General features: G+C 35.4%; 2 protein-coding genes and 1 non-coding gene across 3 annotated transcripts; 2 read left to right on the top strand and 1 right to left on the bottom strand.

Moving 5' to 3' along the window:
• Nucleotides 1-25392: 25392 nt before the first annotated feature.
• On the top strand, nucleotides 25393-48479 carry Ostn (osteocrin). Its single transcript, XM_042670205.1, has 4 exons — nucleotides 25393-25491; nucleotides 26904-27118; nucleotides 44115-44207; nucleotides 48421-48479. Exons 1-3 carry the CDS (start codon nucleotides 25393-25395, stop codon nucleotides 44197-44199), a joined length of 399 nt encoding a protein of 132 aa, XP_042526139.1. The 3' UTR covers nucleotides 44200-44207; nucleotides 48421-48479.
• On the top strand, nucleotides 28796-28902 carry LOC122100068. The gene has a single exon (XR_006146091.1). It is a non-coding gene; the product is annotated as a U6 spliceosomal RNA (small nuclear RNA).
• Nucleotides 48480-51689: 3210 nt separating the features above from the next.
• Nucleotides 51690-71600, bottom strand: Uts2b (urotensin 2B). Its single transcript, XM_042667247.1, has 6 exons — nucleotides 71508-71600; nucleotides 64725-64833; nucleotides 60395-60493; nucleotides 58201-58238; nucleotides 56628-56718; nucleotides 51690-51715 (listed from the first exon to the last, which is right to left on the bottom strand). Exons 1-6 carry the CDS (start codon nucleotides 71598-71600, stop codon nucleotides 51690-51692), a joined length of 456 nt encoding a protein of 151 aa, XP_042523181.1.
• Between the last annotated feature and the right edge of the window lie 489 nt (nucleotides 71601-72089).

Raw genomic sequence — 72089 nt, 5'->3', positions numbered from 1 at the left:
TGATATTATCTATCTTGGAAGATTACTTAACTAGAAGTTCATATAGATAACAAAGAAGACATTGCAGAGTAGCTGCTGAGAACGTTGGTTTCATTTTATTTATATTAGCTTAAGTAGTTGTACAAAGGGGTTTCAATTCAACATGTCAAGTTTTTGAAAACAGTGCATCTTGGTCAGTGTAACCATTTTATTATCGCCTCCATATCTATTCCAACTACAAATGTGTATTTTTAGTCAAAAAATTTTGATGGAAATCCTGGCTTTATCAGTAACTAATTTGTTGATTTTAGTTAAGTTTTAGTTCCTTCTTCTTTAAAATTAGGATAATTCCACTAGTGTGGTGAAAATATAGAAGTGAAGATTTAATGTCATAATGCTAGTGTATGGTAAACATTCTATAAATTATGTTAATTAGTATACTGCCTATAAAAATATAACACATTGCTATCCCATAAAAGATAGTGAATTGTTACTACTCCTCAATTTGACACATACCATTTTCTATAAATAAATTCAGCTTTGAGAAAAAAAAAAAAAAAACAAGCAAAAGTGTGAGGTCCTGAGTTCCAACCCCACTAATGGTGTATACACACACACACACACACACACACACACACACACACACACACACACACACACAGAGAGTTGAATTAATCACAGAATAATATAGAAGCCTTCCTAGAAGTCTTGCATTTTAAATGTGCCTTCCTAATTAAAATACAGCCTCCTGGAAAGCAGGGCCACTATTTCCACACAACACAAAATTCCTTGCCTAACAAATGTGTGAATAGATATTAATTAAACTGGTTCTTTTCTTCTCTAGAATGATAGAGTGGCAACCATTATTTAGGAGTATTGTGTCTGTGATAGAACAGTTACTATTACACTGATTTAAATCTTACAAAGAATTATACGTTTTGATGTACTATATGGTGATAGCTTAAATTTATATTATAAAAAGAAAATGCTGCGAGTGTCTGAGGACCTGAGGTGAGAAGAAAGCTTACAGACCCTCAGATACTGGGGTCAAAGCAGGTCTTGGTGTCCTCAGGCCCAGGCCAAGGTTGCACCAGGATAGACTGTAACACTCCAGGAGAAGTCAGAGGTCAACAGATATAGGAATTTGCTAGCAGGTGTAGAAGAGAGAATCGCGGGTCTGGTGGCTCCCGTGTCCGACTTTGGCATTGGCAACTCCTCCCTGCAGTGGTGACTCTGTGGTATCTTCCAGCTTGCTAGATGGCAAAAGGCCGAAGTGCTACAGGGTTGGAGTGGGGCTGGCCCTCAGACACTGGCATTTGTAATTGGAGATGATTCCATTGCTGACCAGAAGTAGATGGCAGAGGAGAAGCTGGAGGCTAAACAAGCTCTCACATATAAAGCAGTTTTAGTGTTCCAGTGAACATCCTAGGCTAGAGAATCACACCAAGTGTGCCCCCCACAGTACAGAAAGTTTGGCCAGAGAGGGAAAATCCAGGCAAGTAGACACATCTGAGCACTTGCTGGCAGCCATGGCTTCAGTGGCGGCAGCAGTGGCAAGCCGCCACCACACCAACAGAGAGTGTCCAGGACTAAGGTCCCAGACATGGCGTGGGAGCGGATTCTATTCACCACCAGCAAGAACTGACAAGGAGCAGATATCTTCATCCTGCAGATCGCAGACCAGAGATGGCCCAGGAACCAAGAGTCTGGCATGAGTAGAACCTTGACATCCTCACTCCTTAGGGAACAGTGCTGGGAAGGCCACCCCTCCCCCACCATTGGAGATCTCCATCTTAAATACTGACAAAGGCCCTGCGGAAAAGGCCCAGCAGAGCAGCAAGCTCCAACTCAGGCCTGAGAAGAAAACAAAAAGAGCCATTTAGCAGGTCACAGGAACCTGACCTGACCTGCCAGGCTCAGCTCCACCCAAGGGAAAGTCACTCACCCAGGCAGAAGAAGTTCCACCCCAGGAACAGTGACTTTCTTCACTGGGTAAACAGAGCCAGAGGCTGCCCCTCCCCACTGCAGCCTAGATTGCAGGAAGGGTTAAAGACATACAATTGAAACTCAGTAAACATAAATCCTGAGAATGACTCCAGGCTGGGCTCTGTGAGTGTCTCAGGAGCTCGCCTTTCAGGGAAAAGCTACTGATTGCTACCCTACCCAGAACCTAGCCTCATCACATCAACTCCAAGCTAGAGAAAACAGCCATCTCTCTCTTTTGTGATATTCAAAGCAGATCTCCCTCTCACCCAACTAGCCTGGGAGGAAGATCACAAAATCCTGGGTAATGCAGAGCATTTTTCTGCATGCTCAAACAAACTGATTTAAGAAACCAATAGAGCCACAGGAAAACCAAACACCAAAAGCAGACCAGAGACTCCACCAAAAGGCTGGTTATGGTCACAGGGGAGATAGAAGATCTCCCCCCCCCAAAAAAAAAAAATCAAATAACTCTTTTTCTACCCTTATTATTATTTTTATTTTTTAAATTGTTTTCTGTTATTTTTTCTCTCATAATTTTAGGTGTGTGTGTGTGTGTGTGTGTGTGTGTGTGTGTGTGTGTGTGTGTGTGTGTGTGTGTGCTTTCTTTTTTTAAATCTCTTTTGACCTTTTGGTCCTTTTTTTCTTTTTTTCTCTCTTTTTTGTGTGACTTAATTACTGTTCTGCTCATCCCTAGATATATACCTGTCATCCAGAAATTTATTACTCAATTCACAACCTACTAAGTTTAACTTATTTAATAGTAGTATTATCTCTTTATACCTATATAATTTTCAAGTATTCCAATTTTGAGAATTTTTATTTTTTATTTTTTCATGTTTCCTTTTTACCTCTCCCATCCTATCATCCTATCCTTTTCTTCTCTCAATATCATTTCTTTATACTTACATAATTTGTAAGTGTTTCACTTCTTAAATTGAAATTTTTGTGTTTCCATTTTTTTTCTCTTTCCTATCATTCTGTTGAAACCATTTCCTTCTCTGAGATTAGGACTTCATTAAATTCACTCTCCTTTACCTCTCCACATCCCTCTAATCCTATTTTTTCCCACAATTCTCCCTAAACCTAATAATTTATGATTTACTGAATCCCTCTTTGATGTTCTTAGCACATTAATCCATAGTTGTTTGATGTTGAATAGATTGTATCTGTTGAACTAGATTGTATCTGCAGCCATTTTGACTGTGCAACTACAGGACTCGTTGATGCTTGCCTTAAAATAGTGTTCTAGACACAAAATTGGTGTTATTTTCATACCAAATGGGCAGAGCAAGCTGGAGAAACACAAGAAAAATGGCAAGTCTGGGTATCCAGACTTGGATACCCAACTCCCATTCATGATAATCAGGTGACAGAACAGTTAATGAATAATCCAGAGGAGAGTTCCCCAAAACACTACTGGTAAACATGGTGAATGAAAAGATTGAAAACCTGCAAAGGACTCAGTGTGGGCATGATAGGGAGTGAGAGGAGGCAAACCAAAGATTAATTCAGGAATCTAGTGAGTGGAAGGAAAATTTTTCAAAGATTAATACAGGAATTGTGTGAGCAGACTAAGAACACTCAAAGGGAAACACAGGAATTGCGTGAGCAGGCTGAGAACACTCAAAGAGAAATACAGGAATTGCATGAGCAGGATGAGAATAGACAAAGATAGATAGAGGCATTCATGGAATCCATTAACAGACAGCTGAAGGAATCCAGGGAGACCACAAAGGGAATGCTGAATGGAGCTGAAGGGAATGCTGAAGGGATTTCAAGGAAACCATAACCAATCAACTAAGTGATTTGAGAATAAACACAGAACACCAAATTAAGGAAGTAAAGAAGTTCATAAAAGACCTAAAACAAAGCTCCAACAAAGAATTTGAAACCATCAAAACTGAACAATTAAAAGGAAAAGAAATATAAAACAAAGCAGAAAGTCTTGACCATGCAGAAGACTGACTCTTGTGGTGATTGAAGACAGCCTACATAATATAGAGAAAGAACATACAACTATCCAACACACAAACAAGAAATATGATACATCTATTCAACATTTCAAAGACACCATCAGAAGGCCTAATCTGAGGATAATGGGTGTAGAGGAGCACCTAGAGACAGAAGTTAATGGTCTACCAAGCAGAGAACTACCTAGGAATTAACTTAACCGAAGAAGTGAAGGACCTCTATGATGAAAACTTCAAAAGCCTGAAAAGGGAAATCAAAACAGAACCTAGAAAGTGGAAAAACTTACATGCTCCTGGATTGGAAAGTCAACATTGTGAAAATGTCAATACTTTCCAAGGCTATCTACAAATTCAATGTGATACCTATCAATATTCCAACCTCGTTCTTCAAGGAAATAGAAAAGGCAATCCAAAACTTCATATGGAACAATAAAAGACCCCGAATAGCAAAAATTATCCCTAACAGAAAGAACAGTGCTGGAAGAATATCAATACCTAATTTCAAACTCTACTACAAAGCCATAGTAATCAAAACAGCTTGGTACTGGCACAAGAACAGACCTCAGGGCCAATGGAATAGAATTCAAAACCCAGAAATGAATCCACAGACCTATAGCCATCTAATCTTCGATAAGGGAGCTAAAAAAATAGGATGAAAGAAAGACAGCCTCTTCAGTAAATGGTGCTGGTAAAATTGGTTAATCACTTGGAGAAAACTAAAGCTAGATCCTTATATATCACCCTACACCAGAATCAACTCCTTGGATCAAAGACCTCAAAGTCAAAACATATACTCTGAAAACATTACAGGATGGAATAGGAGAAACCCTAGGTCTCCTTGGCACAGGCTGAAATTTTCTTAATAGAAACCAGAAACACAAGAAATCAAAGAAAGGTTAGACAAATGGGATTGCATGAAGTTGCAGAGCTTCTGCATGGCAAAGGACATAGCTAACAAGATCAGTAGAAAGCCCACGGATTGAGACATCTTCACTACCCATAAAACAGACAAGGGTCTCTTATCTAAAATATACTTGAAACTCAAAAAATTAAATCCCCCAACAACAAATCCTCAAAGAAACAACTGCCCGATAAATAAGTGGGATAAAGTCTTACAGAGAAACTTGTCTGAAGAATGGCCAATAGACACACGAAGAAATGCTCAATCTCTCTAGCCATAAAATAAATGCAAATCAAAACAAGATTGAGATTCCACCTCACCCCAGTTAGTATGGCTTTAATCAAGAACTCTAATAACAACAGATGCTGGAAGGGATGTGGACAGAAGGGAACCCTACTGCATTGTTGGTGGGAGTGTAAACTTTTTCAACCACTTTGGAAAGTAGTATGGAGGTTCCTTAAAAGACTCCACACAGAGCTCCCCTAAAACCCCGCAATCACACTTTGTGGCATTTACCTGAATGATCACAAACCAGACCATACTAAAGCTACCAGCACAACTGTGTTTATTGCAGCTAAGCTACTAACAAGACACTATGCTGGAAATGAACTTTACAATTTTGGGGAGTGGGGGAGTGGGAAAAAACACAGGAGGGAGTAACAATGCTTAAAAAGAAATATACTCATTACCTTACGCATGTAACTGTAATCCCTCTGTACAGCATCTTTACAAGAAAATACAATTTTTAAAAATAATTTAGTATTTTACTCTATTATTATTCTGATAATAAGTTATTATGCCTCATTATACATATTTGATCTCCCAGGAGCAACTTGTGTGTAAGTATTTCATCATTCTATGTGTGTTTGCATGATTAAATTAGGGCTATATATGCTAAGCACTGGTGGTTCATGACTGTCATCTTATCTACTCAGGAGGCTGAGATCTGAGTGTCACGATTTGAAGCCAGCCAGAACAGGAAAGTCTGTGAAATTATTATCACTACCAAAAATCAGGAAATAGAGCTGTGACTCAAGTGCTAAAGTGTTTCCCTTGCAAAAGGTGGTAGAAAAAAATAGATAGGAAAGATCAGGGACAGCACCCAAGCCCTGAGTTCAAGCCCCAGGACCAGCACACACACACAAAAACAGAACTATATGGCAGTGTTTTCTGGTGTTCTCAGAATATCCATATCCTGTACTTGAAAGTCATAACAAGCTACTGAATTTAATGGCTAGAGTTCTGTAGTTCATGTAGCTCATTGGAGTGATCTTACTGGAGAAAGGGTATAAAGGGTGGAGGTATCAGATATCAAGGCCATTCCACCAGGGTCAGCAAATAGTGTGGCTTTAAAAACAGTTTCAAAATAAGGCCATCAAGACTAACTGAACCTCTACCTCTATAAAAATAAAGGTGAAGGTTAATGTGCTTGGACTCAAAGGTCATCTGAAAACCTGTAATACAAAAAAAAAAATCCCACAACTCCATAGCCATGATGTGCATTCTTGGCATAAATATATATATATATATATATATATATATACACATATATATCAGTGTAAAATCAGAATAAATGTGTGGAGTTCTATACTAATCCAGAGGTAGAAATTATTCTCCTTATGTATAAGATCAGAATGAAGTAAAATGTCTACTTATGAAATTTCACTTCACTTCCAAGAAAATTTACAAGCAGACTAGCAAATGCAGTTTTCACACTGCATTTGAATTCTGCTACTAGAGGGATTATTTCTACACAAGACAAATGCAGTAGAAAGAGTAGGGTAGAGCTAAAAGTCATACTTTATTTATATAATATGAGTGGCTCCAAATCTACACTCATATCTATAAAGTTAGGATGATAATAACCACACTATCACAAAAAATGGGAATTGATTATCAAAATTTCTCCTATATTTCAAAATAAACAAAAAATACCAGGAAAAGCCAGACTCCAATGGCTCTTGTCTGCAATCCTAGCTACTGAGGAGGCTGAGATAAGAAGTTCATGACTCAAAGCTAGCCCAGGTAGGAAAATCTATGAGACTCTTATCTTCAATAAACTACTCAAAAAGGGAAGTGGCACTGTAGCTCAAAGTGGTAGAGTGCTAGCCTTGATCAAAAGAGCTCAAGGACACTGCCCAGGCCCTGAGTTCAAGCCCCACGACTGACAGGGAAAAAAAAAAAACTAGGAAGATTTGTTTTCAATTTAGTACATAGTACACCTAATTGTATAATAAGTACACCTAATTGTATAATAAATACTAATAAACCAACACTCAATTTCTAAAAAAAATGTGTCAAAACATAACTTAATTTTGAGCCCATCAGGAAGGTCACTAGACTCCCATAGGTAACACATTTCAAATATTATTAGCTCTTCAGTAGGAAGGAGGCACACATATCATTTTACCACCTGTTGAGCATTTTGTGGTGATGGTCATACCATGTTAAAATAATGTTAAATGTTCAAGTTGCAAGAGAATTTAGAATTCCTGAAGGCCCAGACAGAAAGGAAATCCACATTTATTTTCCAGATCTATAATGAACAAATAATATATACATAAATACAAAGGTCAGAGACTCAATTAAAATAAAAAGTTATGAATTTTTTGAAACTAGATGAAATGTAGAACCTCAAATAGAGATAGGAAAAGGAGTATTTAAAATCCTACCCAGACCTTTCTAAAGATGTGGGACAAAATCAAATAATCAAATATACATGTAATTAAAATATCAGAAAGAGAAGACAGAGAGACAGATACAGAAAGAGAAAGAGAAAATCAAAGTTTAAAATACTAATAGAAGAAAGCATCAGAATTCCATAATCAGTAAAATAAAAAGATAAATTAAAAACTATGATGAATTAAACACTTAGAGATTTAGAAAATGTTGAAAGAAAGCACACACACATAAAACTACCATCAGCAAGAGTAAACTATAGTAAATCAGGAAAGGTTGTTAAATTTTATGTACCCCTAAATATACACATGTGAAGAAAAAGCAGGAAAAATTAATTATGGGATTATAACAGGTTAAAATTAAATGCAGATATGATAAGATTGTAGTAAATGAAAGGGAGAAAAATGGACATACATGTTGAAAGATTGTTACATTACTTGCTGAGTAGAAAATTATGGCTGGATTACATATGAAGAAGATATAATTATGAGTATTAAAAACCTATAGCAACAATTTAAAAAGTAAAACAGATGTATAAATAAAAATCCAAAATAAAGTAGAATAAAAGGAAACAAGAAACAGATGTGACAAAATGATAGTAGTTACAGATAATAACCATATAGTAGTTATACATCTAACTGTATAATAATTACATTAAATACTAACAAACCAGCACTCAAAATATACCATGTTTGAAATTGACAGATTATAGGGCAAAAAGATGAACAAATTTTTGATCTGACTTGTCCTTCCTTCCCTTCATTTTGTCCAACAATTTTCTTCTTCTCTAATAGACCTCTCCCGTTTTCATGTCTTTTTATTTTCTAGGCTGTGTGGGTGACAGCAAACATTTAATACTTGCCACTCTGATTTATTTCATTTATCATGATCAATTTTTGTTCCATCCATACTGCTGCAAACAATATGATTTCATTCTCTTTTATGTCTGAATAATATTCCATTGTTTATATACCATATCATCATCCATTCAGCCATTGATGCGTCCCTAGTCTGATTCCATAGTTTGGCTACTGTGAATAGTGTTTATTGATCAGTGTGGCTTTTGATGTAAAAATTACACTTTCATCAGACAACTTCCTTTACCTGTATCTTTCTATCTCTGGGTCCCAGTAACCACCTTTAACAGGTCAAGACTAGAGATGTCTGGCTATTATTTGTTGGTTGTATTTCACTGCCAAAATTATATATTCTTCAGTTTGATCCTTTTGAATGTGCCTTCTTTCTATGCCAGCCTCCTAACTAATAGGTTGAAATGTTCAACCCCTGGTCCAAGCATTTTTAAACTAGGCTATTTAAACTGGGCTATTCTTTTAACAGAGTTGAGCTTGAGTTTTGCATTTGTTACATATGAATAATACCTCCTTGGCAAGGGTCTTATAAGAAGTCAAGAATCACATGTTAGCTGAAAAGCTTTCACTAATCTTTTCTCCCTTCCTTGTCTTAGTTTCTCTTCATCTCTCAGTGGACATTTGTTTTCTATATCTTTCTATTTCTTAACATGCTCCCATTTCTCCTCTCTTTTCTAAGGCCTTCAAATTTTTCTCTCATGTATAAATGCACATATAAATCAATCAGAAGTATATAACGTACAGAAGCCCGGATGACAGATTTAAATGTACCATGCTTGTGTTCCTGGAATAAACTGTTGCTATTTCTACTGCTGAAGAACAGTTAAGTCAAATTTTTGAATTAGGTCAACAAAATCCACAAATAGGGTGGAATCTTTGGACTGTCTAAGCAGGGACAGATCTGGAATAAATCAGCCACAGATATCACTTGTCAGCATGCTAAGAGAAGCATTTCAAAAAAGGGGGAGGTATGTCAAGAATACTGGCATGGTGGGAACATGGTGATGCACCACCTTAAATCTATATTGAGAGTTTTCCATCATTCAAGCTAACAGAATTGTTTTATGGCTGTAATGTCTAAACAAGGGTCTACAATTAGGCTTTATTTTTATCTTGACTTGTGAACTACTGCCATCAACTACTCAAATTTCAAGCTTGTTGAGACATATGTTATCCCTGGAAACCTTTCATAAAACTGAAGCATTTTACTGGCCCATCAATTCAGTTCTCCTATCTAGTTTCAAATTAACCATGTAATAATTTCAATAGTAGTGAGTAGTATTTGACACAGCTTTAAAGCAAAACCAAAAAGAACAATGTATTTCTCATGGTGCAAAAATATAATCTGGTTTGGATTCTCTTCCCTGGCTTTTTTAAACAGTGAGACAGAATTCAACCACTGGCAAAGAATAGAATATGTAAATAAGATCTGGATTTGCAGTCCAGCTGTATTTTCTCATAAAGTCACTCTGTTTACCTCATCTTCAGACTCTGTATCTGTTTAATGGGGACTCACAAGTGAATAAAAGTACGTCATCTTCTAGTGACATAGCATATGCCTTTAATACATTTTCAAACTTAATCATTTATTATTAATTAATGTGTTAGTAATAAATGTGATTAGTAGGGATGAGAGTGGAAGGAACCTTCAGAGAGAGGCAGGAATGTCTCAGTTGAGAGGAAATTAAAACACTGGAGAACAAGAGTAAGATAAGAATGACTACAAGCTCTGCATTTATAGCCCACACGTCACACAGCCTAGTATTTATAGGTTTGTTAGGGATGGCCTTCCTAGTATAACCATGTTAATTGTGAAGTAGCTGTTGGTTTCACTGAGAAAGCAGTTCACCTGACTGCGGCTAAAACCATCCACCATCATTTTCATAGCTGATCATTTAATTTAAGAGTCAAAAAAAACATCTGAGAAACAATTTGGATCTGATGCTAAGCTAAGTCTTACTTTGAAATGCCTTGGTGCCTTCACAAATCTTCAAGTGTATTTAATTTCTGAAATATGATTTTCAGTACTCAGGGCTTGTCTAAAACCTCAGGAAATGGTGATGGGTCTAAAGCTGAACACAATACTAAAATGTATACTTAAATTTTCCAGAGCCCAGCTCCCATTGCTACTTAAATACCATAGGCAAAGCAATAGATAAAATAAATACGTAGAGGGAGTTAGGGAGGAAGGAGGGGGAGAAGGGAAATAAAAAGGGGGAGAGAAAAGAGAGCGAGGAAGGGAGAGAGATTGAAGAGAAGCATTGGGAAATGCTCAGTGGAAAATCTGTAGAAGTGATGTAAGAGAGAGCAAAGGCAGGGATTGGAGTAAGGGGTGCCTAAAAGAGACTATAAAAACTCACTCGGAGAGCAAACTCACCATCAGGGCTGAGTTTGGGAGGAACTGCACAGACAGGATTCTCACATCAAGATCTCCTGAATTTTCACAAGGTAAATTAAATGCAAAAATCAATAGAGATCTTGTGGGTTTTGTTTTCCTTTTAACCTTGCTATTTACTTTCACTTACTTCTAAAATACTTTGTGTATATTTAGACTTTGTTAAAATTAGAAATGTTTTTGATAATTTTTCGTTCTCTAAAATGAATTTTAAACATCTAAGACAAAATTAAGGAGCAAAATATTTGTTCAGATAGTTCATATTTAAGTATTTCTCTGTGCTTTATTTAATTTCAAAATAAAGAAGGAATTCAAAAGAAAGATTCTGTGCTATGTTAATAATATTACTTTAAGCACAGATATTACTATCAGGGCAATTTTTAATGTAAAAGAAAGATGTAGTGTAAATAATCCACATAAACAAGTTTTGGCTTAATATTTATTTATATCAAAATCACATCTGATAAATACCACTAAAGTAATCAAATTCTGTATTCTCTATTTATAAAATCTTAAAGCATCTTCTTTTTCTTATTAAGAAAATCAACTGGTATTAACAAGAGTTCAAGATGACTTAGATCATGAAGAGTTTGCAGAGTTTGAAGTGTTCTCACTTATTGATTAAATTGAATTAATCTGAAATAGACCCTTGAGTTCCACTTGAGAGCAGATTTAAAATTTTGTTTCAGGTTTTGATCTGCAGAAACATTAAGAATGCATACAAAATTTCATCTCTAACAATTCATCTCTAACAAAGGAACAAAATATTGTTTCTTCAAATTATAATAATAGACTCAAGGTTTAGTAATAAGATGATTTTTGCTTATTCGTTAATATGCTTCTAGAAATGAACCATAGTTATTTTAATGTCCATTGTAATGATAGGCATGAAAGAATTGATGATGTCATAGCTTATGATCTACCCCAAACTATTAAGCATATTTTGTAGCTTCTCTTTGCGACTCAAATAGAACATTTTCTAAGGTTTTTATATGGACATGAATTCAACCCTTTTCTATAAGTAATTTCACAAAGTTAAAGTAAGTACTTAAGGTAGACATTTTTACTTATAATTTCTCAGGGTTTTGAACTGATTGCTATATAATGAATCATGAGCCATTCATGGGGCAGCAGATAGCTGTAGTTGAATAGGTATAGAAACCTCAAAGGTATAATTTCAACTTCTTGATCAAGTACTCTGGATGATTTGGACATTTTAATAATATTAAATTAATTACATTTGCCCAAAGGAAACAATTTCCCAAAGTATTTTACTAGCTCTGCCACATAGCTACAAGCATTAAGCACTAAAAATGGGTCTCTATAATGGAAGAATGATCAAGGAAAGTTCCCTTATCAGTCAGGTTTTTTTTTTTCTATATTCGAGACTAAGAACTTACACAGCATTAGAGAATCTTAGGGCTCATCTTCAACTATGATCTAATTTAACCACTTTGTGAACCTTCCTCTACGGTATTTCCTATCACCAGACGCTTTATTTAGATGTGATGGTGCAGCCAAAGAAACACAAGCTATGGGAAGAGGAAACCAGACTTCTATCCCCAGTCCTGACTTCAGCAACTTTGTGACCCTCAACAAATCCTTTAGCCTCCCTGGATTTTTTTTTCCATCAGTAAAACAAGAATCAGGAGAGGTAGTATAGTGTAGGAGCAGGTTCCCATCAAACTCGGGCACTGCTCTAAACACACTAACTACCTTTAGGATGGATAATGTCTATAATTTAGGATATCTTTTGGCTGAGCTCTTGCTTTCCTTTCTCCAAATCTCAAGGTACCTCTCTCGAGCAATGACTGGCATCATTAGCCAATTATTGCCTAATGTCTGGATTGGCTTGGACTCACTGATGCCCCTTGTTTTTGTGTAAACACCCTGATCATCCCGTTTTAGAACCAAGCGCTTCCACCCTTCAGTAGTAATGTCTCGGCCATCCTATCTTCTCTCTGCTAATTTCTTCCTTCATTTTTTACTTTATTCCTCCCTTAATTCTTCTCCCTTCCATCCATTCTCTCTGGGACTCATTTTTTCTGTGTCTTGATTGAGAATGTTACATTTGGCAATTGCTAATAATGCCCTCCCCTTTCTAACATCCCGTATGCCTATAGTGTGTAAGGGTCTAAGCATGTGAAAATTAACCTTGAAAATTTGTATAAAATGATAAAGTTCACTTTATTTAATATATTAGAGATGGAAGATTAATTATGCATTGAATATAGCTGAACTCTCTGTCCATTTGTTTGCTTTGTTTTTATCCAGGAGGATGTTTCTAAAATTGTGTGATAATGTTTTTATGGAATTATTATTACTAAAATAATACTGCATCAATTGTTAAGAGTGGGCACTACTTACAACTCTTAGTCAAATCTCTCTGCTCCTCAAAATTATTTCACGATTGTGTTTTATATCACTATGTCATAATTAAAGATGTCAAGGGACATTTGAATGTTCTTTAAAATGAAGGATTAATAATTATATTTTTATGAAAATAAAAATAAGTATTTGAAAAGTTGCAACATATAGAAAGCACTAAAAGTGTAACTATTATTATTACCTGATTTGTGCCACTTTACCTGAATTCTATCTATTTCTCACCAAAAAACCTGCAAAATAACTCTGGCTTATTTTACTAATGTGAAAATACAAAGATGTAAAAATACAAAGGCAAAACATGCCTCATCAGGATTCACATTAAGGTCTGCCACTCTTAAAGGCTAATCTCTTCCTGCTAATCGACTTCGTAATTTAAGAAGGTATATGTGCATTACTAGCTCTTAGGAGAACAGGGTTCTTCAGTAACTCAAATTATCTTGGTTCATTAATTTTAAAAAACAGAGTCATAATACTTAATATGAGTGCATAAGTATTTTAATTATTTAAGTAACTTTAAAATAAAATGTTCTAGGAACAGGTTTTTCATGAAGTATTTACAATTATTATTAAAGGAAATACAAACATTCCATGAAGAAATTGTTCTTCCAAGAGTAATCCAATGACCAGTTTGAAGACAGGGAGAATTGTCTTACTCACTTCTATAAGCCTGAGATACAGGCTTATAAGCACTATAAACTCTATACTTCTTTTCTTAGTTTATATTTTAAAGAATACTTTTCATTGACAATATTGGCTAGTTTAATGCAATTTAAATGTAATATATATGTATAAACATAAAAATATGCGTGTATATCCTTTCATATATGTAAATATATAAATAAATATAACAATATATAATAATAAAATATAATTCATGCATGGATAAAGGATAAATACGGCAATGTCACCATTATCTTGAGGCTTACATACCTTGTATTTAACTTCATTTGTGTAACTATACCCTCTGAAAGCCTTTTTATACCACCTAAAAGTTACCTGTGCATCAAATGGCCAACCATCTATCATGTTTTCCCTATCCATACTTTTAAAGGTTCCCTTTATTCCATGAATGAGCATTAGAACTAAATGAGAAATTTCCTTGAGAGAATTGCCTAAAATCCTGTTAAACATAGTTAAACACAGTTTAAAATCCTGTAACATAGCTTGTGTCATCTAAACAAGACTGCTTCATATTTATAGGTAAACATGAATTAATGCTTAATATAGATGTTAAACTCTAGAAGAATGATTATTGGGAAAACACATGTATGTTGCTTTCAGTAGAATAGTAATATCAAGGAAAGAGCCAGTGGCTCAGGCCTGTAAACCCAGCCACAAAGGAGGCTGAGATTGTTGGGATCATCATTTCAGGCCACTCTAGGTAGAAATAAAGTAGGCAAAACACCTCAAAGAAATACTGGACATCTTTAAGAGTCCTGCCCTCGAAGACTTTATAGCCACATTAAACTTTATTAAAAAGAAGTCATTATTTTTAAAGGCATATTTCTTGATATAATATATTTATATATTCTTTATATAATATGTATTTATATTCTTTATATAATATATTTTTTATATAATAGTTTTCTGACTACTGAAATCAGGATTGAAGTTTTCAAATAAAACAATAGTACAGAGAACTTGGCTTTGGGACTCATACTAGTAATCCTAGTTATTCGAAGGATGAGATCTGAGGATCACAGTTTGAAACCAGCCCTGGGCTAGGGGCGGGGGTGGCGAATCTGATAGACTTTTTTTTAAAATAGTTTTTTTTTATTGTAAAAATACTGTACAGAAGGGTTACAGTTACATGAGCAAGGTAATGAGTACATTTCCTATCAAGCATTGTTCCCTCCTCTTTTGTTTTTCCCCTACCATCCCTTCCCTCCCACCTCCACAACTATCCACACCTCCACACCTAAATTATGAAGTTTGTTTTTCAACATAGTGTCTTGTACATCTCATTGTTACAATGGGTCAGCCTGTATTCCTATTTAAGCATTTTGTGATAGAATCTTATCTCCAGTAAACCAGAAAAAGCTAGAAGTGGATGTGTGGTTCAAATGGTACTGTGCTAGCCTTGATAGAAAAACCTGAGCAAGGGCATAAGGCCCTGAGTTCAACCCCAGAACTGATACGAAAAGAATGCAAGACAAGCAGAGACAGAGACAGAGACAGAGAGACAGAGAGGAGAGAATAGGGGTACTTAAATATTTTTGAGATTCTGAAAGGCAATAATATCTGTAAAAGGAAGAAAATTGTGTGAAAAGGTGATACATGTACACTAATAAACTATCATTCTTTTTGTGATTTGTACCATTTAGAGCAGTCATTTTATAATATAATTGTTTACCACATTGAGTATATCATCCATAAAATCATACTTAATGCGAAGTTTGTTTTAGATGAAAAATATTTTATACTGACACGAATATCTTATACTTGAAAGAGCATAAAATTGAGACTCTCAAAATGTTATGTTTTTCTCTGGCTCTTCTAACTATCTTTGTGACTGTGGAAAATCTGCTTCTGCCAATTGAAGAGATGTAAGAAATGGGGGGAAAGTCACTATTGATATTTTACCTCTTAAACAAATTATTAAGAATTTCTTAGTCTCAATTTGCCCTTTTATTCAGAATTGTTGCCAAAATACAAAGCAACTTGCCCATCGCACAAGGAATTTAAAAGTTAAATTTCATAAAGACAATCTTAAATAAATGGCTAAGTAGGTCTTAGAAGTATTTTTGTGAAAATATAAACAAAATGTGTTAGGGATGGGAGCTGTCACCTGTAATTCAACTGCTCTTAATTCAGTTGCTCTTCCGTGATTCTAAAACCCTTATTTGAGTTACTGAGGATTTGAAACCAACTCTATTTCTAAAGTGTTGAGTACCACATCTATATTTAATTGTCTTGTTGGGTGGGAATGGGGGTCAAATTCACAAAAGATTATAAAATCACCATTCCAGTCACAACCCAAATAATACAAAATTCACACTGAAATATCTTTAAGATATTTTTCAGATTACCTCTACGGTGGCTTTAAATTCCATACATGGCTATTGAGTGTAAATGTCATGCTTTAGGGAAAATCATGGCTTCAGAGATATTCCCTCCATTGAGCAAAGGTCAATTTTATACCATACAATCTATGTTCACAATGTACCAAATGTTTTCAGGCACATCTTAGAGTTATTGTGAAGGTTTTTATCCATGAGCAAACAAGAAAACTAAAAGGAGGTAAAGTGTTTTATCATAAATTTAGGTATTTATATGTTTAGTAAATTATATACGACTTACTAAATTTCTTGTTCTAATGCGGCAACCTTAAATCCATTGCATGACTTTCATTACTTATAAAACTAATTAAATAACTTAAACTAATATGATTTTGTGCATTAGTAAGGTGAATTTTAGCCAGGAAGTAGTGGTTCATGCCTGTTATTCTGGCTACTCAGGAGACTGAGATTTAAGGATCCAGGTTCAAAGCCAGTAAACACTGAAACTCTTATATCCAATTAACCAAAAGCCAGAAAGGGAACTGTGGATTAAGTGGTAGAGTGCCAGACTTAAGTGACAAAGTGAAGGGACAGCACAGACCCGATACTGGCAATAAATAAATAAAGTGAATTTGACTAGTTTCCATGACTAACTCAAGGTCAACAAGCCAATGATGAGCATAGCACACTAATTAACCCCATCTTCCTGAGTGTTTTTCTTTTCTTTTTTTTTTTCTTTTTTTTTTTTTGCCAATCCTGGGGCTTGAACTCAGGGCCTGGACACTGTCCCTGAGCTGCTTTTGCTCAAGGCTAGCACTCTACCACTTGAGCCATAGCGCCACTTCTGGTTTTTACTGTTTATGTGGTGCTGAGGAATCAAAGCCAGGCCCTCATGCATGCAAGGCAAGCACACTACCACTGAGCCAAACTCCCAGTCCCCTGAGTGTCTTCTTGGTCATCACAGAAATAACCTTAGGATATTGTTGAATATCTATTTATTTTTTATTTATTTATTTATATTTTTTTTTGGTGGGGGTCTGGTCGTGGGGCCTGAACTCTGAGCCTGGGCGCTGTCCCTCAGCTCTTCAGCTCAAAGCTAGTGCTCTACCACTTGAGCCACAGCACCACTTCCGGCTTTTTTCTCTTTGCTTATGTGGTGCTGAGGAATCGAATCCAGGGCCTCAGGCATGCAAGGCAAGCGCTCTACCACTGAGCCACCTTCCCAGCCCCTGAATACCTATTTATTAACTCAGGTTTATTTTTAAATTGTGTATTAATTCACAAGCAAAATGTATGGAGTAACATTATATGAAAAGTATGTACTTATGTAGATATAAGAGTATGTTAATGGAGGATTCAAGTATCTAAAAACTCCTTCATTTTTTGTGGTAATTCAGAATCTACACCAAAAAATAGAACAATATTAAAGTAGAAGACTGCCTATTGGAGGTGAGTGGGAGGGTGGGAGGGACAGGGAAGCATAATAGCAGGGTGAAAATGAACACAATATATTAAATTATGTGCTGGGATGTCATAGTGAAACACAATATTTTATAGAACTGATACAATTTTTTTAAAAAAGCTTCAAAAAATATTGTATCCAGTATTTTTGTATCCACTAAAATTAGTGATTTTTGAGAGAGCATTCAACCATTTTATCTTCATAGACTGTTAATCCAAAATAACAAAGAATAGGACTCAGTCAACTTGTATAACTGTGTGGGGGGAGGGGAGAAAGTGGGAGAAAAATGAGGGAGGTGGTAACAAATTCGACAAGAAATGAATTCACTATCTTATGTATGTAAATGTAACCTTGACAATACATCACCTTGACAATAAATTAAAATTTGTAAAAATAATTAAAAAATAAAATATTGGGTTGAGGAACTGGCTCAAAGGGGGAGCAACTGCCTACCAAGTTCAGGGTCGTGAGTTCAATTCCCAACCCAGCCCCATTTTATCATAAGAAAAGCCAAGTTGCCGGGCCATAGGTGGTTCATGACCGTGATCTTATCTACTCACTAGGCTGAGAGCTAAGGATCAAGGCTGGAAGGCAGCCCTGGAAGGAGGTAAACTACTCAGAAAAAGCTGGATGTGGTGCTATGGCTCAAACGGTAGAGTTCTAGCCTTTAGCACAAAGAGGCTCAGGGACAGCACCCAGACTCTGAGTTCAAGCTCCAGGTCCAGCAAAAACAAAAAATAAACAAAGCAAAGTTGAAGTTTACATTAAATATTATCTCTGATCATCAAGCTAAATACCATACCATCTTGACTCCCTCTGAGCCCTAAAGAGGGATCTGACTGTATAAATGTGGCTAACAATTTACACATGATCAAAACAAGAGAAAGGTTTTTGAAAGTCATAAGCAACATTTGAAAGTAACTATATTAAGTCCTGTCTATTTAATTTTGCCTCACATCGACTATTGCCAAAATTGGAATGAGTCTTGTGCTTGGTAGAATGTCACAACTTAATGCATAACAATGTTTTCTCCTACTTTGAACACATTTAAAAAACAGAATCTCTTGGGTGAAGGAGGTTAGTAATAGAGTAGTAAACTAGATTGGCCCCTGGGTTTCAATATCAGGACTGATAAATAAACTAACTAACTCTTAACATGAACATCATTGTGAAATTAAGGATTTGGAGGCTCTTTCTTTTTCCTCAGAAATGATTAAAAGATAGCGAATATGTCACAACCCAGATGCAATCCTGTGCATAGATGCCAGTTCATGTGAAGGACAGCAGAGTTTTTCTTTAGTTAAATCTGCACCAAAGATCATCATTACTTACAAATTCTGTGATTTCAAAAGCAGGGGAAAAAGCCAATTTCTCTACTTGGTCTTAAAAAAAAAAACAGAGGTAACATCAGAGTTCTGTTAAACCAACCCCATTTTATCTGGTCTAAAGAGGAAAGAATTAGCCCAACATCGCTTTATTAAATATCACCAGAGCCATAAGGAGCCAGACATCCCACAGCTCCTGAACCAGGTCTTCTTTCTATTACAAGGAACCACACAGACTTTATGTGAAGTGTTACTCTTTTTATGCCTTTTATTTTCCTTGGTTGTGGGGCTTGAGCTCTGGGCCTGGGCACTATCCCTGAGCTCTTCAGTTCAAGGCAAGAGCTCCACCACTTGAGCCACAGTGCCACTTCTGGTTTTCTGGTGGTTAATTGGAGATAAGAGTCTCACGGACTTTCCTGCCCTGACTGGCTTTGAACCTCAATCCTCAGATTTCAGCCTCCTGAGCAGGTAGGATCACAGGCTTGAGCCAGTGGCCCAGCTAGGTCTTCTTTAAAATAAAAATTATCACCACTCTGTTGTCTTCTATTCCCAAAGCTCTTCTCTCCTATCATGAGGACCTGCATGTCTATAAGTTAGTTGAGTAGGGTCAGAGGAACATTTCAGAACTAACAAAAATCCATGTTGACTCACCTCTTGCCTTGAAGATCACCTTCATTTCTAGAGAAGCAAGCCCCTAGGCAGTGTGGCTGCCAGACATACTAAGCCATTTCATGATGCCAAAAGGAGGGTCTCACTGTAAAACATCATGTTGAATCTCTGTTCTCTGTCAAAGTAGGATAAAATGGTAAACTAAAAGTAAAGGTTGTATCAGTTCATAAACCTTTTATCTTTAATTCTCTGTTATAAATTTTTCTTGAACACAAAGGTGAATTTTATCTACTCTGAATATTTGCAATCAAGATTATTAGGCAAAATAAAATAATCCCAGATGATAGCAAGATTCACCCATCAATGGAATACTCTTAATTTCTAATGTTTGGGACAATTATTCATAATTAAGATGTTACTCACAAAATCAGATTGAAGAGAAATTTCTAGCCACTTACGTAGTTTGTTTTCTTCAAAAACAGCCTTCCAGGCCTGGTGTCATTTAAAAGTTTTATTATTTAAAAAGTGTGTTAGATCACATTCTGGCTCACATTGCCTCTCCTTTCACCTTAGTATAGCTCTTCCCTTCACTCCAGTATTTTTTCAAATAATGACTCTCAGTTTTATTGTCTGCCTAAAACACTCAAGGCAATGCTTTTTTACATCAACAACGACGCATTGGTATAATGACCCTTCATAATGAAAGCAGCTACATGTAGAAGACATACATACTAATGGGTGTGTACATACCTATAACACATTTACAATTATACACACATATGTAGACATACACACATACGTATACATACATACTTCATGACTATAGCTATGGAACTATATAAGAGAATGAGGGATGGGAAGACAAAAGAAAGATTAAATCAAAATACATGGTACTATGTATGAAGTCCAAATAAAGAACCTTAATGAAAGCTGTTAAGCAATGGCTTTGGGAGTACCAGGAAGAAGGCAGGAGAGAGGTTGTTCAAATCAAAGTTTAGTATACACATATCTGAAACATCATGGTACAGTTAATAAACATTAAATAATATAGTGGGCTGCTACATTGAGAGTGGTGGGTAAGTGCACTTGGAGGGGAACAAACTAGTGAGGGGAGTGAACATAGAGAAGACTGGTTTGCATGTGCAGAAATAGAACAACTTCACTTGCTGAAAAGGTTTGTGGAGTGGGATAGGGGAACACAGAGAAGATGTGGCTGGTGCACTTCTGCGTGTGAAAAAATGTTACAATGAAGTCCCCCTTGTACAAGGAGCGGACATGTGAAAACATAATAATCTAAGGGCCTAAAAATAAATGAAGTGTGAACAAAATCTTCTTAAAAGACAGATCCCATGACTTATGACATTCACTACCACCCAGAGGAATTACGGCTCAAAAATTATTCAGTAAGAGTGATTGAAAAGGTGTAAACACTTTCTCTTTGGTGAATTGACATTCTTGGAGGGCTCTTTTCATGATCTGGAGTGTACAGGGAGCAGAGGAAATTTGTAAATCATGATCTATATTTATCCACTATCAACAAAATAGGGAAATAGAGCTAAACCTGGTCTTTCCTTTCCTCCCTATAATTTCCTCTGTTTCTAATTTTGTAGCAATCAAGTTTCAACTGGTTAATCAAACATTCTTTGTGTAGCAGGTGCCATGGTGCTTGTTTTCATTTGTGCACCAAGCGCCATATTTAGGAACGTGGCCTTTTGGTTTACTGATGGCATGGATGGCTTTAAACCATTAAATGCATGTGTTTAAACTCACCATTTATTTTTACATCTCCTTTTCTAAATAATCAGGATGTGGTTATCTGTTAGATGATATATTATGACATTTTTTCCTATCTACACCCATGCATAAAAATATATGCTTCAGACATAATCATCAATATTGTAAACACCCATCATCCTGAGCCACTTATAAGGAAAGCTACAGAGATGAAAGGAGACCCAGTTAGTGAAATGTGCATAAAAATAGTAAAAGGAAATCCACATGGAAAGGCTGATAAAACTGGGCAATTTTGCCCTTTGCAACCTATTTTTAACTTAATATGAGAAACAAGGAAGGAAAATAAAACAGCACAATTGTAGTTTATCTTTGATTAAATGAGAGCTATTTTTAAAAGATGTAAGAAATATGAGTTCCTTTTTGAAAGTACAGTTAGGTTAATATATCTTGGTTTATGTGGGAAAAAGTCAAAGAAATATAAGCAAAAATCGGGGAATATTTTATTGAAGAAGGGGCTGATTTCCAAAAAGAAAAGCTAATGCAGTTTTCATTAGGTATCTTTACCAAATAATAACAGCTGTAGTATTTCTTCAGATTTGTGTATTTTCTCTATGTCGGGACATACTCATGGTTTTGCTTCCTGAAAACTGCTGACAATCTCAACTGAAATATCACTTTAGCCAGGACTGGTGGCTCATGTTTGTTTTAATCTTAGCTACTCAACAGTTTGTGATGTCAGGATCTCCATTCACAGCCCGCCCTGACAGGAAAGTCCAAGAGACTTTTATCTCCAATTAGCCACGAGAAAGGCAGATGTAGAGCCATGGTTCAACTGGTAGAGTACCAGCCTTGTGTGAAAAAGCTAAGTTAGAATGTGAGGCCCTGAGTTCAAGCCACAGTACTGCATGCACACACACATGCACACACACACAAATAAGATTTTAACAAAAGGAACATAGTATTAAACAGCTCCTCGAAAAACAATGGGACACAGAGATGTAATGATTAATGGACATATTTGACATGATTACAAAATAGACTAATTGAGGGCCTCAATAAACAAATAATTTAGGCTAAATGATGTGAAAATTAAAATAAATGTTGTAGACAATATTACTGACTGCATTTTAACTCCTATGTAGCATAGTTAACACAGATGCTCTTATGTATATAAAAGACTTGTTTCTTTATATTTTGGACATATGACATTGCTTACTAAAATCTACATTAAAATTTCACTGTAATAATTTTTAAGAAAGTGCCAGAAAGAAAATTTGAGGTCACATCAAACTGTATATAGGTATTAAAGAAAAAGTAACACCACATTAGTGTTGCTTCACCTATACATTATAAACACTATCTGACATAAAAGGGTCATTGCATCACTCCATTCAATCCTTTTCTTCTGAGATAAGAATTACTTCACAAACAAGGAAAAGAAAGTTTACATGGGTCAAATGATAATATCATAGCAAAACTAAAGCAAAATGTGCTCAAAACCAGTTCTTTCAATTACATGCTGTTAATCCCCTACTCCTTGCCCCAGCGATTTTCCTTCAGATCGTTTTTCCTTTTTCTTGAGCTAAGCCCTTCTGACTTTTTTAAGGAAATAGAAACCCATAACTGTGGTCCTCACCAGTAAGCCTGTTCTTTTATTATGCAGTGTTAAGAAGTTCAGTGGTACAGTCAAGTGCTGGGTGGCTCATATCTGTACTTCTAGCTACTCAGGAGGCTGATACATGAAGATAGTGAGTTTCAAGCCAGCCCAGGCAGGAACACCCATAAAACTCTAATCTCTAGTTAACCACTACATTAGAAATGGAGCAGTGGCTCAAGTGGTAGAGCACCAAGCCTTGAGTGAAGAAGTTCAGGGGTAATGCCCAGAGTTCAAGGCCCAGAAATGGTGCGCACGCACACACACACACACACACACACACACACACACACACACACGGTTTAATGGTCAAACTGACAATCAGCAAGCCTAAATTATTTTTATAGATGAATCCTAATTGTCTAATATTTTTCTAATGCAACAAGCTTAGAATTTATAAAAGTCACGCCTTGCATTTGCCAATCAGTTACCAATATCATATTTTTTTTTCAGGTAAGGGGGAGGTTTATTCATGGTTCTGGCTGGCACCAGGCCACATTGGCCCTCCAAGAGACTGGGAAAGAGCTGGGAAAAGAGAGCTGGGGGAGAGAGCTGGGAAAGAACTGGGAAAGAGAGCTGGGAAGGAAAGAGAGCTGGGAAAGAGAGAGAGAGAGACCTGGGAAAGAGTTGAGAAAGGCCCAATATCATATTTTTGCATATTGACTACTTTTATGTTTTCTGTATAATTTTATTCACTTTTCTTTCTTCAGAGGTATAATCATAAATCAAGTTCTACTGGTTTATTTTTTAGTTACCTGTATATATTCCAAAATACATGGAATTGCTTTGTCCATTTCCAATTGAGATAAATGGATTTAGTCATATATCTTCTTTATTTCTCTATCTATCCCCAAAATCTGCTTTCTTAAAATCTGCACATTATATATGTATGTACATTTATTTATTCTGACATTAAATACACTAATATTTATAAGTCCATAGTTTAAATATGCCTCAATTAAAAATCTACTATCTCATGAATATATCATATGGATTGATTCTTTTAAACAATGAGGCTTTGCCTTTTTAAACACGTATCTCCTCATAACATTATGGGTTTCTCAGTGATATATAACTAGAAATGAAGCATGTGTGTCATTGGTAGAACCTGAGCACATCCAACCTTCTCTTATTGCAAAATTTTCTGCAAATGATTGTATCCATTGTCAATTCCATCAACATTTTTTCTATCTTCTGTTTTTTTCATACCATCTTAATATTTGCAATGGTGGCTAGTGTTTTATGTTATGTCTAGAATGGTAGAACAATCATCCAGGTTTCATTTGCATTAAATAGCTCACAATGTACTGTGAAATGTTTATTTTCCATTCAGGTTTCTCCTTTTCTATGAGATGTTTATTTATAGCTTTGGCTCATTTTTATTTGTTACTTACTGACATGGTCAAAATACCATTGCTTTTTTTTTTTTATGGATGTGTATCTTCTCTACTTCATTTACTGTGTCTTTATCATACATAAGGAGTGACATTCATCAAGAAGCTCTTTACTCATAAATGGTATGGTGAATTAAAATCCATTTGTACAACTGTTTAAAGATAATGAAAACTTGACAATTTTCTTCTATAGGATGTTCACCTGATTTTTTTTCCTTGCTTTTTCTTTTGTTTGGTTTTCTTATAGTGCAGGGGCTTGAACCCAGCCCTATACACGTAGCAAGGAACCTAATACTGAAGTACGTCCTCAGCCCCATGATTTTTTACCTTTCAGATTTGCTTAAAGAATCCTGACATAAGACAAGAATATCAAGGTGTTCTATTGAATATGTAATGTTTTTCAGGGTTTTTAAAACTACTTTTATATGTACCTCATTCTTTCCAGCTCAGATCCTACCAAGCTTTATTCTCTCTATGCTTTGACAATTTTATATGTTCGCTTAGGAGCAGGAGGTAGTACTCACCATATAGGACAAAAAAAATAAGGTTATATGAACTGGATTTTTCACACACTGGATTCATTTTTGATATAATAATAGCTTACAAAAACTATCTAGGTTTCCATAAAAACAATTCCTAGAATTTATTCTGGAAGATTGACAGCTTTTATTGTCATACTCAGATTTGTAGAAAAGCATTCTGTGGGTAGAAGGAAAGCTTGGCCTCTAATAAGATTTCTTTATGGGTTTAGGTGTTTATATGTGTTTATTTGTGTGTGTTTATATTGACAGTACCAGGGTTTGAACTCACATCTCCAACTTGTTTGATACACCAGGTGATCTACCACCTGTGCCACACTTCCAGCCTGTTTTTTGCTGATTATGTTGGAGATGGAGTCTCACAGATTTTTCAGCCTCAGTCCTCTGGATCTCGGACTCCTGTTTAGTTAGGTTTACAGTAATAGCCACTGGACCCCAGCTGGAGCTTTTGTTTTGCATCTTTATATTCCAGACTAGTTTATGGTAATCCTGATGTATGTGAACCCTAGATGCTGGACTGGAGATTGGCAAGTGCACATATAATCCTGGCTGTGACTGTGGTGCTGTGGAGCTCAGCAAAAGGCCTCTCAATGGAAGTAGCAACAGAGGTAATAAAACCAGCTTATCTGACCACGTTTATATTTTTATAAACATAAGCCATTTCTACCAGAGTCAGACAAGTAGGAAATGTCTTGGTAAAACAAAGTCCATTAGGTTTTGTTTGTTTGTTTGTTTTGTCGGTCGTGGGGCCTGAACTCTGGGCCTCAGCTCTTCAGTTCAAGGCTAGCACTCTACCACCTGAGCTACAGCACCATTTCCAGCTTTATTTTTCTGCTTATGTGGTACTGAGGAATTGAACCTTGGGCCTTATGACTGCAAAGCAAGCACCACACCACCCAACGACCTTCCCAGCCCGTACATTAGGTTTTGAACGGTGCTTTAGGAGATAAAGTTTAGTCTCCTGCTCTTTAGGGTTATTTCTAGTGATTGGAGCATTGTTCCTTCTGCAATTTCTATGTTGAGAGCAACAATGTGATTTATGGATGAATGTGGTTAACAAAGAAAGAACTGCCTAGCATCTTAGCTTTCCTGTGGGAATAATCTCAGGATCTTAGAAAAGAAGCAGTATTTCCTGGACTACAGAATGATCAGGATTGTTAAGAGGAGCCATGGTTAGAAATTCCATTATTGGGCCTAGGAAAAGAAGAAGACTTTACAAACTGGACATGTACACATTTATGACTTGAATAAATCACAGTGACAATATATATTACTAACAAAGAAGAAAACTTAGTTGGGACAATAAAGATATTGGGATAGCTCTTTCACATTTTAGATACTCATGAATATTTTTAATAAATCACATAAATGGATGAGATGTTAAGTTTGTTGGGCACAGAGACTGGATTTATTCATTTTTCCTTCCCTTAAATCTAATGCAGAGCTAACACATGGTGGGTTTTTAGGGGCCTGTGTCAATAAATAATGGATATGAGCGGTGACTGGAAAATAGGGCTAAGTTTAGGGTTATTGTCTCAGAACTTATGCAATATTCATCAGAAAGTTATTGAGTACTTTCAGCAAGACACTCAGCTAGGTATTGAATGGAGCAAATAAAAGCTTAATGAGACAGCCATTGTCCTCAATTTATTATAATCTCATAAGAAATCCAAATATATTGTAACCAGTGTAGCATAAGGTAAGAGGTAATGAGTGGCATGAAGAAAGATTTATAGCTGAAGGAAGGAGGCAGCTGTTACAGGGGCTAAGTCTGAAAGAATAAGCAGAGAATAAAGTCTTGAAACAAACTCAATCTGCAGGTGGTGTTTAGATTTTCTCTTAGTTATACTCTACTGCTGTTTTTAGTCCCCCCAAATCTAGCTTTCTCTCTGAAATGTAACTGCATGAGACATTATAAAATGTTGAACAATGTATGACATCTAAAAATGCCTAAGGTAGATGATTACGGGTATTGGGCATTTCTTTGTCTAAACTAAAAGAATCTTTCTATGTCCTATAGGCTTTTGATTCTGGACTCACAGATGTACAGTCACCACCCACACTCAGGGAAGAGAAACCAGCAACCGACCTGGCAGGAAAGCTCCTGTTGCTTGATGAACTAGTATCCCTGGAGAATGATGTGATTGAGACAAAGAAGAAGAGAAGCTTCTCTGGCTTTGGCTCTCCTCTGGACAGGCTCTCAGCTGGCTCTGTCGAACACAAAGGGAAACAGAGGTAAGTGGAGATGAAAAGTTTGTATTCTCTAATTCATTTATTCTGTACTCTGTTGAGCAAAATGTCTCAGTGACACGGCTGCTATAATTTGCATTTTCTTTCAGTCATAATGTTTTCTAAGGAAGATCTTGTTGCGTATAGACTTAAAAACAGTAACTAAAAGATGTTTTTGCACATGGAATCAGGGGAAGTATTAATAATGAGATAATCTGGCCAAGAGCATTCTGTTCAGTGGGCATAAGTGGTAAAGCATTTTAAGTTTGATCCTTAATACAGAGCTTGGCAAAATGTAACTCAATTCATTTTCCTATAGTAAGAAGTAGTAAAGGATGTGCACCACCTCTGAACATAAAGGAAATGCAAAGCCAAACAACATTGAGATTCCACCTCACCCCAGTTAGAATGACCATCATCAAGACAACAAATGATAACAGGTGCTGTCAGGGATGCAGCCAAAAAAAGCCCTAAAAAAATGTTGACAGGAATTTAAACATGTTCAACCACTCTGGAAAGCAGTATAGAGGCTCCTCAAAAAAGTAAACAGAACTACCATATAATTAAGCAATTCCATTCCTGAATATTTATTCAAAAGATTACACACTAAGATACAGTAAAGCCACCAGCACAGCCATGTTCATTGCAGCACTATTCACCATAGCCAAGATACGAAATCTGTCCAGATGCCTCTCAATAGATGAATGGATCAAGAAAATGTGCTGTATATGCAAATCGATTATTACTCTTCCATTAGATAGAATGATGTTGTATCATTTGTAGAGAAACAGAAAGACCTGGAGAAAATTATGTTAAGTGAAGTAAACTAGACTCAGAGAGATAAATGATCCATGTTTTCCCTAATATGTAGAAGCTAGATTCAGCTTAAAATTTCACAAGTCAATACATTGGGTGGCAAGCAAGTGTATACAAATGTATTAACTGAAATATAGTATATTCAAGAGACATCTTAAATGGTGCCTTAGAAAGGCAAAATCAATCAACAAAATAAAACACCAGGAATTGGGTACTTGAAAGGGTCGGGTTGGGGTCAAGAGAAATGGGGTAGACAAATGAAGAGGAGATTTGGGGAAGAATGCAGTCAAGAATCCAATGTATATCCTACAAAGTTAAGAAGAGTGCAAGAAGGATTGATGAGAGAAGGATAGGTGAGATGTTGAAAGGAATGACATTGACCCAGATGTATTTATTCATAAACTGCATTATTAAACGGCAACTCCATTTTTTTTTTAGGTCGTGGGGCTTGAACTCTGGGCTTGGGCACTATCCCTCAGCTCTTCAGATCAAGGCGAGCGCTCTACCTCTTGAGCCACAGCGCCACTTCCAGTTTTCTAGTGGTTTATTGGAGATCAGAGTCTCACAGACTTTTCTGCTCAGGCTGGCTTTGAACCATGATCCTCAGATCTCAGCCTCCTGAGTAGCTAGGATTATAGGCGTGAGCCACCAGCACCCAGCTGGCAACTCCTTTATACAGCTACTTAAAGATAATTTTAAGTGTTCTGATAGAAAAGAAAAAAGAATGACATGTTCAGAATATAATGTGTGCTTAAGAGAAATTGCTGTTCTTTTCTAGACTTGTACAAATTATCTTATCTTCACTGATATTCAGCTCACTTCTCTATAACATGGTTGTAATTATTGGACTATAAAGATACCTGGTGGGTGCTCGCTTCAGCAGCACATATACTAAAATTGGAATGATACAGAGAAGATTAGCATGGCCCCTGCACAAGGATGACATGCAAATTCATGAAGCATTCCATATTTTAAAAAAATAATAATAATAAATAATAAAAATATCTGGTGGTTCATGTCTGAGGTTTGAAGCCAGTCAAGGCAGGAATGTCTGTGAGACCCTTATGTCCAATTAATCACCCAAATGCCAGAACTAGAGCTGTATCTTGTGTGGTAGAATGCTAGCCTTCAACTAAATAGCTCAGGTCCTGAGTTCAAGCCCTATGACCAGGACCAAAATATAAATATCAAATGAGATAATCAATCAGAAATGCTTTGTAATTTGCTAATCATTATTACAGAATGAAAATAAACATCTCTCCCTTAATGAAGGATTAAGAATTACTGAAAAACCAAAGTACCGTAAAGCAGCCATCCCAAACTTAATTCATTTTCCTCTCCCTCACTATCTATTTCTCATGTCGTATATTTCATATTAGTAGTGACACAAAATCCTGCCTGATTACAGTATTGAAATCTCTTAAAAATTTACTAAAATGCCTTTCACTTACTTATTTTCTTAGTTTTCACTAATTTCCCTAAATCCTATTTTTTATATCATCTACAAGATCTTCTTGTATTATGACTTTCCTGATTCTATCCTAGATTATTATTTTTTTCACATTTGTTCTTTCTTTCTTTCCTCCTCTCTACCTTTGCCACTCTTACCATCCTCTTCATGAAGCATGATCATCTGCAGCATAAGCTATGAAATATTATTCATTGCTTACAATACATAAGTCAAAAGCCTTAACAAGTTTTGCAAAGAATCTCATGGCCTGCCCCTCACTTTTACTTGATCATCTGCATATCATTTGCCAAGGATGACTTGATTTACTTGGGGATTGGGGGTTTGTCATTCTGGTTTGTGGTTCCATGAATTGGCTACATTCACTGAATATTGGGACACATAAATCAACTTTCCAGTCTTCTGTTTTAAGAGATTGTCAAAGCTAAACTAGGAATAAGACTATTCACCATATATTATAATTTATCTAATCTGTACTTGGAAAGTAATCTTACATTCTAGCCTCAGACTCTAATTACATGACTACAGATTAGTTCCACTTACATGCTAGATACTACGTTGGAGTCTTGTGAGAAACAAAAGAAATATATAGCATATCTCTCAAAAAATAAAATACTAATAAGAAATAGAAATGTTAAAATAGATTGAAATAAGAAATAAGAAGAAATGCATGATTATAAAGCAATCTATAAAGAAGGTTATTATCCAAGCAACAAATAGATTTTCAGAAGAAAAAAATTTTACTTTTTAAAATAAATTTCATATCTTTTCTCATAGTTCTTATATCATGGTCAAATCACTTCTGAATCAATATTCAAATTCTCTATATAAATATTCATACATGATTTATATTAGAAGAGACAACATAGATACCAAATATCAATTGCAAAATTATGTTTATATGTATATAATCTACATTGAAATTTTACCCTAATAATTTATTTAGGAAGTGTTATACAGAGGAAGATTACCTTAGGAGATTTTATATGGTTCTCTGTATATCTATATCTACCTATCTATCAATTGATCGATCTGTATATTATTAAACTTTGTTGTTAAGAAATAAAGAAAAATTGGTAATTTCGTGTGTATACCAGTATTGAGGTTTGAACTCAGGGCCTGGCACAGTCTCTTAGCTTTATCAGTCAAGGATGGAGCTCTACCACTTGAGCCAGCGCTCCAATTCCAGCTTGTAGGTGGTAAATTGGGATCAAAGTCTCACAGACTTTCCTACACAGATTGGGTACAAACCAGGATCCTTAGGTCTCAGCCTCCTAAGTAGCATTGATTACAAATATGAACCACTGGTACACAACAGATATCCATACACAGAATCTTTAAAACTAGCACACATATTCAACAATTTAGTAAATACCATTCTATGAGCAGTATCAGATATCAGATATCAAATGCCTTGAGAAATGCCATCTTAAGCATTACCCAAAGCTAAGTGAAGGGGTAGCTTTAAGGAAGACAGCAACATTTTTAAAAACATAACTAATCAAACACTCAAGCACAGTGAAATGAGCATATAAAACTTAGAAATTATTGTATTGTTTTATGGCCAGTAATTGGAAATAAGAACCATCAAAATGAGAACAGGCAGATATTGCCTTAATATTATCTATCTGTATGTGTGTGTTTTGGTGTTTAGTTCAGCCTAAAGCCTATCTGTTATTGATGGTGGAATTATACCAGAGGTTTGCTAAAGTAAGGAACAAAAATTAATGCCCATTTCTTCCACTACAATTTAGAAATCTACTTAGTCAAGAAAAGACATTTAGAAGCATAATAATTTGGACATACTAAAACTGTAAAAGCCTGAAAGAAAAAAAATTTTCATGTGTTTCTCATCAAATCTCCTCCTTTTCAGACTGCCCTCTTACTCATAGAGAAAGGTAACAATCCAATATCTATTTTCCTGACTCACTTGTCTGTCAATAACCTTTCTCTGTGCCAGGAGTCATAGTGGCATTTGATGAGCCCTATATCATTTTTTCTCAGAAAAAAAATCATTTTTTCCCATAGGAGGCCTGTTCTAAAGATTGAACTCAGTTCTTGCACCATACCTGCACCATATCTGCATACCAATTATTGTGCTGATTATTTTGGAGATAGATTACACTATTTTTTTTTTTGAGATGGGATCTTGAGGACTTTTCTTCTCAGGTTTAAAACCTTGATCCTCCAGATTTCAGCTTCCTGTAGCTAGGTTTATAGCAAACAGTACTTGGCTTCAGAATATTATTTTTAAGAGTTCACAGATCACCAACAGGTCACAGAGTTATCAAAATACGTGAAAAAATTAATTTGTTATGTACTAACATGTGCTTCTTTATTAATATATAAAGATGTAGAGATGGATGGAAACAATAATGGTTACTGAACAATAACTTTAAGAAAAGGAAAAACAATACAAATTATCTACAGCAAACTGAAATGTAGCCTGAAAGTATTTCTGATTTCTAGTTATGATAAAGATCCAGGTCTAGCTAATCCTGTCACGAGTTCTCTCCTCCATTCATAATTGAAGTGAGCTTCATGCCAGTTAATGAAACTAAAGGTGTAACCTTTCCCCAACCACATTTATAGACGCTTGATTTATGCCAGATGAAAACATCATGAATTTCCAGCATAAAAGTGTATTACTTTATACTCAGTTACTGTGAGATATTAAGGAAGGAACAACAACTTGAATCTACTTTTGGAAAGATCCACGAAGAGATGAAAACAAGTATGAATGACTAGAAACACAGAAAGCTTAACAGGGCACTGTCTACCCTAGACCATATTCAAAGGATGTAAAAAATGACCAACTGTTAAATAACACAGCAGGTTGCATTTTCATATAAATATGGCACAAGGTTTATTGTCAGATACCTGTGGAAATTACTTCAATTTTCAAGGTGAAAGTTGACAACACTTTAAAGTCTAAAATATTTTTCTCATTTGGTTCACTTGTTTAGTATCTGAAGTTAAAGAACCTTCAACCTATTTATGCAGATGAGTAGAAGCAAGTATGATTATATTCATAGCAAAATTGTATCTCATATCTGAATGACCTTTTAATGAGGATTGGCTTAGTACTTTTCTAAAACATCTTTATTTACATAATACTGATGCTGCAAATAACAAACAACAGTAATAATATTCTAAACATGAATTTAATTACTGTGAAAGAATTCCAAAATTTGTTGCTTCAGTTCTCCTATTAATATTGTGAAGTCTGCAAAGAAAAGAGAGTATTAATCTATTGGTCAGAGTTCCTTTCCAAGAAAACAGATAGGCATTTCCGAAAGAGGAACTTTGAGAAGGGTTGAATCCAAGAAGTGGATGCCACAACTCTGAAGGAAGGCCCCTGAAGCAATGATCAGTATAAAAGTTTCTGGAAACCAGAAAGTTCTCAAGAGTGACATGCCTTGAGAAGTAGTTGAGGCTTCATAGAGAGTATGACTGACTGGAAATGGTATCTCAGGAAGCTGGGGAGGGAAGGAAAAAAGTACTCTAAGAGTATCTCTCTCTTGTGATTTGGGGGTGTTAGAGTAGTATGAACTCAGGGCCTCATGCTTGATGGGCTGTTGTTCTATCACTTGAACCACATCTCCATCTCTGCTCTTTGCTAATTAATTCAGAGGTGAAATCTAGGAAATGTTTTCACCTGCATTGACTTCAAACCATGATATTTTGGTTCTCAATTTCCTGAGTGACCATTAGTGTATGCATGAGCCATCTATACCCAGTGCTACCAGTCTCTTGCCAAGGCTGCCTATTGTTTAACCCAAGCCAGGAGACAGGAATTTTTTTATATGATCCAAAAATACCATCCTCTTGGGGTCAAAAGTAGGATGAGAAAAGGTAAACAGATAAATTTGTATAGCGAATGGAAGACAGCCAACAGGTTTATATACATTGTACAGACCTGCACTTAGCTCCAACTTGTTGCTAGTTCAACCACTTAACTGAAATAGAAAAAAGCCATAAGAACTAATCTAGAGGAACAATTCTATACCCATCCACAAGCTATCAAATCCAGCTGGAGAGGAGTTCTTTCCTAGTTTTTGAATGAAGTGAAAAGCAAATCACTGAAGGATGATTGGAGACATGAAAATTGTAAGAATCTATTTTCTCACTATTTCTCAAAAATAAACCATACTTCAGTAATTGGTCATTCTTATAGCCTAAACCACGACTATTATTCAAGCTTTTGGTTCCTCAGCTCAAGCTCATTTAAAATCAGGAAACTTCAGTGGGCAGGGAGCTGTGGCCAGTTTATTGTCAGCAGGGGGTCTGCCTTTTGTCTCCTCCAGAACTGGCACTGGTGGTAACCTTTTACTCAGCTGCAATGTTCGGACTGTAAAATTTTACCTTACATGTTACTATTTTCCTATCGTGATGTGGTTTTAGGTAGGAACTGGCCCCTTGGTAAATCTCCAAAGCTGACTTTTTATCATGACATGTTTTGTGTTCATCACTTCCTTTCCATTGGGAGCAGTGTAATCAGCACCCTGGCCCCCAGCAGCTGCCTCTCTGACAGGGCTGTGGTGCCCTACATCTTCATGCCGTCTTCTTGGCTTCTTTCTATATTTTGCCCCAATATCAGAGTCCCACTGAGTTCACTCCATCCACCACACTGGCCCTTGTGACAAGGTCCCTATTAGGATTAAGATAGGCCCAGGCTATTCACATGCCCCATATCTTTAGCTTTGGTTGCTCAGAATAAAACCATTCCTTATGTGGTCATCTCTTTACATTTCCGCAGCTCAATGCCTATCAGATTTTGTAGACAGTATTTATTTTCTCAGGTCTGTCAGGTGTCCCCAGGAGTCTGTTTGAAGCCATCCACTCTCCCACACCCCCCAACTCCCAGTTAAAAGGCAGAAGAAAAATGTTATTTGTCTTAAATAATAACCTACTCCTAAGATCCTAAGAAATTCCTTTATCGTGACCTGGGCAACATCAACCTTATTGAGTTAGGGTTGGGAAAAAAAGCAACATGTAGCAAACTCCTTTTCAAATACCACATAGACCTAGCATCACACATAAGGAGGCAACTAGTGACTTATTTTTTAATTCCTCTGATCTTTTTTAGACACCACCAAAACTTAAAAAGGAAAATCCTATTTTAACATTGATTCATTCTTTTTTTCAATTTCACAGCTCCTTAGTCTCACAGGCATTATGAGTCCCTGTTCTGTTGTTGTTAGTTTGGTTTTGGTTGATCCTTGGGCTTGAGTTTAGGGCCTATGCACTGTCCCTGAGCTTATTTGCTCAAGGCTGACACAGTACCACTTGAGCCACAGCTCCACTTCCAGATCTTTTGGTGATTAATTGGAGATAAGAGTCTCATAAATTTTCCTGCCAGACTGGCTTTGAACCATGATCCTCAGATCTCATCCTCCTGAGTAGCAAGCTTTACAGGTATGAGCCATAGTTCCCAGCTATGAGTCTCGTTATCGGTGTATCCTCAGAGAGATAAAAGGCATTCCCTGAGTCTTCTACCCACAAAGTATACATCAAATCATTTAACTACAAGTCTAATAACTTCCCCTTTAAACCTATTCCCATAAAGAATTTAAAATTCTGTATTATGAAGATGCTTATCAGGACACATTTGAGAATAGTGGTATCAAGTTCAATTTGTCAGATATACTTGTCTTTCATGATGACAATCCCAAAGACTAAGACAAAAACCTTAACATTTTTTTTTCCTTTCAATTCTCTGTGAAGCAGTGTGGCAGCCAGGCCAGCCTGCACATCTCATGGTTTTTATTCATTCTTCACTGACCTTATGTGCAATGCCCCAAGGTGGTAGTTCAAACTGGGCTCTGTTTCAGATGTGAGCGGCAGGAAAGGATTCAGAGTTGGGTGCCCTTTTTGCATGCCTCCTTCCTCTTAGTTAACAAGCCTGGCGAGGCAATGGGAAAGGCCCTTAGGCATAATGATCTCAGGCCATTCTTGCCAGTAAAAACTACTTGCTATTGCCAGCCTCTCCTCACCTCAGTTCAGCAACAGCTGATGAGACAGTTCTTTTACCTTTTCCCCCTGCCCAACCTATTGATGAAAATAAATTTAAAACATTCTCCTAAAAGAGAAATTACATAGGATTCCATACATAGGATTATCATGCATATTACCCATCTTCCAAAAGGAAAAGTCTGTAAGGTATTTTTGTCTAGATCCACCTATTGAATAGTAGTTTTAAAACTTTCCCAAAGACCTTCAAGTAGGTTCATGAGCCAAGTGAATGTATGTCCCTTCTGTACTATACTAGAACTCTGTAGCATCTTCAGTGAACCTGGCCCCATGTTCCTTAATAGTTACTTAGATCTCATTATTTTATTCCAGTGCTGGTGATTTCTTTCTGAACGACTGTTTATATGGCCCATTCCTAGGGATTATAATTCACACACACACACACACACACACACACACACACACACACACACACACACACACACACACACACACACACCCCTACCTAATAGTCTACTTTAAATTTAATTACCATTCTGTGGAGTTTATTTCCTTCTTATCTTTTGCAAGGTCTTGCTGAGATTTTTTTTCATTTTAATTGGCTTACACATACACTATTGACAAATTTGAGTAATTTAAGACAACTGTATGCATTCTTTATTATCATAGCGTTACTCTAGGGTTACGATGAATTTGTTTATCAGGGCTGTTGTCATTGGAATACTCTGCTAGGGATGGAGTATCCACTTCCAAATCTGGGCTCCTCACCGGTTATTGGCAGGAGCTCCTCTCTTTGCCATGTAAATTGCTTCATAGGGTTGTTAGACTGTACTTAGGGAATGGCTGCTGGCTCCTCTCTCTTCATCCACCAGCTAATGATCCAACAAAGCTAGGTAGAAGTTCTTACAGCTTTTATTTCTTTGCTTGCGGTCATTTCCACAGCATTCTTGGTTACACTGTCAGCTCTGTCCAGGAGACTTAATGGTGGCAGGATTATGGCCATACTGGAATCTGATTCTGTACTAATGTCCTCATATACACTTTATACTATTATCTAGTTCCCTGATTTCCTGAACTAAATTACTGAACCAGTGAAAGGAACATTCTGTATTAGCAGCACTCTGCTTCTCCTTTTGGACAACACACACATACACACAAACACACACACACACACACACACACACACCAAGAAAAGAAAGTTACACTTTGACAACATTAATAATCATAAGTATAAAATTGCTACAAGAGGTAGCAAAAGAAAATCCATTAATATATTATAAAGGCAATGTATATTCATGGGTTTGCCATAAAAATAATACCTAATGTTGGTGTACTTTAGAAAATTAATGGAATTAACAAACCAAAGAAATAAGCTACATATCTCAATAGGTAGAGAAAAAGTATTCAGTAAATTAATAACAAAAGCAAGCTTATTATCATTAATATCAATTACAGGGCTTTCTGTAGTCAAGTAAAGGATACCTATTAAAAACACCAACACATTTTCTTAAACTTACCACAAATCTAACTAGGTCCTTTGCGCTCTCTCTCTCTCTCTCTCTCTCTCTCTCTCTCTCTCTTTGGCTTTCTTGCTTTTATTTTCTTTCTTGTTTTTCTTTGGGTGGGCATATTTAGGTTTGACTTATGGCCTTGTGTTTGATAAGCAAGCTAAGATCATCTCTGTGGAGAAAACAGTGTATATTAAAGATTTTATAAATGATAGTGATTTTGATAGTAAGGCTCAATATCATAAAGATTTGAGTTTCCACATACTTATTTTGTCCCTAAGAATCAAGACAATTCTAGCCAAAACTGCAATAACATTTCCATGAAATTTGAGAAGTTGAATCTATTATTAGGATGGAGAAGATTCTGAAATAAGAAGCAAAATTATTGATGTGTTAAAACATTAAAGATTTATTACACAGTAAGAAAAATTAATTGCAGTTACATAGTTGATAAAAATCTAACATTCAGAGTGTTCTAAGTTCTTCCACAACTCAATATTCAAAAGAAATACATGCTCATAGAAAAACAGTAAATTGAAACAAGCACTTCCAAAACAAAAGATCCAAACTAATGTAAAGGTAAACAATGCCACTAGAATTCAGAGAATATCAATAAAAACTTAAATAAGATGCTTACTAAGGCATCATATGGTCAAAATTAAAAAACACAGCAAGTATTGGTATAGATTTGAAATCAAAGGAATCATTATACATTGATCTCGTGCAGTTACGAATAGTAAATTAGCACAAATTTAGAAAATAACTTGGCTATGTAATAGTAAACCTTTAGTGAATACAAAGCCATGTTTAAGAAAAATTTTATTGCTACAGTATATAACAACAATAAAAAGAAAATGCCTTAAATTTTCATCTATTGCATACATGTCAATATCAAGAAATTTCAGACTACACAATATTTGCTGAAATGAAGGGAATACATGCATGAATCTTCTTACTTTTGCATCTTTGTTGAAGAATAATTGACTAAAAACTTTATATGTAGAACATATAACAGCATTTGATGTGTACACATTTTGAAATGATTGCCACAATCAAATAAATTAACATACCTATCATTTTGCACAATTATTTGTCTTTTTCATGATAAGATCACTTGAAATCTAGCCTCAGCAAATTTAAATATCCAAAATACATCATATAGGCATGGTTTATATAGCTAAAAATATTAAACTGTGTCACTATAATAGTAACATTACTATTATAGTCATATTAATTCATATACTAATATTACTATAGTAATCTCACTATTACTATAGTAATCATACTATAGTAATCTTACTATTACTATAGTGTTATGATTGATATAGTAGTAATGCTATAGTACTATTGCTATTATAATTATAATTATATATTGCTATATAATAATATATAATAGTACAATCATATATTATATAAGTAGTATTATAATTATTGTAATAGTACTAGTACTATAGTATTATGATTAACATAGTAATATTACTATATTATTATTGGTATAGTATTATTAGTACAACTATCTTGCTGTGCATTAAGATTTCAGTACATGATACACTTTAAGTACAACTTTAATGCTGCCTAAACCAAATAAAATGTTTTTCAAGAATCATCACATAGATTATAAAATGAGGAAAGTGAAGAAATGAGTAGACTAAGTCTCAGTTTCTGAGGCAGAGCCACCAGAGCAAGGCACTAGGGAAAGAGGACAGGAGGATTTCTAAAGGCATGCCAATTTTCTATCTCTTATGCTGGTGCTATAAACAAGAATGTTCCCTTTTACTTTCTCCAATTTGAACCCAGGTAAATTCATACTCTTTTGTATATGTGAAATGATTTTCAAAATGTTGAAATACAATTTTTTTCTAACAGACTTGTTAGAATAATGGAATTACCCAAGAACATAAACAGTAAACAAAATCCTATTTAACATAGGAAGTCCACACTATATTTTAAGCAATCAATCTAACAATTCTGTTCATCTCAGTTTAATAGGCTATATCTTTAAACTACATGAAGAATATTTTTTAATGAAAAAAGGTGGGTTTCTTTAATGCTTATATTTTAACCATGTCATACCATCATTTTGTCACAAGAGGGACTAAATAGTCAGAATGTACAGAATGCTTCACTTTTGATCTTAGAAATATTTCTTTAACCTCTATTTCCACACTGTATATTCTCATTCATGTATGTCTTACATAATATTACATGTGTATTTATACATTTCCTATCAGCAAAAATGTTGAACAACTACAAGCTAGTTATTTTGTTTCTGAATTTATTAATATGATACAAAAAGTTTTAACTTACTAAGAGCTACCATGATTTTTTTTTAATGGAAATAATTGTTTTACTTCCATATTAGTGCAAAAAAATTAAATGATGAGTGGATTTATATGTGTGAGAATATGTGCTTTTCAAGTTCACTATATAGATACTACAAATTTGTAAATAATCCCAAATCTGATAATATGAATCAAAGTAATTATGGATTCATTATTAGACTGAAGCCACACCCAGCCAAATTTTCTACCCACTTTGCCATCCTCTACTGTAAGGAAATGTAAGTGTATATGTAGAAAAAGAAAGAAAACCATATACCTGGACATTTCATTGAACTTTTTAGATATTATAAAGTTCTCAGGTTGTAGAAAACTTAATTATCTGAATACAATTGGACTGGGCTGCTATCAGTTAAAATGTATAAAATGTCTTCAAGTATATTACCTCATTCACTCTATTCTTTGTAAAATGTAAACTTTAAGAGGTAATATTTGTCTTATTCATCACTGTATAACCAAAATAAGTACAAATATGCACAAATACATTCAAATATTATGTAACAAATAAATATGCTAAATGAATAACACTCTAAAAGATGAAAATAGTAGTTTTGGGAGTTTTGGTTTTTTTTTAATAAAAAAAAAAAGCCAGCAAGGCAGGAAGGCAAGAAAGCAAGAAGTCAGGATGGGAGAGAGGGAAGAAGGGAGAAAGGAAAGAAGGAAAGAGAGAAGGAGGGAGAGATAGAGGAGAAAGGGAGAAATGGAAGGGAAGGAAGAAGGGAAGAAGGGGGAAAAGAAGGATAGAGAAGGTTAGAATAACAGAATTGCAGATCAAAATGACAGTCATCACAGTTTGAGTACTACATTTCCTGGTTCCTAATTTTTTAGACAATATCTAGCATGAAAAAAGAGGGAAAAAAGAAATGAGAGAAAAAGGAAAAGAAGAGAAAAAGAAAGGAAGAGATGGTAGGAAGTTGCTATTCCGCCTTCAACACCACAACTGCTGCCTTTCATTTGCTGGAGTTTGAAAGATCTGACTGTTGTAAAGCAAAAAAAGAAAAATACTATTTTTACAGTTTTTAATCTTAATTTTAAAAAAAAATCAATTGGTAGTAAGGAACCAATAAAATATTATGCTTTGAGCTATCTAGTTTGTAAGCGCATCATATGTTTCTTTAAAAAGTAAAATGATTATTTTTCATGGCACCATTATTGAAATGATAACATACGCAATCTCTCAGCGGCTGTTTCTTCCTCTTTTAAGTCTTTCAACCATCTGGAAAGGTTGGTGCTTCACTTCCTCTTCCTATTAGACTAAGTCTACAACCCTTGAACTTTCTCCTCCATCTCAAGTGGCTTTTTTTGCCTTACCCATTTTGTAGTTATAATGATAAAATAGTCAGAAAATGAATTAGAGGGTTAAAATCCCCACTATACATTATATATTAGCCCCATTATATTTGGACGCAAAAATCACTTGGAGAAAAATCATATTATCATCTCTTCTTAAAGACTCTGGTAACTAGATTGGATCCACTTGGATAATACCACACTAATCTTCTTACTTCACGGATCTCAAATCTAATCCTGTCTGCAGAATCAGTTTTGCTGTGTGAAAGGACATATGTTCAGATTGAAAGAATTATGGCATGGACATCAGGAGAAGCCACTCTTCTGACTACCACAGAAAAATAACTGCTTCAATTCAGAATTATTTAAAATAAAGATTTAATTTCCCAACAGCCATCATTTCTATTTACATCAAGAACTTAAAGCATGAGTCACATGCCTAGTTTTGTTAATGATTCTTAATCATTAATTTTAAGCTATTTTTACAAATTGCACGTTTCCCATCTGATTAACAATTTGAAAACTATGTAGTCAACTTGGGCCCCTCAATGGATGAATGGATCAAGAAAATGTGGTATATAAACACAATGGAATTCTACTTCCATTAGAAAGAATGATATGATACCATTAGTAGGGAAATGGAAAGACTTGGAAAAAATTATATTGTGAAGTAAGCCAGATCCAAAGAAACAGGTTGCATAGTTTCCCTCATTTGTTGTAACTAGAATGTGCCTATAAATCTACAAGTAAACATGCTGGATGGTTTTTAAAAATGCACTAGGATGTGATAAATTATACCAGACTCTAGATATTTACACAGTAAGACCAAAGGAGGGAACTCTAAGAAATAGAAACAAGAGGTTTTTGTTACTTTTTTTGTTTTCTGTACTTCTTGTCTGTATGTAAATGTATCTGTTTGGGGGAGGGTAAGGGAGAGCACAGAAATGGTGGGACAAAGTGTGAACAAATGCAGTAGTGATACTCACTAAGCACTGTGTTGAAAATGAATCATACAACTTGTGGAGATGAGAAAAGAAAAACTGGGAGAAAGCAAGGGAAGAGGGATATTGTCCAAAAAGAAATGTACTCGCTACCTTACTTATGTAACCATAACCCCTCTGTATACCACCTTTATAATACCAATTAAAAACAAAAAAAGAAAGTCACCAAAAAAGTGCAAACAACAGGCACATCTTAAAGGGGTATGTTTCTAGATGTTTGAAGAGCAGTATTGGTAAAGCTATGGTAGAAGTATGCTTTAACTGTTTTTTTGTTTTGTTTTGGTTTGGTTTTCCCTTGATTTTTATTTAACTAATCCAATTTCTGACTAGGACTCAAATTCTTATGAGATCAAAACCAAGAGCCAGCCAGATGTTGGTGGCTCACACCTGTAATCCTAGCTATTCACGAGCATGAACTATAAGGATTGTAATTCAACATCAACCCTAGCAGTAACGTCTGTGAGATTCTTAACTCCAATTAGCCACCAAAAAGCCAGAAGTGGAGTAATGGTTCAAGTGGTAGAGCACTAGCTTTGAGCAGAAAAACTAAGGGACAGCATTCAAGGCTTGAGTTCAAACTTCAATATAAACACAATTAAAGAAAATAAATTTTAAAAGAGCCTATTTAAATGAAGGGTGAATGTAAGCCAACAAATAAAGGAAGGCTACATTATATAAAAAGCATATAGATCACTTACTCCTAAACATTTCGGGTAAGCACTATAGCAAGTGCTATGGCTATTTTTATCATGTCTGCATGCACAACACTCAGCACAGCAGGTGGCAGGTAGGTGTGCTTCAGATCAATAATTTTTTTTATAAATTAAGCAATGCTTATATATTGTACATGTATAGTCTGAAAATAAAAGCCCTTTATATTTCCATTTTTCTCTATGGTCTTCAGAACCTTTGAATAATTCTACCTAATCAAGCAGTTAGGCTCATAGACCTGGGTTTTCCTATGTTCTATTTAAATTTGAATGCTGACTTCTTTTTTTTTTGTTAAAACTCTTTTTTTATTGTTACACCTTCCTTTATTTTTCACCTACCATCCCTTTCCTCTCCAACTCCTCTCACCCTCACCCCCAATGCAACGTTGTGAAGTTCATTTTCAACATACTGTCTTGTACATCTCATTGTTACAATGGGTCATCCTGTATCCTCATTTCAGCATTTCGTTATTTCCCTTCCCCTCCCCATATTAGAAAAATGTATATACAAGATGCAGGGCACCAGAATCAAATACAGTGACAACAGGGGTTGTACCATGGGGGAAGAACATACAAAGAAACAAAAAAAAAAATCACATAATACATTATAAGTACATTTAAAAGAATAGCAACAAAGATAAAACCTTTTGTGTCCCTATCTTGGGGTTCATTTGGTTTAGCATCAGGTTATATGGTCATATGTACACAGCTTTTGACCTTTTCTGCTTGTCCTAGACATATACTCGTTATTGCAGATAAGGGAAACTATGGGACCTAGGTTTCTTTGAGACTGGTTTACTTCACTTAACATAATTTTTTCCAACTCTTTCCATTTCTTTTCCATTCATCTACTAAGTGGCATCTAGGTTGGTTACATATCTTAGCTATGGTGAATAATACTGCCATAAACATAATTGTGCTGGTAGCTTTAGTATGGCCTTGTTTGTGATCATTTGGGTTAAATGCCCAAAAGTGAGATGCTGGGTCATAGGGGAGCTCTATGTGGAGTTTTTTGAGGAATCTCAATACTGCTTTCCAAAGTGGTTGAACAAATTTACATTCTCACCAACAATGCAGTAGGATTCCCTTTTGGCCACATCCCCTCCAGCATCTGTTGTTATTAGATTTCTTGATGATGGCCATTCTAACAGTGAGGTAGAATGGAAGAAAGTCAGCCTCTTCAGTAAATGGTGCTGGAAAAATTGGTTAACCACCTGTAGAAAACTAATGCTAGATCCCCATATATCACCCTGCACCTGCATCAACTCTAAATGGATCAAATGAATCAAAGACCTCGAAGTCAAAGCAGACACCCTGAAAACATTACAGGAAGGAATAGGAGAAACTCTAGGGCTCCTTGGCACAGGCTGAAATTTTCTTTAAAAAGACCCAGAAACACAACAAATGGGACAAATGGGATTGCATGAAACTGCAGAGCTTCTGCCTGGCAAAGGACATAGCAAGCAAGATCAATAGAAAGCCCACGGATTGGGAGAAGATCTTCACTATCCATACAACGAACAAGGGCCTCATCTCTAAAATACACTTAAAACTCAAAAAATTAAATCCCCCAACAACAAATCCTCAAAGAAACAACCGCCCAATGAATATGTGGGCTAAAGACTTAGAGACTTCTCTGAAGAGGAAAGAAGAATGGGCAATAGGCACATGAAGAAATGCTCAACTTCTCTAGCCATAAAAGAAATGCAAATAAAAAACATTGAATGCTGACTTCTTCAAGCTTTAGTTTTCTCCACAAATGTCCAAAGTCTAAGAATGGCAACTAGAGAATGGTAACTATTTCAACTCCTGAAAAACTACTTGAAGCAGAAAAAATAAAACTAATGACAAATAACTTGGACTTTAGCTTTAAAATGTTCTTCTTGGTTTGTTTCAGGAAAGTAGTAGATCATCCAAAAAAGCGATTTGGTATCCCCATGGATCGGATTGGTAGAAACCGGCTCTCAAATTCCAGAGGCTGAGTCCAATTGTGAGTATAATTTAAATAAGTAGCAATATCTTATTCGATTTTACATTTCACAATAGACTAGTTGACAGAAATTTACTTATAAATCTCTTTTTTGGTTTATTATCTTACATTTCACCTTTTCAAACATTTCTCTATTCAATTGGTATACTGATACTAAGAAGCTTTTAGGGCTGGAAAGGTTGCTCAGTGGTAGAGTGCCTGCCTTACATGCATGAGGTTCAATTCCTCAGCACCACATGAGCAGAAAAAGCTGGAAATGGCACTGTGGCTCAAGTGGTAGAGTGCTAACCTTGAGCTGAAGAGCTGAGGGACAGCACCCCACAGAACTCAGGCCCCAAAACAAAAAAATTAAAAAAGAAAAAAAAAGAAACTTTTAGAAAGCAAAGTGCATTTTATCCTTTAACAAATTCACATTAACATTTCATTCCAAAAATAAAAACTCAGATTTAGTTATTTGGGACAGACTATGTAATTATTGACCATTATATGCAAGTCAGGGTTAAAATGACAAGACAATAAATTTTCTTCATAAATATACATGAATGTAGACCAATCCCTTTGGTATTTCCTCTCAACACCTTTCATTCCCAGTAGTTACAACACACCGGAACTGCCTTAATATTCTCATGCTATAGAAAAGATAACTCTCCTCTCTGCTTCTCTCATGATGACCTCCAGACCTTAATACAGAGACTCGAAAAGCATCATATTAGCCTGATCCTCTCATAATTTAAATAATTCAAGTTTTTTTTTCTCCTCAAATGCATTAAAGCCATAAAGAAATGCCAATGTTTTGTCATAATACAGGGATTTGTTCATTAATGATATTCTACCATTTTCAAATGACAGTAAATACAGGAGAATTGAATTCTGTGAAGAATCTACCATTAGAAGAGTATCATCTGAAAAAATCAGATTAAGCTATTTTTCTTTCCTTTCAAGAAATATAGTAAGTGTAAGTAACTATTTGAGATTGTTAAAGCATAGCCATTTAAGTGGGAATTAGCTAATTACGACTATAACCCGTTGAAATCAGGGCCACATCTTCCAGTTTATTGACATTTTAACACTATAACTCCGCAATAAATGGAGTAAGTTTGAGTCAGGTGCCAGTAATCCTAGCTACTCAGGATACTGAGATCTGAAAATCTCAGTTCAAAGCCAGCATAGACAGGAAAGTCCAAGAGACTCGTCTCCAATGAAGCACAAAAAAAGCCAGAAGTAGAGATGTAACTCAAGTGGTAGAATGCTAGCCTTGAGCAACAAAAGCTTAGCAACAATGCCCTAGTCCTGAGTTCAAGCCCAGGACTAGCACAAAAATTAGTAAATGAATAAGTTTATAAATATAATTTTATATATATATATATGTATACTTTTACCATGCTTAACCTTCTTTAACATTTCTGAACTCAAACAAAACAAGCTTGATAAATTACAAAGGACATTCATTTTTACATGAATACTCATGATTTCTGTTCTTAGATCCTAAAATCCAGGGAAATCTATTAAACTATGAAAAAATATTCAGAATAATTTTGTATGGAGTCTAAGATAAGCATGGTGTTCCTCACTTAACAGACTTGGTTGATTCTCTTGACAATTACTGTCTACACTATTCAAACCTAAAGACAGTACTAATGTTGAAAAGTAAGTTTAGAAAAGAATCTGGTAAGGGGAAACAAAGGAGGAGGCAACAATGCTTCATAAGAAATGTACTCATTACTTTGCTCATGTAATTGTAACCCCTCTGTATGGTATTTTCACAATAAAAAAAAGAAAAAAGAAAAGAACCTAACATTATAAACATTCTTTCTCTTTTGTCAATTATTGTGCATTCGGCATCTCAACCAATATGCTTCTACTCATTATTATCATATTTTCACCAAGACTTCTTTGAGTTTTTTTTATTTCTTGTGAAATTTTTCTTTTTACATAAATAACAAACCCCACAAAACAATATTCTTTTGATTGCTATTCAAATTTTCAAATTTTTTGTACTGTATTCTTTCCTACTATCACAGTACCCTTGGAATCAAACATGGATGCATTAAGTGGGGTGTGGTTCAAAGGGTACAGTACTACCTTTTAGCAAAATCTAAGGGATAGTACCCAGGCCATAAGTTCAAGCCTAACAGTATGGAAACACACACACACACACACAATATGAATGCAATATGTGCCCTACTAGACAAAATTTGAGATATTTAATAATGTTTATACCTTTCATTTCTAAGTATTTAGAAATTTAATTATCAAAAACATATTTAATTCAATCCCAATTTCTTTTCTAAAACTATCTCTAAGTAGTTGTACAAGGAAGAAATCATTTAACAGAGCAGTGAATGAATAGAATGCATCTTGTTCTGTCTCTCCCTTCAAAAATCTCATCCCCCTTCGACCCACCCTTTGCTTTACATTTCCTCATTTTGTAGTATATAACATGAATTCTCATCCTTCCCCTCATCCTCACTTCATTGTCTCTTCCCACTTGGCTGCGCTCTCTGTAAATACCCATTTCTTGATGCTTATTTTGTTGGGCTTTGACTTTGTCTGTCTAAAATAATTGTACTGTTTGTGCTTTCCATAGTTAGCTAACTCATTTGGAACTGCTTGCATACCACTAAGCATGTTTGCTTACTGAATTTTAAGCACATTCTGTCTTCCACTAATGAGAGAAATCATGCAACCTTTGTTTCTCTGGGTCTGACTCCAATTAACTTAATATAATTCTTTCCTTCTCCTTACACACGATACAATACTATTCTTTCTAATGAATGAGTAAAATTATAATATATATATGTATATACATATACATATATATACATACATATATATATATATATATATATATATATATATATATATATATATATACTACATTATCTTCATCCATCCATCAAGGGTTATCTGGGCTGTTCTCATAGTTTGGTTTCAATGAACATGAAAATTCAGAAAACAAGTGCTATGAGAGAAAATGTATTTACCCAAAATTTTATAAATTTTCAGCCAATTGAAGCAGATCCTAGGTGGCCAGGGCCTTTAAGCTTCTACACCAACATCCTCTTCATAACCTATCATAACCTGTCAGGTGCTATTGCTAAATTGTCCTTGTGGTGTACTAACATCCCTGATCATACATTTCTGAGACAAATAGAAATATACTTCTGGAAATCTTTGTTCTACTTCTGTGAATGTCAAAATATTGTTTATTTCATCATGTTCAGTTGTAAGTTTTCACCTTCTGGATTTTATTTTGAGACTTCTCACTCAAAGTGAAACTAGTACCTCACCATAGATGTATGGTTTGGTTTGAGGTCAAACCTAGGTACAGCTGCTGTGTGCTAGCTAGTTTCCAAACTCATTGTCAGTCTCTTCTCCTTAGAAAGGATGATAACATGGCATTTATATGCTCTCCTTTCCAAATCATTAATATTGTACAAATGTTTTGAGATTTTTAATTGGCCTTTTCTCTCATGAACTCAGACTCAAAGAGATAGATTGTGGAGAGTGTCACAGCTTCCCTTAAAGCAATTAGTAATTTCTCTGTCTCTCCCATTGAAATCAGGATATTATTGATGAAATTTGAAAACTGACCTCTAAAGATATTGTTCTTATGGCAATGTATATGAAGACTATTCATTTAGTAATATCGGGCATATATTACCTGTTCTATCCATTTAATATTTTTCCTTAAGGAAATGTTGAGACTATCATTCATAGGAATTAATATGATGGAAATGCATCAGGAATAGCACATGCAAACAACAGTGTGTGGCCGGATCCTTTTAACATGAGAAAACTATAAAACAATTATCAACAGAAAGTAACATACAACTTTTCTTTACCATTCTTCTTTTTGACATGGAAATGGCCTTGAACCAATAAAACATTTTACAATAGATAGGTGAAGAAAGGAGAAAAACGTGTCATAATTTTTGTTTATATTTGAGCATAAACACTTAGCTTAATACTTGTTTTAAGTATTAAGTATTTAAGTATGTTAATAAACAAAAATACTTGTTTTAATTTATCTTGATATGAAATTATCATTTTACATTATTATCTTCAAAAGGAAAGTAGGTCATATAAATGAAAACTCTAATGTGCCAACATGTAATTTGAAGCTTAAGTCTTTTCTACTAAAATTGAGGGCTTTTCACCTGACTCTAGAGGTCTTAATTACCTTTAATCATTTCAACCTTTGATTTTGCAGGTGCAACTTCCTTGTCTGAAATTACACAGAAATATGGAAGATGCTTCATGAAGTCTTTTAATACTCCTTAATGATTAAACTTTTAAGGAACTGACCATCTGCCAAACATAATAATGAAGAAAATGCATCAGATGAAAACCCAAAACTCTTGAACTTAAATAATTGACCTTCATAAAAAAAATCATGCTTTTCAGCTACCCATAATGCTTTATAGAAACCCACTTTTTAATGATCTGATGAATTCAAGTGAAAAAATGTACATGTATGTTACTTTATATGTCTTTATATGACTTTATATGTCATTTCTTACCTTCTATAGGAAATCATCTACATGTTGAGAATCTTCAAGTGTATGTTAAAAAATAAATAAATAAATGTTCCTTATAATTGTAGTAGAGACTGTAGCAAAGAGAAAGGAACATTGAAAAATAACCAAAAACATTCTTCAGAAATTTGTGTTAGATTGATAATTATGTTACCTGCAGGACTCAGAGTTTTAAAGAATTATTTAAAAAGTAATTATCTATCTTTTCTGTCTTTCCCTAACTTTCTGATGAACTATGAAAATGTTTCTCATTTCTTGAAAGCTATTACTTTACTTTTTTCTCCCAACTGAGTATTTTCAAGTATCTAATCAATTCATTGCTGCGTTGTGCTTTGACAAATGACATTAAAATCTACTTTCACTGAAAAGTTTCTCTGGCAAATAAATTAGATTAACAAATTTACTTTCTACTTTTTATTCAAAATTAGACTACAACAATCAATTTAATTAAATAGAACACAATATATTGATGTATGCTCTATGCCAGTGGGAAATGGGCTTACCTCAAAATAAGTGGACTAAACTTCAGTAAAGCAATCTGAAATATTTTTCTTCTCTTATAACTGTTTTATTACATATTTCAGTTTCCTCACAGCTTTATAAAGAACAGCAAATAAGGTAGCAATATACTATTTTAAAAGGGGTGTCTTTAATGTAAATTTAAACATAATTTCTGATCAGAAGATGACGACTCATCTCATTTATTAGTTCCATTTGTTGACTATCAATAAATCCACTATACTCTACTGGGAATCCACTAACTGGAATGAATTTTTTGTTCTGTTCAAAAACACATTACCTTTTATTCATTGTTCCTATATAGAACTCTGTGGAGCAAATGAACATGTGGTCATTACTTTCTGAGTTCTTTACATGGCTAACTTTTCATGAAGGACAGTCATTTCTAACTACATTTGCCATAAAAATTTATGCTCAAAATTTTAATTAACCCATTTGTAGCTTTAGAGAATTAAATTTCTTACAGTGAAATTTTTTTAAAGGACTTAATGGAATCTTTTGAAAAAAACAGACATTAGAAGCTGTTTGAATGGCATAATCCCTTATGCTAACGGTTTAAAAGACTTGAAATTGTCCACCTTAGACAAAGTTATTAAACATGAGATGATAAAAACAGGAGTTTTTCATCTTTTTTACAATACCTTTGTATTTAAAACTTGTGTTAATACATAGAAATATTGTCAGACATTATCACATTGCTAATATTTATTATGTACATATGAATTATTCCTAAACAAACATAGGAAACACTGAAGGCATGTTTCCTAAATTAGTCACTGTGTGTGTGTGTGTGTGTGTGTGTGTGTGTGTGTATAAAAGTGCTTTGGTTGAAATAGTTATTCAATATATGCAAAATATTCAATATATGTGAATACATATATGTTTTACACTCTAGTTTAAACAGTATTGTTCATTCAATGTCATGATATCACTGTATTTTTGAGCACCACACAATTAATATTGTATAGATAAATCTGCATTTCTTCCCTATGCTGTAAATAAGGCAATGTATATAAATGTACTCTCATTAACCTTTTTTATTATAAAGATATTTGACCATAGGAAAATGCAAATCAAAACAACACTGAGATTCTCTCTCACCAGAGTGGCCATTGTCAAGGAAACAATAACAAATGTTGGAGAGGATGCAGCCGAAGAGAACTCTTATACTGTTTGTGGGAATGTTGACTTGGCAAACCATACTGGAAAACAGTATGGAGGTTCCTCAAAAAACTAAGCATAGAAACTTTGTTATGACCTAGCAATACTAATTCTGGGCATTTATCCAATAGATTACAAACAAACTTACACAGTAAAACCATCAGCACAACCATGTTCATTGCAGCACTATTTGACATAGCCAAGATATGAAATCAGCCCAGATGCCCCTTAATGGACAAATGGATTAAGAAAATGTACTATATATACCAATGGAATTTTACTTACCTATTTGAATGATAATTTACCATTTGTAAGGGAATGGAGAGACTGGAAAGTATATTAAGTGAAGTAAACTAAGGTTATATGGTTCTTTCACTGATCAAGAAGAATTACATTCATAAACTGTTTCATTAAAATGTCATCTCCTTATTTAACGTTTTAAAGATAATTTTAAGAAAGACACTTGAAAATATTTTTATGATAGCACTGGTGATGGAGAGAATTAAATTTAAACTACATTCTTGTGATGATTAAATAAATTTGTGCAAATATAGCAAGAACATCACCTAAAACTAAAACATAGCAAGGAAACACCAAGACATTTGGGGATTTGCTGTTAGATTTTAGCACAAGCCTAGCCCCTCGCAGGCATATGGAACATCTCTGTTTCTGACATTGTGAGGAAGGCAAACGTGAGAATTTTATAATAAGCTTTTTTAGCATTGGATTTCTAGATATCTATTATTTCTTTCTCTCAGATTCCAATAAATTCTATATTAGTCTCAAGGACACGTGTTCTAACTAACAAAAAAAAAGCTGACAACAACATTATAGAAAAGAGAGTGAGTAAAGATATATACTCACCAGACAAATGGAGACATTATACTTTATTTTCACCTTCCAAGATGCTTTTTAAAATATTTTAATTGACAGTTCGATAACATCATCATCACCATGAGACTGTATATAGACAATGAATTTATTGGAAGTATACAATACAGTACTCTCAACTCATGCTCAAATATCATTTTGAAAGTCTCATGCCACTCAAAATTGTAACCAGTCTATTCAATTATCCATACTTAAACATTAAGCCTACTGTAATCTGCATGGCAACAAGTTAGCAAAGGGAGAAAAATAGCATTCAGGATAAGTGTTACTGCCTTTTTATGCTTGAAACACCTACCATCTTTCAGCAATAGAGTGTATATAATATGCATATGTGTGTATAATGTTCTCTGATTTTGCATCCAGATGAAAAGCTTTAAACACAGTATTTCCAAAAGCAAGCTAAAGAAGAAAACAAAGCAAATTCATTATTAGAAGTATATTCTATGGAAACTTACATTTGAATAATATATATATATATATATATATATTCTTGAATAAGGAAAAGAGAGTTTTATTGAAAAATGTTCAAAAATGGTTATTGTTAGCTTTCTATTGATCCTTAATTAACTTAAGGGGATGGAGTTGGGAGAGATGAGGGAGAATGAAGGAAGGGATGACAATAATCAAGATGCAATTGTATGTTGAAGTGAAACTCCTTTCTACCACTACTTGAAAATAAGTTGAAAATTAATTAATTAATTAATTAAAATTTAACAAAGTTGAAATTCATCTTCTGTACCATATTAGCCACATACCAAGTGCACAAAAATGCCTTCTAACCAGTGCTGACAGAAGAAATTAGAAAATGATCAGGTCATAGAAAGGTTTTATTGTACAGCACCATTATACATTATTATTCATATAATACCCCAGAGGACACAGCAGGTTGACCTATCAGACCCATCCTTCTATTTTACTCGTGGGGTACCAGAAAGTCTAAAGAGGAAGTCACATAAGTAAAGACAATGAGAAGTGTGTTCTATTTATTGAGGAAAGGGAAAGAAACAGAGGTTAAAGATCATCTTGCAAACCAGCACTTGATAGTTAACTAAACTGATCATCAAACAACATGGGGTCCTCATAATCTGGTCATAAAATAATGCTTCAGACAAATCAAACCAAATTTAACAGCATTTCAGTCTTTCTGATACATAAGTAAATTATTCCCACCATTCCAGGGTCTCTTCACAGTTACTCCATCTAATTTACAACAGGTACATCTAACTACTTATAAATTTCTCCAACTATTTGATATCTAAATAGTTTATGAAAACTAAAATCTTTTGAGTTAGATATAGTAATATCTGTTCATAATCCCAGCCCTTAGTAGCCTAAGGAGCGGTTAAAGGCCAAGCCTGAGGTAGATAGCAATACCTTAGCACAAAAAGAAAAAAAATTATAGTGAAAATAAATGATAAACAAATAAGCCAGGTGCAGATAGCTCATGCCATGAGACTCTTATCTCTGTTTAATTACAAAGAAAAAATTGGGAGGGGCTGGGAAGGTGGCTCAGTGGTAGAGCGCTTGCCTTGCATGCCTAAGGCCCTGGGTTTGATTCCTTAGCACCACATAAACAAAAAGAAAAAAGCCGGAAGTGGCGCAGTGGCTCAAGTGGTAGAGCACTAGCCTTGAGCTGAAGAGCTGAGGGACAGCCCCCAGGCCCAGAGTTCAGGCCTCACAACCGGACCCAAAAAAAAAAAAAATTGGGAGTAGAGTTGTGGCTCACAAATAAGTACACCAAATTTGAGCAAGGGAAGCCCTGAGTTTAAGGCTAGAATTAAATAAATTTTCAAAATAAAAATAAATAAATAAATACCCAAGTCTATTAGCTTTCCCTCTCCAAATAAAGTCTCTCTTTAAACTGTAACCTCACTGCCTATCAGCACATATGCAGAGATTGTTAGGATCACATTCAGAATCGACTTCTCGTTTCTACAGGAACCACAGCTTTCCTTACCCAAAACCACACTCACATGCTGTGAAAGCAGAAGTCTATTTTCAGACCAGGAGCAAAAGTGCTTGGTCCACTAATCTAATCTTCTTTTTTCTAGTGCATTGTGGAACTACTCCATCACCGAGTATGCTGTTATTCAGCTATCTTTGAATCTTTGTCTGGCAGAAAACTATAAGCCCCACATCACCAGGATGCAGGCCACATGAGCAGTTTAATGGAATGTGCAATTGAACATACTTTCGAGTTTTCTGGACCTGGTTGGAAGGAACTACTCCAAGTGGTCTTGCTAACAGTTAGCTCCCATAGTTTGCATATTGTTTATCATTTACATGAACAAAACGGCAGCTAGTATCTTGGTGCCCCTTGATGTCTGTCTAATTTCCTCCCATAAAGTCTGATTTTAGCCCAATGCTGAGTATGGATGGCTATGTTCATAGTATTGAATGTGATTTATTGATTATACTCTAAATGATGAAAGAAAATTACGAGCTGGGTGCTAGTGGCTTACTCTTGTAATCCTAGCTACTCTGAAGGTTGAGATCTGTGACTCAAAACTAGTCCCAGGAAGAAAGTCCACAAAACCCTTATCTCCAATAAAGGCAGAAGTAGAGCTGTGGCTCAAACAGAGCTCCAGCCATGAGCCAAAAAGCTAAGGGACAGTGCCAAGATATTGAGTTTGATCCCTAGTGCAAGAAGACACACACACACACACAGAGAGAGAGAGAGAGAGAGAGAGAGAGAGAGAGAGACAGACAGACAGACAGAGAATTATAGTATCTCACAGTAAGTATAAATTCTTAATGCCTTCAGCTGGGTTTCTGAATCCATTTTGTTTTCAAACATGATTGTTTGAAAATTCTATTGTTTGAAAGTTCTATTTTGGCCACTATCAGTAACTTCACAGTAATGTGAGTTGTTTTCATGACCAGAACCAACCATCTACTCTACATATCCATCGTCACAGATACTTACTTGGTTCCTACCTCATCCAAACTGGTGTTCTCAATTGATTTTGTATGTTGTTTTCCTCATTGCCTCCTTTCTTAGTTGCTCCTATTTGGCCCTTTTTGCTGATTCTCCATCATCTTCCTAATGTCTAACCCTGGAGTGATTTGAATCTCCGTCTTTGAATATATTTCCTCTCTATCTCTATCTGGAGTCATTCCTCAGACCATCTGCTCACAGTGCCAACTATGAAGATGCTGACATATGTCAAATTTATACTTCCAATCTGTGTTGCTTCTCCAGACTCCCAGTTGTACGCCCAAAGGTGTTCTCAAGTCACAAGGGGATTGTGTTGTGCAGGCTGTAAGAAGCCCATAAGGTCTGCAGTAAAGATAGGAATCTCAAACTATTCTTTAACCATCATTACCTTTCCTAGGTGCCCTCAACCACACTTAATTTGAGATTATGTACTTAGCAGTAAGAAGATAAGCTTACATCCTCTAAGCCTCTCCTATCACGCCAGGGGGAAAGCAGACCGGGTGTTCCACATAGTTTATGCAAGAAGGGCAGGAAAACTAATCAGTATACCCCAGCTTCATATAAATTAAAAATAAAACACAGGAAGCTACACTACAGAGATTTTGAGGTTGTTTTTGACAATGTCATCGGCCAACCATATCCCAATATGCAAATTGATGAATCAAAGTGAGCTGTTACTCCGAGAAGTGTAAGCAACGAATTAGTGGGATAATAAATTGTTCTTACAAGTTGGGAAAATATGAAACCATTTTACAAGATGGTAACAAATGTGGCAAAGTTGGCATCCAAAACACTTATGTACTTTGGACCAGCTACCTCTTAAATTTCTAGAAGGTTGGAAAATGAAAAATTGGAAATAAGTTAAAGTTGCACTGAGTTAGATTTTAAAAAGAATAACAAGAGTTTGCTGAGCTCAGGAAGGAAATGGTGATTTTTATATTTAAAAATAATAATAATAGAGTTCAAAAAGACTGAAAGAGCTAATTGCTTCTAAATCCTTAACACCATGAAATGAGATTATTAGATGTGTTAGGAAACAGAGGTTTAGTGAATATCAATTGGAATAAATAATTCCAGAAAAAATTCAGACTAGGCTTTTTTTTCCAGGAAACTGATATTATTGGAGTGAAAAACAAATAATTAGAATGTTTTGAGTGCCAGACATGGTAGTGCACACCTATAATTCCAGCACACAGGAGGCTGAGACAGTAGACTCAAATGTTTGATCCAGCTTGGGTTATATAGTTAACACACTGTCTTAAATAAATCAAAAATGTGTTACTAAAAACATTTATGTGAAGAAAACAATTGGTAATCTTTCCAATTTTCGTTTTGTTTTGTTTTTATGCCAGTCCTGGGATTTGAGTTGAGGGCTTGGGTGCTGTCCCTGAACTTTTGTGTTCAAGGATAGTGCTCTACCACTTGAGCTACAGCTCCACTTCTGGCTTTTTGTGGTTAATTGGAGATAAGCCTCAAGGATGTGCCTTCCCTGGCTGGCTTCAAACTACAGTCCTTATTTCTCAACCTCCACAGTCACTAGGATTACAGGTATGAGCCACAGGTGCCTGGGAGTTTTCCAAATTTTTGAAAAGTGCCATTGCCAAGAGAATGTTGCGTCCTAAAGTAAAAAATATATTGGGAACTTTGAGACAAAATAAACTTGCACTAGCAACTTTGTAAATATTTTGAGAGACCTGAGAAAAGTGTGCAATTCATGAAGAAAATGGTTCCTCCAAGTTGGAGAGGTCTCCAGTGAAAGAAAAGCAGAAATCACAGGCAGGGTGAACACTAGGGGAAACAATACAATGGACAAACTAATTATTCTTAGAAATTAGTAGGCCCTAACCAACAAACGTTTCTCAACTGGATGCAATGGCATATAGCTATAATCACAGTTATACAAGAGACTGAGGTAGTTGAACGCTGTCTTTTTGCTTTACTTGTGATTTAACCTAGGGCCTCATCCCAGGTAGGTAAGCACTCTACCATTTAAGCTACACCTCATAGCCCACTGTTTCATTATCTTGGTTGTTGTTTTGTTGTTGGTGTTGTTGCTTTTTGCAGTTCTGGAGCTTGAACTCGGGGCCTTAACATTGTCTCGAGCTTCTTTTGATCAAGGCTAGCACTCTACCACTTGAGGAATCGAACCCAGGGCTTCATGCACGCTGTGCAAGCACTTTACCATTAAGCCACATTCCCTCTAGCTTAGTTTTGAGGTAGAGTCTTGCTAACTTTTTGTTGGCTGGCCTTCACACAGGATCTTCCTGCTTCTACCTCATAAAGGCTAAAACTTGAGCTTTATCTCTTCCATCTCAGAAATGATCACAAAAATAATCTTTCCGATCAAATTCAAAATTTGAAATGAAAGCTTACCTCGTTTGTTTGGATGGGATGAGGCTAGCCCATCCATAGCATAGGACATCTCAGCATCCTTGGCCTCCATAAAATGGTCTCGTTTTTCTAACTGATATGAAAAAAAAAACATTAAATGGAAATTAGTCTTCCATAACATCAGTTCTATTCTCTATTGGTGAAAAGGAAGATAAAAGAAGAAACACAGAGGAAAGATGGAAGACAGAGTGGACAAGGGTAAAAAAAAAAAAAAAAAAAAAGAAGAGAAAATAAACAAAAATAAATAATAACAGAAAAATACATTTCCAGGCTAGCTGGAAAATTACATGACTCAATCAGAAATTTTTTTTGGGGGGGGGGTCCGGTCATGGGGCCTGAACTCTGGGTCTGGGCGCTGTCCCTCAGCTCTTCAGCTGAAGGCTAGTGCTCTACCACTTGAGTCACAGCACCACATCTGGTTTTTTCTTTGTGCTTATGTGGTGCTGAGGAATCGAACCCAGGGCCTCATGTATGCAAGGCAAGCGCTCTACCACTGAGCCACCTTCCCAGCCCCAATCAGAAATTCTAAAAAAGAAACAAGATTTTGACAAAAGTACTCAAAGTTTGGGTGTAAATTCATAAAGAGCCAGTAAATGTGGGCTGCGTAGGACAAAATTTTATTTCTTATACAAGGAAGAGTAGTTCTTTCCAAGGAACTTGACAATGTCTCTTTACCCCCTGAAGAGCCAATTCTACCAGGAAGTGCTCTACCTAAAATACTCCTTATCTTCCTATTCTTCTTGCTCAAAGACAATAATAGACATTCTTTCTTTTCCCAAATGATAGAACAATAGATTAGCATCCAACTTATTTGAAGGAGGCTAGCAGTCATGTTATTCAACATTTGTAAATATACTTTAGAGAATATGAAAGAATGGACAACACAGAACTCATTCCGGCCTCCTGTCAAGAAGGTAGCTTTGCAATTTCTCCAAACTATCTGCTTGAAGCAGAGTAATTCCATTGTCACATACTTCATTTGCTGAGACCACATAGTGTGTGGATGGGGGGGAAGATTTCCACTACTTAAAGGTAACAATCCCAAAAAGCACCATAAGATGTTTAAATACCTTTAGTTGGCCCAAGGTCTCCTTGCTGGATGATTAATATGATCAGCCCTAGTTTTGTTTTGCTTTTATTTTTCAAGTACAATTTAATTTTTTTGTAGCAAATTATTCTTTCTTTAGCAGGACTGAAAGTTTCACTTGGAGTATTAGTGACTCTTTTAATCATTGTATCAAAAAGAAATTGCCTAACATCACATTATCTGACCTTTTCTGCTTGACTCATACATATACTGGGGGGGGGGGGGGGGGAAGAGGGGGGAGGGGGGAGGATTGGGTGGTGGGGGGTAGGGGGAAGGTAGGGAAGGGATGTGAAGAGTAAACAAAGGAAGAGGCTGCAATGCTTGATAAGAAATATACACATTATCCTGCCCATGTAATTGTAACCCCTCTGTACAGCATGTTCACAAAAAAAATAAAATTAAATTAAAAAAAAAAAGAAATTGCCTTGTAAGAGTAAAATTGAGAATTTAAGTGGTTCTCATTCTTACCTGATTTAGTTCTTCCAGTTTGTGAGCCAGTCCAACATCTGCAAGAAATATTTGTCAGGTGAACAATGTACATTGAAAATAATATTCACTTCAGATAAAATACTTACGATTTTATGTGGCAAAGTTTTTTTTCAGGTGATTTGAGATGACCTGCCCATCCCTATGTAAATCCTCCAATATATTTTATATTGTTCATAATATTGAAACACAATCTGTTAGATCATGAGAAAATACCTATTTCTAACAATAAGCAGTGTTCTAAGGTAAGTCATAGCACCAAGACATACTGTTATTTGGAAAGAAGCAACTACATTTTTACTGACATAGTGAAATCCCAAGAAGCAATATTAAATGTTATAAAAGGATACAAATTGTTCATATAGTTCAATGAAGATAGAAAATTTCCCAAAATATTAGTAGCAATTCTCTAAATTTTATAATGTGTCTATGAATTTTTGTTCTTGTTAGAAATGGGCTTGAACTTGGAGCTTGGGCACTATCCCTAAGCTCTTTTCACTCAAGGCTAGCACTCTACCACTTTGAGCCCCAGCTCCACTTCTGGTTTTTGAGTGGTTGATTAGAGATAAGAGTCTCACAGGGACTATTCTGCCCAGACTGGCTTTGAACTGCAATCCTCAGATCTCAGCCTCCCAAGTAGCTAGGATTACAGGCATAAGCTATCAGCACCCGGCTGAATTTTTCTTTCTATATTTTCACTTCTCTCAAATATCTTATTTCTAATTTTAAAAATTATTTTTAAGTATTAAGATTTGGAGATGGAAGTTGTCTTTATTTTGATTTGGTTCTTTTGTTTTCCTCTCTCTGAAATGGAGTCTCACTAACTTTACCCAGTCTGGCCTCAAACTTGCCATTCTCCTGCCTCCATCATTTGAATAGCTGGGATTATATGTGCCAAGACACTCCTCCACTAAATGTTTTAAAAATATTGTATTGATAAATTTCTGCTAGAAAGTTCACCAATTCTGATAGTGAAGCTAACCAATTTTCAATTGAATTTTTTGGGTTTGTAGAATACTTCATAAAACATGTGAAGCACTTTTAAAGTTTTGCCTTTATAGGACAAAATATCTGTTAAAAGACAATATTAGGATTGGAATGTAGTTCAGTATGCTAGAGTTTGTCTAACATCTGCAAGGCCCTGGGTTCAATTAGTACATAAATAAATAAATAAATAACATTTAGTGTTGCATATAATAAGCTACCGAGACCCTCTTTTAAAAACAATACAATTTACTAAAGAAAAAAAAGTACTAACTATTCCATGGACTGTAGGGTCTCATCTCTTCCATAAAAGGAAAACATAAGTAAGAATAACTATTTTTCAGCTTCATAGTTACCAATCCATTAGGATTCTCAAATTGAATGACATAGGCTTTTAATGCTTTTTAATAACTATGAGACTTTTTGCACGAATATGTACCAAGGAAAACATTTAAGCTCTTAGTGCGTCACCCGAAAGAATAGTTATTGTTTTATTTAATGTAAATTGAAGTTATAAAGAGCACATCTACGACAAGTACTCAAAAGCTGCTTTTATTCAGAAACACTGGCTTTCAACTTGGGTCCACAAGTAAATTGAAAGTAAATGAAAAGCATGGCATCCCAACTTAGTCTTATATCTGTTTCCTTCACTCTGACTCTTGGAATCCAAAAGAACAAGACTGATGATGGATAATATTCTGTAAGAAAAGACAAAGTACCTCCTAACCCCAACTAGACAGCCATGAGTCCCAGTGTAACAATGCCTTGCCTGACTAATAACGAAACTATGAGCAATCAGAGTACCTGTCACTGACATCTCTGACCACTAGAGCACCTCCTAACTGAAACTGTTTAATGAGCATGTATGCCTTTTTACTCTCACTTCCAATTCTTCCACTCCTATTTAAACTTAAAGCAAATGTTTGTATAAGGGACGTAATTGGAAATTGTCCCTCTTCTCTTCCCATAGTGTGCTCATGCCACATTGTTTCCTTTCTCTGACCTTCACCGTTAGTTTTTTCTTTATTTCACATACTAGATTGAATGACCAGACCTGGTATATGGAATCCAGGAATTGGGGCCTTGGACTTCAAATCCAGTTACTAGTGCCTAAAACTCCAGTACCAGATCTGGAGATGGAATGGGCTCCATTATTTTTAATAGATAAAGCTTGACTTTGTTCTTCACTCACCAATGTTGGCAGGATTCTGGAAATCAAAATTTTTCTTCAGTAGAGCCAGCAATACTTCTTCAAGATTTGAATCTTCTTTATCTGGAAATAATTTACTTCCTGTAGTAATCAAATACCACCATTTTCAAGCTGTGTCACTGAAAGTGTTCTAATTAGGTTTTACAAACAACTATCAATATAGGTTATTCACCAGTTAAAGAGATGTAGAGATACACTGTTATAAAAATCAATGAACAACTAGTGGCTAGCGACTCAGGAAACAGAAGAAAGATCAAGATTGGATGCCATCTAGGGAAGAAAACTTTTCAAGACCCTATCTCAAATATACCCATCGAAAACCAAGGCTATAGACATGGCTTAACTGGAAAAGGCTTAACAGGTGTGAGGCTCTGAGGTCAAGCTACAGTACTGAGAATAATTAAAAAATAATCAGTGAATGTATATCAATGTGGAAAGAGATCATGAAAGACAAACAACAGGAACTGGAGGAGTGGCTCAAGTAACAGCACCAAACTTGAATGATAATGCCAAGTGAGAACTCAAAGTCCTAAGTTCAAGTTACAGTTCTACCACAAGAAAGAAAAGAAAGAAAGAGAGAAAGAAAGAAAGAGAGAGAAAGAATGAGAGAGAGAAAGAGAGAGAAAGAAAGAAAGAGAGAAAGAAAGAGAAAGAGAAAGAAAGAAAGAAAGAGAGAGAGAGAGAAAGAAAGAAAGAGAAAGATAGAGAAAAGAAGGAAGGAAGGAAAAGTAAGATAGCAGGAAGGAAGGAAAGAAGGAAAGAAAGAGAGAGGGGAAAGAAGGAAGGAAGGAAGGAAGGAAGAAAGGAAGGAAGGAAGGAGGGAGGGAGAGAAAAGAAACCAACTTATTTTTCCCAAGAGACTTCCTCTGATCCTCATTTGGTTTTGTGATTTTATTTGATACACATTTAAATATGAGTCAATATGTATTCCAGAGATTACAAAGTCTCTGAAGAAACCTTGTGGAGAACTGGAATGCTGCCTACTTTTTCCATTTGACACCTTTCCATCTTTCTAGTGCACATCCCAGCCATTCATTGCTCAGGTCCCCAACTCTCTCAACACTGGAGTAGAAAAACTGGAAAAAATAGCTGTATTCAAGTGATGAAATGCAATGACCCTTTTCTATTAACAACATTGAAATACTAATTAGTACAATGCAATAAACTTTAACAAGGTGACCCAGCAATTAGAAGTTTATTACACCATTTCTATTAGACAATTTTCCTCTCTCCCTGACTCTACATACCTGCTGTGGCAGTGTGGTCAGAAGCTAGATTAAGGAGGATCAAATTTAGGAGTGGAAGACGTATGGTTGCAGGCAGAGTAATGCCTCAAAGTCTGACTAGACTCTTCCTTTAAATGATCTGTCTCTTTGTCTGGAACATGACAGTTGCTGAATTAAATTAAATTTCTTACTGAAGGAAAAAAATGATGATTTGGGGCAACAGACAGGATCAAAGCTTTCTTCACTTATCAGTAATAACTTTGTTGTTCTTCTGGTCTTGAAATTTCTTTGGATCATAGACATAGAAATGGTCTGTGTGGGCTTTTTCATTTTTGAGTACTTAAAATATTAATAGCTTTCAGTATGGATTATATAACAAATTCTCATAATATAATTTCATGTAAAAGAAAGATATGATTTGCAATTTTATTCTAATTGCTCTTTAAAATAGAAAATTTGAATCTTTAAGATGTTTTCATTGAGAGGAAAAAGGGTATATGACAGTGAGTTCTATTCTCTTGCTTCCGGAAGAGAATATTACACTGTAAGAACAAAACCAAACTCATTTATCTTAGGGAAGTGATAAGACTTGGAGGAAATTAACTAGTAAATTAGAAATCTGAAATTTGTTTGCTTAATATACAGTTACTTTCTCTGCCAATTTCTCTCTATATGTATGTGGAACATTTTTAAGACAATAAATTATTTGCCTTTATCAATTTTGCTTCCTATGATTATTCCTGCATAATTATGTCCTCACAAATTCTTTCCACTGCTATACAAGAAAGACATCTTTTTATAATCATCATTGAAGAAAAGACTTTTTTCAACATTTTTTAAACTTCACAATGCTAAATTGTCAGCTAAAGGAAAAAAAATCATAGAAAATAATTGTGTTTCTTGCCTCCATTTTTAATTTACAACATAACTTTAAGGAAAAACCCCACTTTTTACCTTTAATGTTTCTATCTTTGAACAGATTTAATATTGAGAGGGGAGGTGATATTAAATGTCATATTTAGGTTTATCTCTGGCATGAATGGTAGCACTACTCATACAACCAATAGTGATTGTTTAAGCAACTGCCAGAAAACATTGATTCGTTATTACTCAAGGCACAAAACTTTAGCAAACTTCTCATTTAGCCTTTCATTTGCATGAGACACTTTTAACTAAAGAGACAAGAAGTTTTATCAGAAAGAAACAATGAGATAACCCAAATAATAGTATAGCAAAATATAAATTTTCCAGTCTTCTTGGCTATGATATTCTCTCTTCCATTTTTTTGTGTTAAGCTAGTTTCCAAGTTTAAGGCTTATCTACAGAGAGTGGCCCTTTTTAGATAAAAGCTAACAGGATTGAATTATATGTCTTGGATATTATATGCCATACTGAGGGATGTTTAGACATTTCCAACTTTATAGTCTATACAAAGATGTATGCTTATTTAAAAAACTAAAATCAAATAATTTGTAGCTTTGAAAAAAATGTGTGCATGTAGAGAAGCTTTCTTTAGTCTTAAACACTTTAGATCTGAAATCATCTCATTTGCATACGATGAGATCAAGCAGGATCTCACTTGAAGAAAAATACTTCTATTTAGCTGACAATGATAGAAGCAAAACACTGGGATTCTAAGTTCAGAAGGGTGATTTAATTATAATCAAGCAAATGCTTTATAGTTGGAATTCTATTTTTTATTTCACAAATGCATGTGAAATCACAATTGTTAACACATACTAATTTTACAATTGCTATTAACACATACTAATTTTGCAAAGTCCTCAGCAAATAACCATATTCTTTCTCTCAAGTTAATACTGGATTAGAAGCATTGGGAAAATCTCCTGCAGAGATAGCAAAAGAGCACTACCAAGTGCATTAATTTTTTAGTAAACAAAGAGGTGTGTGAACAAAGGGCGTCATGGATAAAAATTCAGGTTCTTTGAGTCCAGCCTTTTATTTAGGTTTCTGTTATGATTCGCTTTTCAATGAGATGATCCCTGACCATAAATAATGAAGCCCATGCAAATTTCTTTCCACTGCATAATGACAGCCATTAACTTATAAAACCACTTTGTAGGAAACAAAGCCTAATAAGGTTGAATTCCATCCAAAAGTGGGAAGCTTGATCCCTTTTTCTACTTAGTGTAACTCAAACAAGATTTATTATATTCCATTAAGATCCCTTCTGTAAATTGAAAGTAAAAAAAGTCAGCGAAAAACTCAGAATTTCAGCATCGAAGGGGTATTAATTTAAGTCACAATTTTTAAAACATAAAAAATGTATACAGGTTTCAATGTGGCTAAATTGTTAGTTTATAATGAATTAGTACAAATACTAACTCCACATCTTATATTAAGATCTACTTCTACTGTAGAGAGCATTGATAATTGTAAGAAATTATTTGAACATTGTAATAAGAGCAACAATTTAATTTCACTAATTTTATAGAAGTTTATGTATTATAGATTGATCAGATTATTTTGTATAATGTAAGTACTATGAATTTGCTACACTTTAGCCAAAGCTAGTGAGTATTTAAGCTGTGTGCTAGCATTGCCCTCCTGAAGGTTAGTTACATGGAGTTTTCTCCATGTATTATTCTCCATGTATTCTCTATGCAAATATATTTTTATCTTTGTTTATTAGTCTCCAAGTTGCTCTCATTTCACAAGTATTCACTGATATTCTCATCCAATAAAAATTATCTTTTTTTCTTTCATCAAGATGTATTTTTGAAATATGCAAAGATTATATGACTGGCTATTTTACTATTTATACATTCCTGATCTTTATTCAGAAATGTTCAAAGCAATTTACTCATGATTAGGGGAAAAAAGTATACTAGGGAATAATTTAATACAATATTGGGTCAAGTTAATTTGGTACAATTTACTTGAGGAGAGAGCTTCCTAGACTACATTTAATTTAGAACAACAACTACTTAAATAATGTTTGGCAACTGACTTATATTAATGCCATAGAACCTTACTTCACTAATGGCAGAAAAATCAGAGTGATGTACATAGTAAGATAAGGATCATCTGCTTACCTGTAGTATTTTAGATTTTTGTGTACATACCCTGGGTGAGATATGGCCGTCCATGCACTGATTCTAGAGCGATCATCCCAGATACAAATGTCAGGAGTCCAAAGCAAAGAGGAGTTGAGAGCTTCATGTTCAAATCTCTCTAGGTAGCAGAGATACTAACTTTCCCAGTCAGGATAAAGATTTCAATGGCTGTAGAACACAGCAGAGCTTCCTCTTAAAAGGCAAGCGTGCTTCAATTACAAATCTTCTAGATACGGAAAAATGCATTAAATGTAATGCATCCTGTCAACATGATTCACTACTTGGAGAAATGACAGTTGGCTACACAATCAATGGCAGGAAGAACCCGATCAATACCTCTCATTCCTGTCCATTTCACTTAAGAGCAGTCATTCTTCCCTTGCCCTAGCGATCAAACACAGGGCACAAGCAAAGATCAAAAGCTTGAAACATAGACCTTGTTGGTTACATTTTTGTAAATTATTGTTACATTTCCTAATTCAAGTGTTAGTCATGTTCAAATCCTATTAATACCAATTCTGAGATCACAGAAAGCAGGTATAAGTAAGAACAATACCTTCAATTTAAGTAATTTTGAGACCAATGACAATCTTCTATTGGCAATGTAACCCTCATTTCGTTCTTAACCAACCAAATGGATCAAAGTTGAATTTGGAATGAATCATAATGGGATAGCATTATGACCTCGCTGCACTGGAGAAAGATTGTTTCATTTTGCTGCCATTTAATTAATTCAAAGCTGGCAAATCTCCCATCCGTTGCTCTCTTTGATACTTGCTTTAATTGTTATGGTTTTCGTTATCGCCAGTCTTTCATATATCTCTAATTCCTATTTTATGTCCCTACGTGATGCTGTATTGACCTCTAGCCTTGGCATTTACTTCTCTCAAGGGACCTAAGAGGAATCAACTCTAAATCTCACTCAGTTCCAAGTGTACATGCAGTAACACATGATGATATGAAACATTTCATTAATCCAGCACTTTCAAAATCCAAACCACTTATCTATATATTTAGGCTTATCTTTTTGTTTACAGATTATTTTCTGTTCTGAATTCATGAACACAACCTACATTTTCTTCGTCCCAGAGCTTTGCTGAGTTATTTCTGTCTGCCTGGAGTCCTTTATTTCATGACAATGATCCAACTCATCTCTGAAGTCTCTAATCAAATGCTATCAGCTCTGTTTAGACCTCAGGATCCCTTTTATTTCTTCATTTTATTTTATTTCTTTATTTTATTTTTATTTTCAACATTAACATGTTTTCCTTCTTCAAACTGCCACAAGATTGTATGTGTGCAGGTATGCACATGTGTGTATCCCCATGTGGTGTGTGTGTGTGTGTGTGTGTGTGTGTGTGTGTGTGTGTAGGTAGGTACTAGGGACTCAAGACCTCCTAATCTTGCTTGAATGTTTCAGCCCAAGGCTTACCCTTTTAGCCACATTCCCACTTCCAGTTGTTTTGCTGGATAATTGGAAATATGAATCTCAAGTTTTCTGCCCAGGCTTTTTCTATCTGGGGGCTGGTTTTAAACTTCCATCCCTAGATTTCAGCTTCCTGAGTGGCTAGGATCATAGGCATGAGCCACCAGCACCAAGCTCCAGATTTCTTCTTTCCTTGTCTTTTTTTTCCCATCTCTCTTTCTCTCTGTCTGTCTCTCTCTCTCTTTTGCATAAATTGACAAGCTGTTCCTACATTTATAAAGAAATGAAAGGGACCCAGAAAGCTAAAACAATCTTACAAAAGAAAGACAAAGATGGAAGTCTCACACTTACAATTTCATAACTCACTCACAAGTACATTAATCAAAACAGTGTGGTGACTGGCAGAAGGATAAACGAAATGATAGATAAAACAGAGCTGAGCATCCAGAAATAAAATCATGCATCAACACTCAGTTGATTCTGACAAGATGTCAAGATCCCACAATGAGAGAATAAAGAGCTTTCTCAATAAATGGTGCTGGGACTACTAGATAGCCACATGCAAAGTGAAAGAGTGGGAGCGTTACCTTCCATCATAGATGAAATGTAACTCAGGTCTGGGAATATGATTTAGTGGTAGATGCTTGCCTAGCATGCACGAGGCCCTGGTTCAATTCCTCAGTACCACATAAACAATAAACAATAAAATTAGTAAAATTGAAAAACTCAGAATAGACCTTATTTTTCAGAGCTTAAACTCACAGTGGGAAGGCCTGAGTTCAAGCCCCAGAATTCACACACACACATATACACACACAAGAGGAAGGAAGGAAGGAAGGAAGGAAGGAAGGAAGGAAGGAAGGAAGGAAGGAAGGAAGGAAGGAAGGAAGGAAAGAAGGGAGGGAGGGAGGGAGGGAGGGAGGGAGGGAGGGAGGGAAGGAGAAAAACCTTGAACTATGACTGGAATGGCATTGGATTTGTGTGGGAAATACTGTGATTCTATTATTTTAAGCTTTCTCATTTGTGAACTCAGACTACCTTTCTAATTTATTCAGATATTTATCAATACTGTTTAGTATTTCTTGTTGAACAAAATAGTTTTGTACACAATTTGTTCAGTTAGCTACATTTGTTGTCTGGGTCGTTTTTCTGCTGTTTGACAATCAAACTCAGGGTCCTCTACTTGACAGGAAGGACTCTACCACTAAGCTACAACCTTAAACTATTATTTTTTTTTCAGTTGTAAGACTTGAACTTTGGGCCTAGCCCCTGGCCTTCAGCTCTTCAGCTCAAGGCTAGCGCTCTACCGCTTCAGCCACTTCCGGTTTTCTGATGGTTAATTGGAGGTAAGAGCCTCACCACCTTACCTGCCAGGGCTGGCTTTGAACCACAATCTTCAGATCTCAGCCTCCTGAGTAGCTAAGATTACAGGCATGAGCCACTGGCACCCAGCTTATTTTTTTTGAAAGAGGGTCTCACTAGTTAATCCCGGCTTGCTATAACTTGTCATATGTCCCAAGCTAGCCTCAAAGGCATGCAGTCATCTACCATGCCTGGCCAATTTTTAGATGCTGTTATAAAGTTGTTTTCTTAATTTTATTTTTGCATTATTCGTTGCTAAAATATAAAAATACAATAGATTCTTGCAACTGGTCTTACCTACTCATTAGTGCATATGTTTGTAAATGAAGTTGTTTTCTTAATTTCATTTTTTATTGTTCATTACTGAATAGGATAATACAACTGATTTTTATATATGGACTTTAGATATTGCGGTGTTGCTGCAGATTCGTTCTTATGTATTTATCTGTTTGTATATCCCTAATATGACAGCATCAACAAATAGTTTAACTCTTTTCTTTATAATTTGGTGCCTTTTATTATTTTTTTCTTGCGTTGGCTGGAACTTCTGGTGCAAATTTGAATACAAAAGGTTAGTGTGGACTTCTATATCTTGTTCCTGAACTTGGGACAAAACTTTAAACTTCTTTAAACCTTTTGTTATGCATTATTAATTCTGCTTTTGGAATTTTTTTTTTTTTGCAAATGCCCTTTTCTCAGTTTAGGAAGTTCCCTTCCATTTCTGCATTGATGCATGTTTTCATTATTAAAGGCAATTGGATTTTCTATGTCATTTTCCTTCATATATTGAAGTATCAGAGAGTAAATTCTTATTCTTTATTCTAATAATATTCTAACATTTATTCTAATAATATTCTAATAATGCACTAGGTTGTCTTTATTAAGCAAGCCTGTATCCCTGGAATTTATTATATTTGATCATTCTGTATGATCTTTTAATATATTGCTAGATTCAGTTTCCTAGCATCTTATTGAAGATTTTTGTAACTATGATTATAAGAAGAGTTTCTTGAAGAATTGCTGTTTCCCCACCCTCCTTTTCTACCTCTGCCTCCAGCTATTACTTAAATAATTTTCCCTCATCTTAAAGAAAGACAAAACCATACCAAAAAAAAATAACAAAACCAAACAAGCTATCTTCCACCTGCCATTCCCTGCTTTCCATGACTAAACCTTCCATGTCCACTAATTTTCCACATATTCACTGCTCAGTCTTGATCTTGTTTTTCCTTCAAAATTTCATGGGCCATCCTTTTCTAGTAATCTTATTCCTGCTAAATCTCTTCCCATCTTCTTTTTCCTTTGTAAAATCATTATTGTTGACCCTGTCCTCCTACAGGAAACTCACTAATTTTCTCCTTCTTTGGGGATCACTGCTTCTGTTTCTTTTACCACTTCCTTCTTACTTGATCCGTGAAGAAAAATGAGCTTTCTCGGGGTTTTATTCTCTTTCAGTCTCTTGCTCCAATCTATTCCTGGAAGATGCATGCTTTTAGTTGTTATCTACCTTCCAGTGACACTAGAAATTACACCTCTCTTTTCTCCTCTTTTTCCCTCTTTTTTGAATACTACACCTGTGGATCCAAAAATACCTTCCCCACCCTAGAAACTTCTCCAAACGATTTCTTATAAATTCCTCAATCATGTCCATTCTGAAATGATTCTTTACCCACAAGTTTTACCTCTATTTTGGAATTGTGAAGGTCATATTGAAAGCACGGAGACCAAAAAAATACTAAGGACCCAGCGGAATGTGGAGGTGAGCCTAGGAAGCAAAATAAGCCAGGTGGCGTATAGAAGCAGACAAAGTTCACAAAAATGGGCCAGGTGGAATGCAAATGTGAAAACCAAGCTCTCAAGATGTATCTGTGAGCTTGGAATTCAAACCATAGTCCAAAAAAGAGACAATTAGTCAAAAGGGCCCACAAAAGAGAGATAGTAAATCAGCAAAATCCCTGCTAATCCCCTACAAGCCTGTCTCCATATGGGTTCAGCAGCACCAAGAGCAGCATGGAGCTCCTTTGTTTAGCTTTCAATCACGTTTCTCCTCTGTTCCTGGCTCAGTAAACTTTATGTATGTGTGTATATATATCATGTATATGTGTGTGTGTGTGTGTGTGTGTGTACACACGTATGTATGCATATGTGTGTTTATGTATATATATGCATATATATGCACACACATACATATACATACATACATACATATATGTGTACATATATATTGTCTTTAAGTAGTTGTATAAGGGAGTTGCCATTCAACAAAGCAGTTTATGACTACAATGCATCTCAATCAATGGCACCCCTTTCAACATTCTCACCCATCCTTCCCATCTCAGCCCTGCTATTTTTCTTAATTGTGTAGGATATGCCTTGAACTTCAGACTGCATTATCCCCCTCTTCTCTTCATCCATCTACTCCCACTACCCTAACCCCACCCTACTCCTTCTCAAGTACCTGTTTTCTGGTGTTTATTTTGTTGAACTATGATATTGTCTGTCTCCGGAATTACACTGAGTTCTCACCTGAATCTACCATATTTCAATTAATATTCTTGTTTACACTTGCACACCACCCAAAGTGTTTATTTCTATATGTATGAACTAGTTCTAGCTTCCACATATGAAAGAAAAACGTGTATCCTTTTTCTCTCTGGGCCTGAGTTGTTTCATTTCACTTATTTTTTTTCCAGGTCTATCTATTTCTTTGAAAGTGATGAGATATCATTCTTTTTAATAAATGAATAAGATTCCATTATGAGTATACCGTATTTTTTGATCCATTTGTCCTTTGAGGGGCATATGGACTCATTCTATACCTTGGCTATAGTGAGTAGTGCTGCAATGAACGTGGCTGTTCTTTTACCACTCCATGGCTCTAAAAAAACCCACACCATCCATTATCTTACAAAATGCCATTTATGCAATAATTGAGAAGCCTCTTCCTCTCTCTTGCTTCTCCCTTTCCAATCAGTAGATCAGAATAGCATTTTCATTTAAGCCCTCTTTGTTTTATTTTGGTGCCAATTAAGAAATACAATTATTTTAAGCATTTGTCTTTCACATCACACAGGAAAATTACTTATAAACCAACACAATAACACTAGATTTTATATTAACAATGTAGTAGCCTTTACTAGTCTTTATATTTATTGTATATATGTAAGGTACAGAACAAATGATGCTTTGATATACTAACTACAGCCAAGTAAATAAATATGCTCAGCATATCATATCATTACTCTGGTGTGTGTTTGATTGTGGTAAGAATGCCTAAAATCCTCTTTGGCAGATTCCCAGAATATAACATATTATTGTTCCTATAGTTCTCATGTTGTATATCTGATTGCCTAAGCTTATTCTTTCTACAATTCATACCTTTATATTCTTTTTTTTTTTGATGTTAATACTATTATTATCTTCAATTTTCTTTTTTTTTTTAAATTTTATTTTAATTGAGAACATACTGTACAGAGGGGTTACAATTACATGGGCAGGAAAATGCATACATTTCTTACCAAGCATTGCAGCCTCCTCCTTTGTTTACCCTTCACCTCCCTTCCCAGCCTCCCCTATACCTTTATATTCTTTAGCTTACTATTTTTAAAATCTTCCCATCCCTACATCCCTAGAAATCACCAAACACTTTCTGCTTTTATGTATTTGTTTAAACTTGCTAATTTCTTAATCTTTGCACTTCTTTCTGTTTTCCTTACCAGTTTTCCAGGCCAGGAAAATACCTTACACCTACACTACTAAAACACCCTCATTAACAAGGCTCTTCCTACTCTCTGCTGCTTTCCTTCAGTCCATTCTTCACAGTTGTTACTCTCAGAAAATTTTAAACCTATGTGTCATGCTACTGCTTAAAACACTCCAACTATTATTTTTCTATTTCATAGTGTTTTGATTTAGTCATATAATTGTCACCGTTTCCTTATGGGCACATAATACTTCGGTTTTTACAGATAAAGAAATTGAGTGTTCAAAAGTAACTTTCTCACAGCCAGTGCAAGTGTAAGCTCCATATTGAAACCCAAATGGTCTAATTGCATATCTCTGTTCAGCATGTACCTCATGTAGTTACTGTTCTTCATCTTCCCAGTGCCCAAATGTTTTTGTTTGTTTGCTTTGTTTTGTTTGTCTGGGCTGGTCCTGGAGGACCTGGATGCTATCTCTGAGCTTTTATGCCCAAGGGATAGCACTGTACTACTTCAGCCACAGTTTCACTTTGGGGATTTTGGTAGTGAGTTGGAGATGAGTCTCAGAGCCTTTCCTGCCCCATCTGGCATTGAACCATGATTCTCAGATCTCAGCCTCCTGAGTAGCTAGGATTACAGGTGTGAGCTATTGTCACTTAGCTGTTCTTTTTTAATAAGTGAATTAGGATAAATATCTAAATCATAATATGATCTAGGAGGCCTGTGCTATAAGTCTCTACTCTTCTCTCCAGTTTTATCCAGAACTTTCTTTCCTTTACCATAATTCAGCCAATAGACATTTCTCAGTTCTTCAAAAATGTTAAGCTACTTTCTGCCACAATAACTTTACACCTGCAAGAAGACCTACTTCGCTCCCACCACCTA

Source organism: Dipodomys spectabilis, unplaced genomic scaffold (assembly GCF_019054845.1).
Source record: "Dipodomys spectabilis isolate Male_0828 unplaced genomic scaffold, ASM1905484v1 ptg000017l, whole genome shotgun sequence".
Taxonomy (NCBI): Eukaryota; Metazoa; Chordata; class Mammalia; order Rodentia; family Heteromyidae; genus Dipodomys; species Dipodomys spectabilis.
Note: the sequence above shows the minus strand (reverse complement) of the source record. Positions and strands in the feature narration are given on the sequence as shown.

What these genes read in the sequence shown, in the direction of transcription:
- Ostn (XM_042670205.1), top strand. Translation starts at nt 25,393, where the DNA reads ATGCTGGACTGGAGATTGGCAAGTGCACATATAATCCTGGCTGTGACT. An exon ending in CAATGGAAGTAGCAACAGAG is followed by an intron (nt 25,492 to 26,903) that starts GTAATAAAACCA and finishes TATGTCCTATAG; the next exon opens with GCTTTTGATTCTGGACTCAC. An exon ending in GAACACAAAGGGAAACAGAG is followed by an intron (nt 27,119 to 44,114) that starts GTAAGTGGAGAT and finishes GGTTTGTTTCAG; the next exon opens with GAAAGTAGTAGATCATCCAA.
- Uts2b (XM_042667247.1), bottom strand. Translation starts at nt 71,600, where the DNA reads ATGAAGAACAGTAACTACATGAGGTACATGCTGAACAGAGATATGCAA. An exon ending in CCAGAATCCTGCCAACATTG is followed by an intron (nt 58,239 to 60,394) that starts GTGAGTGAAGAA and finishes TATTTCTTGCAG; the next exon opens with ATGTTGGACTGGCTCACAAA. An exon ending in ATCCCATCCAAACAAACGAG is followed by an intron (nt 51,716 to 56,627) that starts GTAAGCTTTCAT and finishes TTTCTTCTTTAG; the next exon opens with CTTGCTTTTGGAAATACTGT.